We start from the raw sequence: 72,089 nt of genomic DNA on the forward strand, positions 1-72,089 counted from the left end.
AAGTGAGATAAGTCAGAGAAAGAGAAGTACTGTGATTTCCCTTATATGTGGAATTTAAGAAACAAAACAGTTGGACATAGGGGAAAGAACAAAAAGAGAGGGAGGAAAACCATAAAAGAGACTCTTAACTATAGAGAATAAACTGAGCATTGCTGGGGAGGAGTTGGGGTGGGGGCATGGGCTTAATGGGTGATGGGGATCAAGGAGGGCACTTACTATGATGAGTACTGGGTGTTATATACAAGTAATGAACCACTAAATTCTACTCCTGAAACTAATATTACACTGTATGTTAACTAACTAGAATTTAAATTAAAACTTGAAGCATTAAATAAATAAAAATTTTGAAATGACCCTTTCATATTCTACAGGAATCTGTCATGTCTATCCTTATGCCAGTGATGCAGTTACTATTGGTATAGCTTTGTCCTGTGTGTGTTTTTTTTTTAAAGGTTTTTATTTGAGAGAGAGACAGTGAGAGAGAGCATGAGAGGGGAGAAGGACAGATGGAGAAGCAGACTCCCCATGGAGCTGGGAGCCTGATGTGGGACTCGATCCTGGGACTCCAGGACCATGACCTGAGCTAAAGGCAGTTGCTTAACCAATTGAGCCACCCAGGTGCCCTGTCCTGTGTTTTAATATTAAATATCCATGTGTTTATTCCAGAAATTCCTGGGCATTTTCATCTATATTCCTCTCATTGCCTCCAATCTGGTTTTGTCATCCTTTTACTTAGTGACTAGGCTTTCTTGAATCTAAAATGTCAATGACATCCACCATACACAAAATCTCAGAAGTACCCTATTCATTGTGACAACAAAATTACCCACACAGGTTCCAAAATGCCACCTAAGGGTCCTGTTTGAGTTCAGTTAGTTTTGCATCATTTCATTAAGAAATGTCTTGAGACTGGGTAAACATTCCTGTTATATATGTCAAAGCACATTTGAACTCCCTTTTAAAAACATTTCTCTTGTTCATCAACAGCTATTATGTACAATGCCTGACACTTGGTGTGTGCTCAATAAGAATTTGTTCAGTGACTAACGAATAGATAACCACATATAAATTGCATTGTAAAAAAAAAAAAACAGTGACAGCAAAAGAATAAGAAATGTGTGAAAGTTGTAGTAAAAATTATTACTGAAAACATAAAAGAAAACAAATTGAGAGAAACAAATAGTTTATGGCTGAAAATGTCAACTATAATAAATTAGACACTGCTATCATTGAGTATAAATGATTTATTGGTTTAATGCAATTTGAATCTATGTCTCTTAAACCTTGATTCAATAATTCTAAAGGTCTTGGAAAATAAACAGATGAGACTAGCCAAGGCAATATTAAAAATGGAAAATAAACCACTGTAAGGGAGCAGATCCCAAGTAAGTCAGGTATGTATAAGCACTATGTAAAGAACAAAAGAGGAAGAGACAGGTTGTTCTGTACATGGCTTTGGAAAAACTGGTCAAGTATTTGAATTAAGGGGCACCTGGGTGGCTCAGTGGGTTAAAGCCTCTGCCTTCGCCTCAGGTCATGATCTCAGGGTCCTGGGATCGAGCCCCACATTGGGCTCTCTGCTCAGCAGGGAGCCTGCTTCCTCCTTTCTCTCTCTGGCTGCCTCTCTGCCTACTTGTGATCTCTCTATCTGTCAAATAAATAAATAAATAAAATCTTTAAAAAAAAAGTATTTGGATTAAAAAGACAGAAGCTTACTTCACAACACACAATGAAATAATTTTAATGCAGAATAAAGAACTATGTAAAAATAATAAATGTTTTGTTTGCAATCCATCTCTTGCCTTCTAATGAAGAGAAAAAGTAGTGATGAGTGAATTTGGAGAAATTGGAGAAGTCAACGTGATTTAAAATTGCCTTAGGTAAGAAGAGAGGCAGTGAAAGCGTGTGTGTGCATGCGTGCGCGCGCGCGCGTGTGTGTGTGTGTGTGTGTGAGAGAGAGAGAGAGAGAGAGAGAGGGAGAGAGAGAGAGAGGAGGGAGAGGGGAGAGTCAGAAAAAAAAAAAGAGGTGATACCAGGGCAAATAGGATTTTAGATGCTGAAGATGAGAAATTACTGAATTACTGAAATAGTACAGAATCTATTATCAGGGAAGGGTTTTTTGTTTATCTGAATTTGTGAACTGAGATATTTCTCTCTCACTTCACACACACATACACACACACACACACACCACTGACACCGCTCTAGTCTAATGTCCTCATCACTCACTGGAAAATAATCGCCTCCTGTTTCACCTTTCCACATCACTCAAGCCTGCATGACTCAGAGGGCTATACTAAACGTCTCCACATCTCTATGGAACTCTGCTGCTAAAGAAACTTCAGGGTCCTGTCACTCTTAAGTGGCCTCCAAAGTCCTGCCTTAACGGGTCATGGCCAAGGTCTCCAAGCTCACCCACCTTACTCTATATGTCCCAGCCATATTGGAATATTTTTCTGTCCTTCAAAAGTGCCAGACTTTCCCCCACTTTAGAGCCTTCAGCACATACTACTGTTGCTTCATTTGGAATATTCTTCTTTCACTCTTTCCCCAGCCAATGTCTTTTTTTCAGATCTCAGATATAACTTCAAAATTTTCTCTAGACATTGTAGGCAGGTTGGGTGCCTGTATTTCATGTGTCAATGGACCTGCCCATCACTGTAAACATTTCATTTGTCATTTCTTGTCCAGGGTTAGTCTCTGTCACTCAACAGTGAGCGTGCAAGGAGAGGTACTGTACTTGTGCTTATAAGTGTATCTCTGCGCCCAGCACTGAGCTCAGCATCAGTTAAACTCTCAATGAACATTCTTATTTAATGAATGAGTGGCAAATTATATAAAGGATTGAAAGGATATCTGGGCAGGGCGGGAGTTCGTGCCCAGGAGTTGTTCAGTTGTCTGGAACATAAATGAGCCTTCTCAGCTAACGGAGTGATTCACATTATTAGAGTATTATAAATTTATGTATTTTTCCTTACCAGTGAGTTTTGTACTTTTATATGTTTTCATGTAACTAATTAGCATGCATTGGTTTCAACTTGAAGAAGTCTTTTTTTTTTTTTAAAGATTTTTTTTATTTATTCATTTGACAGATAGAGATCACAAGTAGGCAGAGAGACAGGCAGAGAGAGAGGAGGAAGCAGGCTCCCCGCTGAGCAGAGAGCCCGATGCGGGGCTCAATCCCAGGACCCTGGGATCATGACCTGAGCCGAAGGCAGAGGCTTTAACCCACTGAGCCACCCAGGCGCCCCTTGAAGAAGTCTTTTTAACATTTCTTGTTAAAGCCAGTTTGGTGGTGACGAATTCTATCAGCTTTCGTTTGTCTGGGACACCAACTCACCTTTGATTCTGAAAGACGCTTTTTTCAGGTTGGCAGTCCCCCCCCCCCCACCAGAACTTTTAATATATCATCCCACTCCCTTCTGCTCACAAGAATTCTGCTGAAAAAACCTGCTGATATTCTTGAAGGGGCTCAGGGAGCAGCTGGGACAGAAGGCAGTCAAATCTCCTTTGCCAGGGAGAAGCTTGGATGTTTTTACCTGCTTTCCTCCGTGCTGAGCCCGAGGATAGGTACAGCAACTGCTGTGTGCCTATTTGAAAACTGCTTTGTGGTTTTTAAAATATGTCCCTATGGGACTTTTGAATTCCAAGCCCTTTTGGCTATCAGATCTAGGACAGATTTGAAGATCTGTCCTTCAAGTGGAAGTCATAAAAGTTGGGGCACTAGATGTGTGACAAACTCCTCCTAGATAGACTCTGGTGACTTGGTTTATTGTTGGAGTGAGTCAAAAGGAGAAGGTATAGGATGAACCCCCTGGCTCTTTTAGGCTCTGGGGAGGCTCTTATTCAGCACCCACAGGAGCAGCAGCTAGCATGCAGTCCAACCCCTTCCTGGGAAAGACTGGGTGGTGGGCATTTTTCCTGTACCCTCTGTGCTGAGCTCAAAGGGAAAGCCATGGACAGTGCTCGTGTGCCCATTAACAGCTGCTGCTTTTTTGATATAGTCTTGTGGGACTCATGAATGCAAGTCTTGTTGGCTTTCAGAGCTGGGTGATTTGAAGGTCATCCTTTGGATGATAGACTTGAAACGTGGGGCACTAGTTGTATGTTCCAAACCCTTTGTTACTCAGGAAAAAAGCTGGAAGTTGGACATTCCCTCATGACTGCATGATGTTCATGGTTGGAGTTTATGGGGAGAGTGTCTCAGCCCTTCCCACTCATTTCAATATTGGTATTTTCTCGGTGGTCCAGTGTTTAGGACTCACTCAACTGGATTCTGAATTTCTCTCAGAGAAATTGTTCCATGTGTAGCTGTGTATTTGGTGGGTCTGTGGGAGGAGGGAAATTCAGGAGCCTCCTATGTTGCCATTTTGGGGATTCCTATTGTATAATTTTTATAACAATAATTGAAATTACTTTTATAATTAGCGTCAAAATGCCTAACAAATGTTACTATGTGAATTCATCAATGGACTTCAAGAGAAAGCCCAAATATTTTAGCAAATCTACATGAGACCCTTATGATCTAGCTTTTCCTACTTCTTGCTTTCAACCTTCATTATTCTTGTTGGTATAGGAAAGCAGTATATACCAAGCTTTGGCTTCCTAACAGTCTCAGGCTGCCGTCTCAGTTCTCCCCCTCAGTAGCCACAAGACCCTGGGAAAGCTGTCAACCTCTCTTTGCCTTTGTTTTCTCCCCTAACAAAGGAATATAATAATAGCACCTACATCATAGAGGTGTGTGAGCATTACTTGCATCATTATTGCAGTTTTCAACATGATTCTTGCTATATACATTATTTAATAACCTTGCTATTATCTGATTATCTGTGTGGTCATTCTCTGATGATGCCACAGGCTCTTTTGCCCATGAGGCTCTTTTTGCTTCAGGCCAAGTTGTGTTTCAGGGTTTGGAGCAAGTGTCCCCTTTTCCCATGGACTCTTCTGCCAGATGTCTCAATATTTTATCAGAGCCTCTACCCTTTTTCTATTTTAGTACTCATTTTATTAATTATAATAATCAATTTACTTGTGGATATACTTCTTCAGGCTGAAGTATTCTGGAGGTTTGGAACCATGTTTAATTTTTGTTCTTATGTTTTATTCTTATTTTTTATCTAAAGCAATTTCTGATATTAAATAAGTGCGTGAGGTAAGTAAATGTTTGTGAAATGAATGCGTGAATGAATAAGTGGGCAAATTAGTCAATACCAAATTATTACCTTATAATTAATTACTGCATTTTTTAAAAACAATTTTATTTATTTATTTTATTTCTCTGTCGACAGAGAGAGGTCACAAGTAGGCAGACAGGCAGGCAGAGAGAGAGGGGGAAGCAGGCTCCCCACTGAGCAGAGAGCCCTATGTGGGGCTTGATCCCAGGACCCGAGATCATGACCTCAGCCGGAAGCAGATGCTTAACCCACTGAGCCACTCAGGCTAATTACTGTGTTTTATAATCTAGCTGTACTTTCTGTATAACCAGCGTGTAGGTAGTGAGTTTTTGGAGCAGAGGATAGGTAACTATTAGTTGTGGGGTGGATTAGGTGTTGAGTGTATGGGGTGAGGAGTAGGTAGTTAGTGTATGTATGGATATGTAGACAGTGAGTGTAGGTCAGTGGGTGGAGTGAGATAAAGAGTAGGCTTGGGGCAGAGTGTAGTTAGTGATTGGGTATGGGGTGAGGGGCAGGTAGTGAGGTGATATGAAGCAAGGTAGTGAGTAGAGGTGGGGCAAGGTTTGCATAGAGTTAGTGTTGCTGGGGTAATTAATTAATGGCTATGGAGTAGGGGTAGGTAGTAAGTGACTATGAGGTGAAGTGTAAGTAGCAAGTAGGTATGTGGCAGGTTGTAGCTACTGAATTAGTGTGAAGTAAGGATAGGTAGTGACTGGGGTCTTATTTATGGACATGAAAGTTGGCTCTGACCTGAGTACTGGATGTGGGCCTGGGACCTTGTTCTAGAACTTTGGACATGACTTTTGAACCTGGACATTGTTCCAACCTCAGAACACAAACTGCTCTTTATTTTTGCATCTCACCTAGATGTGAATCTGGTTTTGTGCCTTAAAAATTGAAGTCATGGGGGCACCTGGGTGACTCAGTGGGTTAAAGCCTCTGCTTTTGGCTCAGGTCATGGTCCCAGGGTCCTGGGATCGAGCCCCGCCATAGGCTCTCTGCTCAGTGGGAAGCCTGCTTCCTCCCCTCTCTCTCTGACCGCCTCTCCACCTACTTGTGATCTCTGTCTGTCAGATAAATAAATAAAATCTTAAAAAAAAAATGGAAGTCACGGCTCAACCATGGACCCAGATTTGTCCAGGACTTTGGATCTGACCTGGTCTTGGTTAGAGAGGCTGATCTTAGAGCTAGATCTTAGACATGGACCTCTTAACTCTGACATGTACCTCAGCTCTGGACCCTGAAACTGGACCTTGAACCTAGACCTCATGTCTACACCTGAATATGACTCTAAACCTGAAACTTGCACACAAACCTTGATTCCAGAACTAGGTATGGCCCTGACCTTGGACTTGGACATTTATCTTAACTGAGAGTCTAGGACACTGATGCTAAAAGTAGACATTGATTTTACTGGATCTTGGAACTGGACCAGAATCTGTGCCTGGTCCTGGACATTTGTTTAGGACCTTGAACTTGGCTTCAGACCTGGAATTTGAACATTTTCTCTGGATTTTAGATTTCAGTAGTAGGTCTAGATCTTTGATTTGGAGCTTTACTTCAAACTAGGACCGTGGATCTGAAATCTGGATCTGGATTTTACCTTGATCTTGGACATTATAACTATCCAGTCTAGTGTCCATTAGACCTAGACATAACTTAAAACCTGCAATTGTTTGTGGACCTGGACACAAATGTCCAGGGTGTGGACATCAAACCAGGCACTAGAGCAAGACTTGGACCTGTAATTTGGACTTTAAGCTTAAGTACTAGATCTGAATTTTAGATTCTTCCAGAGGACCTTGACTTTCAGTACAGTTAATCTGGTATTAGATGTGAAGATTGGACATGGACATGGACTTTGACCTTGTGTCTTGTGCCTTGACATGGATCTTGGAGCTGGGCCTTTGACCTTTGTATTAGATATGGGGCCTAGATTTGACCTGGACTTGGGCCCAGATTTTTAAACCTGTACCTTGACTTAGACCTTGATGTTGAAACTGTACATTTGATATTTTCAGTAGGCCTCATGTATGGTTTTGCTTTGGACATTGGATCTGGAAAAATCTAGGTATAAGCTTGACATCCATGTTAAGGTCTAAATTTTGGGTACAGGCCCAGGTCAAAGGTCTAAGTCCAAAGACATATTCTAGGCCAAGTGAAGGAATTAGAAAATCCAGAACCAGATTCTGGTTCAGGATTTATGTTCAAGTCCTATTTCCCAGTCCAAGGTGAATGTCTACAACCAGGTTACAATTGCAGGTGTGTTGTTCAGGTCTAAATTTAGATGTTAATATCCAAGGTCCAGTTCAAAGGCATAGGTTGAGGTCTAGATTCAAGGTCAAAGGCCAAGGGTCTGGATGCAATTCAAGGTTCGAGGTCCAGAGCCAAGGTCCTTGGTTCACAATCTAGGTCCAATATTGAGGGCCAGGTATAAATTCCATGTCCAGGGTCATATCCAGACCCAGGTCAAAGGTTTAGGTTCAATGTCCAGGTTTGTATGTTTGTAGTTTTGAAAAGCAGGATTTGTTTACATGTTTCTTTTAAAATAAACTACCTATTTAGTGTTTGAGGAAATTGTGATGAATCCAGGCAGTATTTGTGAACAGAATCTGAGAGCCACATATTGTTTTCAAAAATATCTTCTTATTTTAAACCAGAGAAAGTATAGTGAACTCAGTAAGTATTTATGTAGATGGGTACATAATCATATATTGTTCTCAAATGTACTTTCTTTTTTTTTCCGGTGTATCTTCTTAATATTATTTCAAACAAGTTAAGGTATCAAGGCAGTATTTGTGAAAATAAGTATAAGTATAAGCAAGTTCAGTAGCATACATTATTCTTACATTTTTAGTAGGAGGGGCACCTGGGTGGCTCAGTCAGTTAAGCATCCAACATGGATTTGTAATTGATTTGACCTGGTCTTTGAACTGAAAGACCTAGACATTCAATCTATTCTTAGTACCATGGTTGTGATTGTTGTAACTGTTCCTCTTGCTTTGGACCAGGAACTAAGGTCTGGACCTTAGACCTGGGACTGGACATAATCTTGGACATGAATGTTGAACATGAAACTTGGATCTGGAACTTCTCTGTTCCTTGGACATAGTCTTAAACTTGGAATTAGACCCATCCTTTGCACCTGGAGACTGGGCTTAGAATTAGACTTGGATTTAGACTTTAGACTTGAATTTGGGACATTTGCACCACAATTTGACCTAATTAGAAACCAAAGATTTACTAAACTTAATATACACATATTATACTATAGAAAGACAAAATTAATTTTAATATCTAAACTAACTTTAACATCTGCTGAAATGCTTCAAATGGTAAGCTTTCATCAATATGGACCTTAATCTGTATTGAAATTAGAGTTATACTTGGGGAATCCCATTAAATTTAAATAAGTCACCCGATACCTGGGGTTCTCACTAAGTTTGCATAAGGTACCTCTATAATCTTAAAGGAGGTGCAAATGTAAAATAGAAGAAACACAAGTATGTCTCACCTTAACAATTAAAACTATTGTCTTGCCTAAATTCCCCATGGTCATAGCTCTATTTCCCCTAATCTCATAGTGGGGATGGAAGCGCTGACCTAATAAATAATAAATCAAAATTAAATTAAGTCTTTGGCACTTAAAATTGTTTTGACAAAACAAACAAACAAACAAAAACCCCTGTGGATTTGTTCCAACCTATTATAATTGTTAACATAGCCCAGAATAAATTAAAACAACATTTTCAAGGATTGAAACCTATAATATGAGGTCTATTTAGGCCCAGTTTAGCCTGTTATTAAACCTGGAAAGAATGAATGGTGCTCACAATGAGTTATTAAATGCCATGGTCCCATCCATTAAGGTATCTAAAACTCAGTATTACAGAAATGATTAGCTCCATCCAATCAGCAACTAGTAAATACTTTGCAGTCACAGATTTGACTAGTACGTTTTGTTCAGGCCCATTTCAATAGCCTCTCATCACCAATTTTCCTTTGCCTTAAAGGAACACAATATACCTTAACCTGACTACCTATGGGGTATCTCAACAGTCCATCCAACACCATCTTTTCAGTACCACATACAACTTTCTCCAGGAATGTAGGTATGACATTATATTGATGAATCTTCCTCTGAGGAGCTTCATTTGGCATACTCATTCAGGACATACAAACATTCACAAAAGAGCTCACCAGAAAGGGATGTCCCATACAGAGTACAAGGCCTCACCACCTCAGCAAAATCCCTGGTCAATATTTGGTCTATTGAAGGCCACTTCATTCCTCACAGTGTCAAGAAACAACTCTTGACTGTCATCACCTACAATGGACACAGCATCTTCACAGCCTTTTTGGGTTTTGGAGGCAATATATATACTTCATTTACAATTTTACTTAAGACTATTTATTCTGTTACTCACCAATCAGCCCACTTTGAATGGGGACCCCTACAACAAAAGGCTCTAAATCTGTCCAATTGTAATATAACAGGCACTTCCATTAGTGTCCCCTGCCCCCAGAAAGTCTTTTATTTTAGAGTTTTTACTAACCTTCTTTTCTGCCTCCTGGAATATGTGGACCAACCAGAATGGCCAGGTCACCCATAAACTTCTAATCTCCTATTCCCCATGCTATACACCAGAAGAATGAAATTTACTGGCTCCATGTTGAGTCCTTCTAGAGATGGGGGTTTCTCACAGGTCCTGAGCCTGTGACTGTACCCACCTGTCATTATGTCTTGGGTCTTAGAGACAATATTGTAGGTTTGGGGTGACCATTGAAACCTTACAAAAATAAATACATTTTTAGGATAAAGTGAGACTCAAACCACATGGTATATTGCCTTTCCGGGAAAAAGTGGCTTCCCCTTGCCCTCAGTCCCTTGCCATATGGCACTGGAGGAAGTCACTCCTCTTCTGGACCCTTTGGTTGCCTGAAGACCCCTCTAGAAACAACTGAGTAAATAAGAAGGGGAGTTGGTATACTTCACAGATAGCACTACCAATATTATACGTGATGGAGTCAGCTGGAGGGGTTTTGCTTTAACTGGATGCCCCTGAAAAAGTCTAGAGTCAAAAGCTTGGCACAATTGGCTGAACTTTAGGCAGCCACCTTAGCACTGGATGCCCTGCCTGGATGCAACAATCAGCCTCATCTTCACATTTTTGTAGATTCTTGGTCATTGTTCACAAACTGACCATTGGGTTTAACCAATGGAAAAAACATGATGTTTAGCATGAAGAACTTGGGATTTCTTGCCCCATACCTACCGAAAATGTTAAGTCAAGATCATCTACAATTCAAGGCCTCATAAAGCAATCCTTATTCCCTTCAATGTTTGAGGTATTATTGACAATAGCCAAGACACTCATTTAACTTCTCAAAATACACAGTGTTGGGTTCTTGACTTGCCCCTCTTTGCTCTCTCAGCCATCTTCAGACCACCCTAGAGTCCTTCCCTGCTTTCTATAGAAAGATCTCACTATGTAAATAATAAGCCTTTTATATCCTTTTGGTGTGTGTGTCGTATCATCAGCCTTGATATCTGAACCAAATTTGTAAGGAGATGAACCTGTCCTGACATGAGAAAACCAAAAGATAAGGTACAAACTCCAGTCAAAGGTACAATACAAGGTACAAGATCCAGCACTAATTTCCAGTCTAAAATCCTGGATCGAAACTGGTCCAAGGTCCATTTTCCATTTCAGGTCAGGGTATCTCGTGGTTCAGGTCTGAGATTTGATGTGTAGGTCTCAGGCCAAAAGTCCAATTCTAAAGTATAAATCAGATATAAGATCTAAACCTTAGATCCATGTTCAGGTCTGATTTCTATCCCTAAGGTCATGTTCAATGTCCAATCAGAGAAAGGTTTGAGATTTAGGTTCAAGATCCAGATTATGGTTCAATTTCTAAGTCCAAGGAACAATTTCAGATCTAAGATTCAGGTTCAGATCCAAGTACAGGGTCTAGATCAAAGATACAATTTGAGGTTTGCATCCAATGTTCAAATACAGGCTTCAGTTTCTACTTCTAAGGTCTAGGTCCAGGTCCAAGACACGGTTGAAGTTCCAGATCTAGGTTTCATGACAAGATGGAAGTTCAGGTCTGTGGCAAGTGTTTCTCTTCCAATACTTAGCATCAAAATCCAGTCCCAGTGCAGAATCAAACTTTAGATAAAAAATCCTGGTTTAAGATTCATGTTCAAAGTATAGTTCCAAAACCAAGTTCTATGCCCAAAATCAGGTCCAATGAACTAGACAAATTTCATCATGAGGACCACGTCCAGGCCCAGGTCCACTCTCTACCTACGTATTTACTATATACATCCTACCCCAAAACCAATCATTACCTACTTACTTCCTGTTAATACCCTGCCCTACAGTGACCTAAAAACTATACTGTTCATATGCTACCTAACCACTTACTATACACAACCCACTTCACACCTACTCCTTACCTACACACTTCTATAACCCTCTCAACCACTCACTTTGGAGTTAAATGATTAGATATATTTAACTTCTAACCACACACACCCATTATTTACTTCCCACCCCACATTCACTCTCTACCAACCTCCCTATGCATACCCACTCATACCTAATATTTCTCCTCTATCCACTCATTAGTTACTTCCCTCCCCTACAATCTATGCCCATAATATTCTACCTCTCTCCACACCCACTCATCCCTTACCATTTACCTCATGCCATTTGCTACCTACACCTACTCACTATCTATCCATTCACTGGTTAATCCCTGACCCATACCTATCCATTACCAACCATTCATCATCTACTCCCCATTCCATGCTTATTTACTAGGCTTCAACCTCACCTACTCACTAAGTATTCCCTACTCTAACTCACTACCAGTTCACATGCCACACATTCACTACCCACCCTTGCCCTAAACATATTACTTCTCTTAAGTTCCCCATGGATAATTATTTACTTATTCAATCATTCTGTATGTATGTATGTATGTATGTATCTATCTATCTATCTATCATCTATCATCCATCCATCCATCCATCCATCCATCCATCCATCCATCCATCCATTTTCCTTGGCAATTTAGCAACAAGCTAAGAAATGGCAATTTGACTTTGTTAGCTACTCACCGTCTAAAACCAGACCCTCTACCTTGTGATTATTTATTGAAAACTGTAACTGAACCATAGAGACTTTTGCATATTGGAAAATTTAATGTCTCACACTCAAGAACTATTCTTTCTTCTCTTATCCCAGTGAGTCTCATACACACACAATCAGAATGTTGGAGAGTCACCTGTTGAACATATTGTGTCCAACAAGTCATCCATAGTAAGAAACCTTAATAATTCCATGTTGAAAATTATTTAGTATTAGAAATTTTTGTCATGTAATTACCTATGTTAAAACAAATGATTGAAAAAACCTTCAGGAATATTCTCAAGCCTGATACCAATTATAAGAGGGTGAAAGAGCCCAGTCAGTCTTTCTGCCTTCCTCCAGGAATTAAGGTGTTTTTTTTTTTTTAAAGATTTTATTTATTTTATTTGACAGACAGAGATTACAAGTAGGCAGAGAGGCAGGCAGAGAGAGAGGAGGAAGCAGGCTCCCTGCCGAACAGAGAGTATGATGCAGGGCTCGATCCCAGGACCCTGGGATCATGACCTGAGCCGAAGGCAGAGGCTTTAACCCACTGAGCCACCCAGGCGCCCCAGGAATTAAGGTTGTTTTAAAGTGGAATAGCTTGATCCAGACATTAAAAATTGGTTTTCTTTTATTCTTTTTCCTGGGTAACTATTTTAGAATAAATTTTACTGACTTCCTATGTATGTATTTAATTCCTGAAGGCTTTTCTCAATTAAGTTTTTAATTTTAATTCCAGTATTGTTAACATACATTGTTAAATTCCACATATGAATGAAATCATATCATAATTGTCTTACTTTGACTGATCCTGAGGACGTTTTGGACCATGATAAATGGAATTCAGACAATTTAAGAAGATCCAAACTATTAGAGTACAGTTTATCAGAACAGTTGTTTTCTATTAAAGTCATCTTTTTCCTCAGAGTTTGTGCAATGCTGACTTGTTATAAAGGGTTTCTTTTGAACAGCATTTATATAAAAATTTATATAAAATATTTGCTTTTGAAAGGGCTTCAAATCATTGTATTCTTGACTCTCATGCAGCTGTTTCTCTGCAAGAAATAATGCATTTTTAAGTTCAATTAATGTTTGATTTTTATTTATGTAAACTTAAACCTAGAAGGCATTGTTATAGACTCATAATTTATAGGAATGAGTCCCAAGCCCCTTACACCTATTGATAGATTTTATAAAATTAGCCTTATTTGAAAGATGTGGTTTTTTTCAGAATGATTTTCTAGAGAAAATTCTAATAGTAGTGATTTATATCAAAAGTATAAAGCAAGAGCTAAAATAACTCTTTTCAAGTTAAGGAGAACTGGTTTTCTTCACAAGTTGTTCTAAATAACATGACATAAGTCCTCTAATTTGGTAAAATAGATCAGAGTTGGTTGCTTTATCCTGCACCTGTTTGGAATCTCTTTATGTGTCCGATAGTTTCGTGATTATTGATTCATTCATCCACTTTGTAATTCATTCACAACACATCTGCTCCAAAGTTTTGTCCCTGAGTTTCAAGTATTGTCACTCCAGGTGTCCCATAGCTCTTCAAATACCCGCCTACCTAGTAAGCATTGATTAAAAGCTGAAAATATAATTTTTCCTTTCTTTTTGATTATTACCAAAAAAAACCCCCCAAATCTATAACACATGATTTCACATAATGTGCACTTACAATTATTTTTTGGTCCACAGTCTATAAAGAGTAAGCAGATATGCAAATTTCTGTAAGTATATACCTTCAAATCACATGAATCTCTTAAATTATTAAAAATTATTATTAAGGGGGGCGCCTGGGTGGCTCAGTGGGTTAAAGCCTCTGCCTTCGGCTCAGGTCATGATCCCAGGGTCCTGGGATCGAGCCCCATGTCGGGCTGTCTGCTCTGCAGGGAGCCTGCTTCCTCCCCTCTCTCTCTGCCTGCCTCTCTGCCTATGTGTGATTTCTCTCTCTGTCAAATAAATAAAATCTTTAAAAAAAAATTATTATTAAGGTAATATTTTTAATTGACTTAACAAGATGCCAAGATAACAAAGAGTAAATTACAGGTGTTATATTTACCTCAGAAAATTTGAATTTACTTGACTGTTGGGTCACTGAACCTCTTGGTTTTTCTGGAACTAGGATTTTGCTAGGATCTTGGAATTCCAATGCTAAAATCAGGATGGGTAGTTTCCCATTTTCTCCACTATTGTCTCCTTCTTTCACCTGCCAGGCATTGCCTTGGTGGAGCTAGTTCTTAAATCAGCACTGACCAAAGCAGAAACTAAGTCAGAACCCTCAACCCACTCATCCAGTGGGACCAAACCTAATGTTGCTGACTACAGACCTGTTGTTTCTGTGCAGGAGATTAGCTCCAGACATTTGTGGAGCATACGTGGTCGTGTTTATTTTGTTCCCTGCCCCATTTATCTATCTAATGATTGTATTAGATTCTAATTCGATTCTAACCTTTACAATCAGACTTGAATTTTGGTTTAACTCCTTAACAATCCACTTCACTGCTGGGAGTAGACAAGAGCTGTTAACACTCCTTAGCTTGTCTAGGCCCCAAAATCCTGCATAATTCCTGCCAATAACTCTGCTAATTAAAAATCTAAACCTCCTCTCTGGATCTCTTCTGCACGAGCTGTGGGCTATGGTCTTGCTTTGGCTGCTCCAATCCCAGAAGCTAAGTGACTATTTCCATTTGTCTTCATAGTTAGTTCTGACGTCTTGAATTTCTTCTACCCAATTTGCCTAATTGAATATCTTTCCCTGCCTCAATGCTTCTCAAACTTTAATATGCATAAGAATCTCCTGGTGAGGTTTTAACACAGTTTTCTGAGCTCTATCCCCAGAGATTCTGATTCAATAGGTCCAGAAGTGCCCATGAATTTGCATTTCTAACAAGCACACAAGAGAGACTGATAGTCTTGGTTCAGGGGACACCCTTTGAGAACTGGTGTTTTCAAGTAAACACGGACCAGAGGGAAGACCTCCCTGTTTCTTCTAAACCCCTATCCAGTTCACTTCTCACTTCATTTTCTTCTTATCTGCTCATTTTGGCTGCTGAGGTGCTCGTGTGCCAAAGGACTGACATAAAACCATGGGCCCTGAAGGCTGGAAAGACTGACATCACTGCTGACATTTTCCTTTGGCAATATCCCTTTTCTTCACATAGAGTGAGGTAAAATAGAGCCTATTTTAAATTTTAACTTTTAGTTCACTCTCTAAAGAGGGGTGCACATTTATCAGATTAAGTCAGCAGCTGAAATACATTTAAATTCATTCAATGTTCCTGCCTTTTTCCTCAAAGCATTTTTACTGAATTTAACAACGTGAAGTGGGAGAAAATGCAGAAATTTGCCCCAAGTAGCTTCCACCTCTGATACACAGTCTCTTACAGCCTTCATGGATTGAGTTTGAATTTAATAAAATGGATATAAATAAGTCTCCTGAAGTGTTTTCATTTCTCTTCTCAATTTGAACCGTCAGAATGTAAGATAGAGGAAAAAATAGCATAAAACTAATATTGTGGAATGGAGGCATGTATTACTGAAAATTCTCATATTAATGTTATTGGTTATATTGTCAGCTCTGGGGAATTTCAGCCAGGATCTCATCAGCAGTAAAAGATAGGAAACGGCTATGAAGGTTGCTGAGGTAGGATTTCTTGTGTCTCTTCTTGAGGATGGATAAATAGGGACTTTGATGACTTGGGGCTTCTTTTTCATGGTGCATATAGCGGTAAATGTATATATAGATGAGCTGAAAATAGGTTTAAAATTAGAAAAAGAGGTGACTTATTCACTGATGCCTATTTTGAGTGCAAAAGAAACAAAAATTCCTAAGTAGCTCTGGAGCCAAAGAGGAAATTTAAAAATATCATAGGTTATTGAGAAAACAAAGTTAATGAAAAGATTTTGTGAAAACTTAGAGAATTTGGTCAAACCCTGAAGACTAAAATACTACTTTTTTGTTTATTGTTTTTGTTTTTTTAAAGACTTTATTATTTTCAGGTTCATAACCAAATTGAGAAGAAGGTTCAGAGAGATCCCTTATGACCTCTCCTCCATTATCAACACCCCACCCCAGCAGAGGTGTATATTTGTTGCAATTGATTAACCTACATTAATACATCATTATCACCCAAAGTCCATAGTTTACATTAGGGTTCACTCTTGTACATTCTGGGGGTTTTGACCAGTGTATAATGACATATATACACCGTTATGGTATCCTAAAGAGTATTTCCAGTACCCTAAAAATCCTCCGTGCCCTGCCTGTTCATTTCTTTCTCCCACCAATCCCGGGCAGCCCCTGATGTTTTTACTACCTTCATAGTTTTTCCTTTTCTAGAAAATCATAGAGTTGAAATCATACAATGTATGGCCTTCCCATACTGGCTTCTTTTACATGGAACTATGTATTTGAATTTCCTCCATGTCTTTTCATGGCTTGAGAGTTCATTTCTTTAGGTGCTGAGTAACATTCCATTGTCTAGCTATATCACAGTTTATCTATTCACCTACTGGAGCATATCTTGGTTTCCTCCAAGTTTTGTCAATTATGAGTAAAGCTGTTACAAACATCCATGTACAGGTATTTGTGTAGATAAAAGTTTTCAGCATCTTTGGGTAAATACCAGAGAGTACTTTTGCTGATAGTATGGTAAGACTATGTTTAGTTTTGTAAGAAACTACCATACGATCTTTCAAATTGGCTGTTACTTTGCATTCATACTCATAATGAATGAAAATTCTTCTTGCTCCATATCATCACCAATATTTGATATTATTAATTAATTAGTTAATTAATTGACATTTTGGCTATTCTAGTAGGTATGCTGCAATATCTCATTGTTCTAATTTGCATTTCCCTGATGACATGACATGGAGTACCTTTTCATCTACTTATTTGCCATGTGTATATATTCTGTGATGAGATGTCTGTTAATGACTTTATCTCATTTTTTAATGAGACTGTTTTCTTATTGTTTAATTTTAAGAATTTTTTTTTCATATTTTTGATAATAGTTCTTTATCACATATGTCTTTGCAAATATTTTCTTCCAGCCTATGGCTTGTCTGTTTATTTTTCTTGACAGTTTCTACTAAAGAGCAGAAAGTTTTAATTTTAATGATGTTCAGTTTATCAAATATTTCTTACATAGATTGTGCCTTTGGTGTTTTATCTAAAAAGTCATTGCTGGGTGTCACATACCCCTCCATGAATGGGCAGGAGCAAGTGGGTGGGCAGGTGACCAGGCAGCCATTTTGATAGAGCCTGGGCACCCTGAGAGCCATGCTGTGGAGCTGTTCTTTGTAACTGCATCTGCCTGGGGGGTGAGGAGGAGTGATCCTCCACAAGGAGGTGTTCTCCCACTGGTGAGGGACCATGCAGCTGTGCAGAGGTAGTTTTCTTCTGAGATCATTAATAGGAACCATTCTCTCTCATGCCCAGCTTGAACAAGGACATGAGACTCCTCTTTGACCAGTTCATGAAGAAACATGAAGATGACTCCTAGAAATGTTTGCCTTCATACAAATGTAAATCAACTTGAAGTAGTCAAGACTTCAAAATCTTTTTTGTGACATAAAGCCTGTAAAATAACAAGTGTCATAGCCCCAGCTCTTCCCTAGAAGCTTTAAGGAAGGCCTGGGCCTTGAATATGTGATATTCCATAATAATGTTGAAGAAAGGATAGTTTACATATTTCAAGGAGGTCCTTACCTGCAAGGAGCAGCTGGCTTCCTTCATGGAGGTGCCATTGCAACCATGACTGATGCTACTGTTGGTATGTCTGCGATTACAGTTGAGGAACTGTCATGACTGACAATCTCAGCACTAATTTTAAACTGTCAATCCCCCTTTGTTCTGTTTTTGTGATAAACAGCCAACTTGATAAAGTTGAAGGAAGGAAATTGTTTGTTTTCTGTGATGTTCAAAGCACAGATGAGAAGGCCCTATATATAGTCAGAGGCAACAAGTTTATTGGTAAAGCTGGATCCCAAAGAAATTTTGACGTAAGAGAGCTGCTGGTGCATTCTACACCAGTCTGCACTAGGCTTTCTCTCCTCCAGAAGAAGCTGCTGTCTCCAGTCCTTCTTTACTTACCTGCTGTTGAGTCCCCCAGAGGATGAAGCCTGCTAACACTGACCTTCCTAAACAAATCTTCAGAATACAACTCCAAGAGCTATTTCCACCTTCTAAACTTTTTAACATAGAAGCACTCTCTACGGGGTGGGGGGGGGAATGTCATTGCCAGATGAAAGGTCATCTAGATTTTCTTCTATGTTATCTTCTAGGAGTTTTATAGTTTTATATTTTACATTTAGGTCTGTGGTCCACTTTGAGTTAATCTTTCAGGTTACATAAAGTCTGTTTTCTGTTTGTTTGTTTTATGTGCATGTCTAATTGATCCAGCACCATTTGTTAAAAACAAAATGAAACAAAACAAAAAAAACTCTCTGCTCCATTGTGTTGTCTTTGCTCCTTTGTCAGAGATTAGTTGTCTATTTATGTGGGTCTATTTATGGGCTTTCTATTCTGTTCCATTGATCTATTTGTCTGTTGCCAATACCGCACAATCTTGATTACTGTAGCTTAAAATAAGTATTAAAATTGTGTAGTGTCAGTCCTACAACTGTGTTCTTCTTCAATATTCTGTTGGTTATTTTTGGTCTGTTGATTTTCCACATAAGCTTTAGAATCAGGTTTTCATCACCAGAAAATAACTTGCTTGGATTATGATTAGAATTGCATTGAATCTATAGATCAAGTTGGGAAGAGCTTACATCTTAATAATATTGAGTTTTCCCATCCATGAACATGGAATATCTCTCCATTTATCTAGTTATTTGATTTCATTCATTAGTTTTATAGTTTCTCTTGTATAGATCTTGTATTTATATTTTGTTAGAGTTATGTCTAAGTATTTTATTTTGGGAGAGGCTAATGTAAAAAGTGTTGGAGTTTACATTTCAAATTTCATTTGTTTATTTACTGTTACACAGGAAAGTGGTTGACCTTTTGTATATTATTAACCTCGTACCTTGTAACCTTGCTATTAGTTCCAGGAGTTTTTTGACTGATTCTTTCAGATTTTCTACATAGGCAATCATGTGATCAATAAAGATTGTTTCATTTTTTTCTTCCAAATCAGTATATGCTTTATTTCTTTTTCTTGTCTTATTATTTTAGCTGGGACTGCTTTTATTTTAAAAGGAGAGATGAAATAAATGAACAAAGTATTCAATTCAATAAGTTAGAACAGATGAGGAGATTCTGGTTAAGATGCTATACTAAGTTCATGCTTTGGTGCTGTCTCCATTCTCAACTCAAAGCAATAATAGATAAAATACTTAAAAAATACAAAACAGGACATACGATGGCAAAGGTTACTGGAATGTGGCTATGGGCACAGCAAAGGCAGGGTTTAGCACCTACTGGGTAGATTCGAGAACCAGGCTCCTGACCTGAAGTTGGTTGAGGGATGAGCCTTCTGACAGAAAAACAAACAAAGTCTCATTTTTAGAAGATTTTGACATTTGAAGGCAGCTGGACAAAGGCATAGTTTCATGTCCACATCTGAACCAATCAACCTCTTTTTTAATAGCATTGACCAAAACACATTGTTCAAATAATATTGTCCCCCATATGAATATGAACTAGGATTCCTAGGATTACCTGTTTCTAACCTGGTATCTGGGAGACTAAGTGGAGGCAACACAGAGTCTCTACATAAAAAGAGGTAAACAGAGAGAATAAGAAAAAAGAAAATAAAAGCAAAAGCAAACAAAAACTTCTCCAAATACAGGCTTGCAAAAAGATAAAAAGATATAGGACAAAATTAAGAAATAAAATATCAAATTTACTGCAGATAAGGTTATTCAGAATAGTTGGGCAAATATTTGCAATAATTATATTTAAGAATGTAAAAAAGATGTAAAAAGAAATAGCTTCTATGAAAAATGTGAGCAATGATATACTTAAAAAGCAGAAAAGCTAAAAGCAGCAAGATAAAAATAAAAACCAGTTAAAATCCTAGAAATAAAACTATTTTAAGAAGCTATATGGGAGGGATTTTAGACTAGACACAATTGCATAGTGAAATGGTGAACTAGAAGCTAATGCCAAGGAATTGGTTCCAGGTGCTACTACAAGAGCTAGAACCAAAAACGTGAAGTAATATGGGGACATGGAAACAGTTTGAGAATCTCCCATATATATTTGATGAAAGCTCCAGAACAGAAGAAATGAAGACACAATATTTTAGGAGATAACTTTCAGCATTAAAATAATCAAACAAAATTATTTGAGATCTGAGATCAAAAGAGCAATCTAAGCTCTTCAAGATAGTTGAAGAAAACAAATCCACACCTAGACCCATAACATATTGCAGAATATTCAAACTATAAAGAAAATCTAATGTGCATCCTGAGGGAAATAAGCATTAATCTACAAAGAAATAAACTTACGGACAGTAAACAGTAGGCACTGGTAAATGGGGATCATATTTTCAAAGTGCTGATGTAGCTAATTTAGCTTGTATGAGGGACAAGCTCAACTGGAAGAATGGCATCATTGTAAATGAAATGTAGTTGGTATCTCACTCTTCCTTTAAATATTTCCAGTGAAAGAAGTCCTTTTCCTCTCTTAAAATGAGCAACGTCATGATCTTTCTGGGCACTTTTAAGTTAATAAAGGGTTTTATGGGCACTTCGAGATATGAAACACATTTTTAAACCAGTCCTTACACTGGCCAGTCCTATCCCATAGTTAGAGATCCTAATTTTGCTCAAAATTACATCACTCTCCTCCTCTCAGCTGAGGTTGGTGGGGAAGAGGCCAAGATGGGGGACAGGAAATTTTCACTGGACTTAAGAGCCAACTCTCTATTTTCTAGGTGGAATAATGTTTGCAGCTGGCTCTGATTCATATGCACCTGATTGACATGGCCTGATGTTCTCTTTCCTGTAGCTACCTTTACCCTCTGTCTTCAGGCCACTAAGAACCTCATATGTCACCTTCAGCCTCTGGTACCGAAGCCCCATTCCCATGGGAAGCCTGTTGGACAGGACCCCAAAGGACTCATGCCAGTGTTCTCAGGGATTGGCCCACATTTGGCCCATGGGTTAAGTTCATGCTTTCCTTTGTCATGACCTACTTTGGAGTTGCTGGCTGATCCTAATCTGGTCACTTCTCCCTCAGCTCTCCTGTTAGCAGCTAATCTACCATCATCAGTTTTTCACATTTCCCAAGCAGGGTTCAGAAGCTAGCCCTCAGTGTTCACTTCACAGCCCACATTTTATGTTCTCCCCATGATCCAACTGGAATTTGATATTAAAGATTCAGCTTCACTTCCCTGCACAATTGCCCCAGGTAGGATGGTAGACAGGGTCCTCACCCTGTGACACCTACAAGGTCGTTCAACATGGCTGAACCATTTCCTGTGAAAATGTGTACACCTTAGTGGGTTGTCTGTCTTAGAACTTACTTTGGACTTGGGTGCCTTGAGTTTTCTTACTGAATATCCCATTATATCAACTAAATTAACATTCAAGACAATTTAGACATTTTTAGATTAAAAAGACCAAGAGGTATGACAAATGCTAAAATATTGAGATGTATTTCGTCAGGGAGAAAAATGAACTTGGAGGGAAGATATGAATGTAATGTGTACAGAAATTAATTAAGTGTGAGAGTAAATGTAATTAGCTATTACATTTATTTTTAGGTTTTGTTTTATCAAAGGTACGCAGGCACATAATTTAAGCAGTGAAGTAGTTCTATAGCAGTTGCTTCTTTTAAAACCCAACAGTTTCCAACCTCTCCATCCCTTCAGGCTCTCTCTCTTGTCAATCTTATCAAGCCCCATTTTATAAAGACAAACAAACAAGCAAAAAACCAAATATATGCTATAAAAGTACAAATAGAAAATTCCAGTGTAGACCACTCCTTTGACTAGACAGGTATACCTAGCTGCCTGCCTGAGCATGGCACTTGGATGTCTAGGAGGAATCACAGATCAATAAGGTCACAACTGAACTCCTGACTTTCTTCTTTAAACCTGCATTATGAGACAGACCAAAAATAAAATTATGCTCTTTTAAAAAATCCTACTTTAAATTCATCAACAAATCCCATTGGCTCTAGTGGAAATATTCCTAAATCTTACCATTTCCATCACTGCCCCATGGATCTCACTCCTTCTATGCTCTAGTTTTCCTGCTCTGGTCCATTCTCACCAGTGGCTTTGCTGTTCCTCCAAGGTCCCCACGCTAGCCCAGCTCAGTAGTTGCTGATCCTTCAGCCTGAACGTTCCTCCATCTGGATAGTTTCCTGGCTGCCTCCATACTCCTCCACTCAGGCCTCTGCTTAACTACTACCTTATCAATTTATCTCCTTGTATCTAATTCATTTTCACTCAGTACCTGTCACCATGCCATTCCTGTCTCTTGCTCATTCTCCTTTTGTCTCTTTCTCTTTTTCTACTTGCATGGACATACACACACACAGTTTGTTCATTAGTTTTTATTAGTCTATAAAATGTCTTCTCTCCCTAGAATGAAAGTTCCATGAGAACAGATACTTTGTTTTATTGTACTGCTATGCCTGGAATAATGCTTGTCATGTCGTAGGGCTCCAATACATTAATCTTTTACAGTTTTATTGACGTACATAATACATCCAGTAAATTTCACACATCTTAAGTATATAGCTTAATGAGTTTTTATAGTATTCATATACACACATGCAAACACCATCAAGATGTGGGACATTTCCATCTCCCCAGAAGGTTCCCTTGTGCCCTTTTCAGTCAGTACCCGCTCCAGGATGTAACCACCAAGATATTAGTTTTGCCTATTCTTGAATGGCATATAAATGAACCTTATATCGTATAAGTCTGTCTGGCTTCTGTTGCTCAATATTTGTCTGTGATTTTCATCATGTTGCTGTGGTATCAATAGTTCATTCTTATTTTTATGGCGGCAAGTATTTTTTGTATGAACATATGTATATTTATTGTTTTTTCCTACGGGGTGGAAATTTGGGCTGCTTCCAATTCTTTACAATTGTGCATGCTCTTGTGTATGTCTTCTGGTGCAAGTATGCACTCATCTCTCTTGGGTATATATCTAGTAGGGGATTGTAGTGTTACAGATTAGCTGTGTGTCTCACTTTAGTAGACACTGCTGGACAGCTTTCCAAAATGGTTGGACCACTTTACACCCACACCAGCAATAACTACTAGTATCATCCCCCTCGTTTTTCTATCATGGTTCTATCAGGAAAGAGAAATCACTCATCTGGTTGGAATCATCACTATACCATACCAGGAACTACACAATTTTGTGTCCAGATCAAATTCACTTTAACTTGTGCAGAATTGATCACTCCCTTACTGTGGATGCCAAGAGAGCCCTAGCATAGGTGGAAACTGCTCCTATTTTTCAACAAAATATTCAAATGATTCCAGTAAAGGTCTATTGCCCCATTCCATGAGGTTGTAATCTGCTAGAAGTTGAGACAGCTTTTATCTATGGATACTTGTTGAGGGTTCAATTGTGTCCCTCATAAAGATACATTCAAATCCTAACTCCTGTACTTGTAAAAGTGATTTAATTTAGAAATTGAGTCTTTGTAGATGTAATCAAGTCATAATTAATTATAACTAATAATTATTAATTGCCCTAATCCATTGACTGGTACCATTATAAGAAGGACAGTTTTAGACACAGACACACAGAGAGAATGTCATGCATGATAGTTAATTTTAGTTCTCAACTTGACTGGGCCATGAGTGCCCAGATCTTTGGCCAAATATTACTCGAGGTGTTTTTTGTGAAGGTATTTTAGGTTGAGATAAGCATTTGAATCAGTAGACTTGGAAAAGCAGACTGCCCCTCCTGATGTGGGTGGGCCTCACCTAATCAGCTGAAAGCCTGAATAGGACAAAAAAGCTGACCCTTCATGCAGTAAGGGAAAATTATTTTCTGCCTTGAACTGGGACATCAGCCTTTTCCCTGCTTTTGGACCCAAACTGAAACTTAGGCTCTTCTTGGTCTGAAGCCTCCCAGCCTTCAGACTAGACCTACTCTATTGGCTCTGCTGGTTCTCAGGTTTTCACTTGGACTGGGACTCCACCATTGGCTCTCCCGGGTCTCCACTTGACTCACTCTGCAGATCTTGGGACTTGCCTGCCTCCCTAATGGCATAACTGCATAATCAGCTCTGTTTCTCTGGAGGACCCTGACTGACAGACCATGCAAAGATGGAGCCAGAGATCAGAGTGATACATCTACCAAAAAAAGGAATCCCAAGAATCAAGAATCACTGGCAACCACCAGAAGCTAGGCAAGAAGTATGGAACAAAGGCTTTCTCAGGGTCTCAGAAAGTCTCTAGAAAGAACCAATCTTGCCCACACCTGGATTTCAGAATCCCAACCCCCAGAGCTGTAGAGAATACATTTCTGTTGTTTTAAGCCTTCAGGATGTGATCATCTGTTACACAGCCCTAGGAAATGAATATAATACCTTTACTCAGCAAAATGCTATTGGTAGAATCTGGTGATCAGAGTCCACAAGCAGGAAAAAAAGGAAGTTCAGGCCTGTTTTTTCCCCTTGTACTTTGTGAATTTTCTATTCTATTTCTATTCTAGTGGCTGTCTGACCTTAAAAACATCTCAGTAGAGGTCCTATCACATAAGCCATATGAGCAGGTGTTGTAGAAGACCTTGCTGTGGGGGACCTTCTGGCCCAAGAAGTCCTCCTGCCTCATGGTTGCTGCTGACAGAGAGAATCCAGCAGACAGATGACAACACTTATCTGAGCCAGTGCCTGGGTAAAGCGAGTCCCACTCAATAGATGCCCGTGGACTTGTGCAATGTGGTAATGGTGGTGGTTGCAATGGGGCCTCTTCTACTAAAACAACTATTATACTCTAAGTGGAGAATCTACCCTCAAGTTCTGTGACTTGGTTTAATACACACTGGTAGCTCCTTCCAACCCTGTATGTGGATCCCAGGATGTACCTGCAGGACTCACACTGCACAAAATCAGGTCCAGAAGCCCTCATTGGATTCAGATGTCGCTCTTGAATTTGGTGGCATACTGGAAAGATGGTTATCCAGGGGACCGTAACAGTAGAACACGGGTCAATAAGGAAAAATCAGGCACCAAGCAGAAAGAAAGAAGAAGCAACATGGACATCAGTTTCATTGTAGTGCCCTGATGATCTTGCATGTTTCCATATAAGTCGGGTTGGGGAGGCTTCACCACAACCTGTCCCAAGTCTTTGCAAACATGCTGTATTGCCCCAGTGCACGGGGAGATAAGCAGCCTTGTAGGCAGCTGTCAAGGCAGTTGCCCATCCTCCTCTCTATCTCACAGGAGGCTTCTGTGAGGCTTTCATCTGTACCTCTCATGTCAGTAAAACTTGGGACACCACTTAATTCCCTTTTGGGTGTAGTTGCATCTTGTAAAGTCCTATGACTCCTTGGTGGCTGGGTAACCCACTGTCCATGCTGCTCGGCATCTGGACCTTCTGGCTCAGTGTCATCCCGTAGAACTAAAGACATGGGGAAATGTCACCATGCCTTTTTTTTTTTTTAAGATTTTATTTATATATTTTTATTTATTTGACAGAGAGAGACACAGTGAGAGAAGGAACACAAGCAGGGGGGAGGAAGAGGGAGAAGCAGGCTTCCCGTGGAGCAGGGAGCCCGATGCGGGGCTCTATCCTAGGACACTGGGATCATGACCTGAGCCGAAGGCAGACGCTTAATGACTGAGCCACCCGGGCGCTCCACTGTTTGGCTTTTGTTGTAAGTGATAAGTCATGTGGATCCATTGAGGCAGTCTGTGTCTATGGGAGTACGGCGGGCAGACCTACCAGACACAGCAGGGACACCTGCAGCTCCGTATTCATCCCCTCATCCCCTTGAGACTGGGGACTTCCTCACTCTTTGGCAGTAACATGTATCACTGCAAGAAACTGGATCTTCGGAAGCAGAGGTAAAGTTCTGAAACGGCTTTGGTTGACGTGTTAAATGGCTCTGAGCCTTGACTTTCTCTTTTGTCAAATGGGGACTGTAATTCCTATTTTTCAGGTTGGCTGTGGGAATAGCATGATCCTAAGTTCACTGGGCTTAGAATAAATTCATAAAATGAAAGTCCCATAATGTAAGTATGAAGTCAAATGATGGGACTGTTTTGTGCTACAGAATTTTCCTAAAAGGCTGTAAAATTTAAATAGAGCCAAGATTATTTCATGGTAATTGCATCCGTTGGGTGCTTGTATCATTTTTATACAGTATTTTTTGCTGTTAAGTATTTTTTGCTGAAAGACACTTGGCCATTGCTCTAATTTGTATTTTGATTATTTAGAAGCGTATTTTCTTACATTTTGTTTACTATTTGTAAGCCTGGATACAGTTTTGTGTGTGACTTATTTTAATCTTTTCCCAAATATCTAATTGGATGTTAATATAAAGATCAATCAAGATGCAAAATGAAATTGACAAATGCTTTTTCCCAATTGCAGAATTTTTTTAAAAATATTTTTCTTGGTCTATTCCATCTTAGTTATTTTTTTCTTTCTGCATATTGTAAATATTTTATATTCAAATACATTTGTTTATTCCTCTGTGATTTCCTCTATTGCTTCAAAGCTGAGATTGCCCTCATGATACAGATCTGATAAATATTTTATTATATTACTTTGGATTTTCTTTTTTAGATTTTTACAGTTTTATATTTTGTTTGATTTGGAAGTTAATTTGTTTGTATTTACCTTAAATATTCTTACACAACTGTTAGGCACTAAAAAAACATCTAATTAAATGACATTTTAATGTATATTTGTTCTTGACATTCTACTGATCAAATCATACATTTTAATATACAATGACACTATTTGTGACCTTTCCACTTGTTTTCCATTATTGCTACTATCTGAGACCAAACATTTTCTCATTGTTTGTTCACTGTATTTATTTGATGTATGTTTTTATTGCCAAATAACCAATTTAAAAAATAAAGAATTGTTTTTAATCCCAATTATCAAAGCAATGGTCCCAATTTATAGGATTCTCTAAAAAATACAGAGTAGTAAAAATAAGAAAAACTCACTCATAAAAAAAGAAACACTCACTTATAATTGAAAACAATCTTTTAACCTGTTATATTTTAACTTTTATTATGTATCATTTTTGGTTTATGAAGTTCTATCATTTATAAAATTGGTGAAATATTTGTACCAATTCAGAGTTGTGAGGATTAAACAAAATTAAATGTTTGAACATTGAGCATACTATTCAACATATACTATTTAATGAGTATTAATTATTACTTTTTACCTACATGGTTCTACAACTTTACACTATATTTCACTTCACGTGATACTGTATCCTTTTCCCCATTCAGATATAAATACTTTCAATGAGAAATTTTAAACACAATTTAACTGGGTGTATAATCTATAATAATTCATAGGTATATCATTGTATATGAGTGAGTGTGTGTGTGTGTGAGTGTGTGTGATTAAACCTACCATTTTCCTGTTATATGTTTGGTTCTGCTCTAGTAGTTTACATTGTGAAAAAGCTTTATCTGTTTTGGAATTTTTGCTAAGGATAGGAATCTAGACCTGAAGTTGTTCCATCAGTGACTAGGAATGATCGTTAAATGTGGGTGTGCATATACATATATATGTATGTATAGACACAGATACATAACACACATATGCACATGCACACAAATATAATGTGTATATATACTTTCAAAAGGCCTCATTCCAGTTTATAATCCAAATGTTTTTGTTACTGTTTCATTTCAGTTTGTCCATATGTTGCCTTAGTCTTTATTTTACTAATTTTATATTACTTTCCTTTTTCACTTACATCTGATATTGTGCTTTTCCCCATGTGCTTGTTTACTATATCATATTCTTACAAAAAATGAATCACTAGTGTATGTCTTTTGCCTATTTATGTAATTTCTTCATCATCTCATGGTCTCTAAATATAACATGTTCTTCTTTCTCCGAGGATCAGAAAATGTTCCATTCAATTTCCTTTTATATTTTTTCAATCTTATATTTTCTTCATTATGAAAGTACTATTAGAGACATTTGGTAATTGTTGATATGTGAAAAGATGCAAAAATGAAAATAACCACACATCCCAGTAACAATAATAAACATGATATTATTTTTAAATTCTATTTGTTTTTTTCTTTCAATACTTGAGATTTTTATATATTATCTTTGTGCATTTTTAATATTTTACTATATATGTACCTAATTTCATAAAAATTATCTGCAAATCTCATCATTAATTACAGAGCAGTTTACCACATAGATGAATACATGAGTACTTTAACCCCTTACCTAAATTTAAATATTGAATTTCCCATAAGTTATGCTTTTGCAAATAATGATTTGAACATCTTATTATATAGATACTATTCACCTTTCTAATAATTTCCATTGTGGAATTTATTTATTTATTTATTTATTTATAGAGAGAGAGGGAGAGCATGTGAGAGTTGGGGGAGGGGAGCAGAAAGAGAGGGAGAGAGAGAATCTCAAGCAGATTTCATGCCTGGCATACAGCCCAACATGGGGCTTGATCTCACGACCCTGAAATCATGACCTGAGCCAAAATCAAGAATGGGATGCTTAACTGACTGAGACACCCAGATGCCCCGATTATGAAAATATTTAAGTGTATAATTACTTGGTAAACATTTTGAGTATTTTTAAGGCTCTTGAAATATAAGGCAAGTCACTTTTAAGGACTTCGCATCAGAATTTATTTATTGTGTTTCATTTTGTGGCCACTTTCAATCTGGAATATTATAATGTTTTAATTCTGGAAAAGGAATTACCAATTTATTTTAAATTATACATATTTTTGGACACAGAGAAATGAGAGAACAGAGAGTTCTTGCAAGAGAGATCAATGAATTATATTAAGTCCCACTAACATGTTAGTGCATTTTAACAATTGGGTTATGAACATGGATATGTATTAATATGTACAGAAGTTTTTATAGATTTTATTGATATAAGGGATTATAGCATTAATTTATAAATAATAATAAAATATATAATATTCTTTGTCAAAATTCCAAAAGTCAGTTGATTCTCAGAGAAGGCATTCAGTGATATTTTGCGAAACTCTTTTTATCTGTAGCCAATCTGCTCTTGAAATTGATGAGTCAGCATAGTTCTGACTGGTTGATGTTTTCACTGTGGTAACAAGTGAGGCAAAAGTGAAACAATGTAGATGTTTGTTCTCATATGTCAGGGAGCTTCTTTACTGAATTAAATGATAGTTTTCAAACACTGGAAGAATATTTTTGAAAATTTTTGTGCAATTCACATTATGGCAGCAAATATGGCACAATATTAAATCTAGTCTTATTAACATTTTGTTCCCCAATTTATGAAGTTTAGACAATAAAAATACAATAATCAAGCTCTGAATTGAAACATTTGTTCATTTCCATGCTGCAAGTACTCCCACTGTGGCCAATTCAGACTACAACCCGATGTCAGTAATGAGAAATGGGGAAGAAATGCACATTAGCACACCATTCTATCATATTTCTATCATAAACACAATAGCTGTAAGTAATCTCAAAAATATACCAATAATAAAATGTAGTAAAATAGTTAGGAAGTCATGAGTTTTGAGTATTTATTACCTCTGAAGTATAATTTATTTAATTGTTTATGGAATTAAATTTTTAATATGGTTGTGTTGACTAACTGGCATGCAAGATTCCTAAACATGTGAAATCATGGAAAATGTGAAAGTAAACTTGAAAATGAACAGTTAAGAGGTGGCCCTAGTATGCCACTGCTTAAAGCCAAATATAATAAAAAATTCATCTGCACATAGTTCAAGCAAAAGTGTTAATGTCTTATCATAAAAAATAGCAGTAACCATGCCACCTCTTCCCACCTGACAGACTTGCTCCCAAGGGGTGATTCGCTTCAAATCTTCTTCCAGTTCCACTAGTGTATCTCCACATTAAAATCAAAACCAAAACCAAAAAGCCTTATTTTTTTTTCTTGATTTATTCCTATTGGACATAGTGCATTGACTTTTTGTATTGCTCTCCTATAGTCCACGTCACCCAACATAGTTATGTCACCAGATTTCAGGGTTCTTGTGTCTCTTGGAGTCGAAGAAGGAACCTCGAGGATGGAAAAGGGTGAAGAGAAGCAGAAGTTTATTAAGGGAAGGTGAGAACAGAAAGGAAAGAACAAAGCTCTCTAGTGTGAGAAGGGACCTGAATGGGTTGCCCCTGAGGGATTTTAGGGCCAGTCTTTTATTGAGAGCTGACTGGAGAAGCTTGTGGCCTTGGGATTCTTGTGCTCTCTTGGTTTGTTCCCTTATCTTGTGCTTAGCTCTGTTTCAGCGTCTCCACCTGACAGGAATAGTTCCAGAGCCCAGTCAGGGGGGCAAGGGCCTCCTAACTCTCCTACCTAGAACTTCACCCCTTCCCTATTCATGGGACTGGACCTGTGGGCAGAAAAAGCAATACTGGGTTTGTGAGGAGTGACTGATTGTGTACTTTTTAATTAATGGGGGTTTAGGGATAGCACAAGTCTCAAGGAATCTGGAAGCAAGGCTTTCAGAACCTTGAAGGGCAGGCTGCTGCCAAGATAAGAGACAAGGGAAAGAGGAAATAGGAAATAGGAAGGGAAGTTAAGTACTCTGGGTAGAAGAATATTGTGTTAATGTTACAAGTTCAAACAGTAAAGACAAAGCAGCTAAAAATGGGGAGAGAAAGGAAAAAGTAGAAGAAGATAATTAATTGTTATCTAGGCAATTAGTAGGAGTCAAGGATACTTCTAAAAACTGATAGATGAGATAGTAAAGTGTTGATTACAAAAAAGGAATTGGGAATACAATAAAGGCAACTTCTAGGATAATACAAGTTTTGCTAAATACCAAGTGAAATTATTTCTAAAAAGCAATAAAAGACATATTAAAGACACCATATGACAGGAAAACATACATCCACATAACTGAATTATGCCAACTACCATATGAATTTAGAAGAGCCCAAGCTCCAGAAAAGAACCCAACTAACCAATACCTTGATTGTAGCCTGGGAGACCCTAAATGGAGGACCCCACTAAGCCACAGCTGAACTCCTGACCCACAGAAACTATGAGAATTTAATGAACATGGTTACTTCAAGGCACAATGTTTGTGATGACTTAGTACACAGACATGGAAAAAGAATATAGAAGTCTACAAGAAAAATTAAATAAAATAGACCTGATATCATCGTGTGCTTAGAAAATACTTCTCTTTCAACCAAAGTAAAGATATCGGAATATATGGGAGAAAATTCCATAGAAATAGAGAACTCAACCAATCAGAGGTGAGGAGTATTAATTCCAAGAACATATTAAGAATTTTATAAGAAAGGAGATGTTAAACATGTGGCTGAACAGTATATTTTTTTTACTTTTTAAAAAAATTTTTGTTTATTTGACAGAGCAAGAGAAGGAACACAAGCAGGGGGAGAGGGAGAGGTAGAAGCAGGCTTCCCATGGGCAGGGACCCTGATGCGGGGCTCAATCCCAGGACCCTGGGATCATGACCTGAGGCGAAGGCAGACGCTTAACGACTGAGCCACCCAGGTGCCCCGAAAAGTACATTTTTATACTATTGAAAATACTGATATTGATTTATCTGTAAATTGTAAGGTAACTAATGTGGGAAACAAAGGCAAAAGAAATATAGCTTAAATTAAATCTCCTTATAACTTGCAGCCCACTGAGATCCCTGAAACACGCAGATCATGACGTTCCTCAAGGAACTCATGGCTGCCTTAGTACCTTAATGTTTAAAAGTAACCTTATCTTTGTTCTCACACTCTTGAAATCCTATTACTGGAAACTGGATTTCAAGATTAGTCCCTGATTTTCATTTCTTTGGTAGTTTTAGTCTCTGTTGTTGCTTTGTTCTGCTTTCTGGTTATTTCTTAGACTTCAACTCTTTGTACAGGTCATCTCAGGGTGTTATAACAAAAATGCAATAGACTGGGTGGCTTAACAAGGAACATTTATTTTTCACTGTTCTAGAGGCTGAAGGATGCTGGTAGATACCATGTCTAGTGACAGTTGTCTTCCTGGTTTGCAGGTGGCTGTCTTCCTGCTGTGTTCTCATATTGCAGAGAGAAGGTGGGAGAGGGCTCTGGTCTCTCTCTCCTTATAAGGGAACTAATCCCATCATGGAGATTATCCTCAAGACCTTATCTAAATGTAATTACCTCCCAAAGGCCCCACCTCCTAGAACCATCTTATTGGAGTTTATGACTACAAAATATATTTTGGGGGGCCACCAGCATTTAGTCCATGGCACCCTTTTATTAAATTTTTGTTTTATCTATGATGTTTTCAAATTTAAGTAACTTTGTCTTATTTTTTTTCTTTTTATCATTGGGTTCTTCTTTCATGTTTATATTATATTTTTGTATCTCTCCAAGGGTAATTATAACTTTTTGGAAACTTTCCCTCAATCCCTGAGTGTCCATTTTTCTGCTTCTCTGTTTTGGTCTTTAGCCATCGAATCCTAGTCCAAACCTCAATTAGTCAGTCTTGCCTGGATAATGGCAGGAGCCTCTGAATCAACCAGGGTCCCACCAGGACAACCATAACCTCTCGGTACTTCACACAGAGGGACTTTTATAGGAAATTGTGATGGAAGAGCAGAGAAGGTGAATGGGATTGTGGGGAAATGACCTAGGGCTGGAGGTACTCCTGGATGAGATGATGTTTCCAGACTCTGAAAACAAGTTGTTGCACAGGAAACCTAGAATCATGTGAGGTCTGCACAGTGAGTTCTGACACCACAAAGTTGCTGCCTGAAATTGCGACAGAGGGAGAAAAAGACCTAGCTTCTTCCTCTGCCTGTTCCTCAATTTTCCGAGGTGGTCAGGGTCAGCCAGGAGACAGTAAAGCTAACTGCTGGAATCGTGAGGAGCTACAAATCTCAGGGCTCTTTGCTATTTCTCTTAGGAGGGAGAGCAGAACAAAGAGGGTCTTTTCCCCACGCACTGGCAAGAAGGAACCTTCGAAAATGCAAGTCTGATCCTTTTTGTTCTCTGCTTGAAACTCTCAAGTGGCTTTCTAGCTATTCTGAGGAAGGCCAAGGGTTTTATCATTGCTTTTAAAAAGACGAGGGCTCTAGCTTTTTGGACTCTCCCTCACACTGACATTCTTCTTATCTTGCTGTCTCTTGGACATTCTCACATAAAACAGTAAATTTCCACCCCGATACTGTTATGCCCTTACCCTGCTTTGGTTCTCTCTATACCCTCCCAACAACTGCCATATTATCTATTTGTTGGTATTTATTTTTATTGATTAATTAAATTCTTTCCTTATTTTTGGTCATTCCTCCCCCGGCATGTAAGCTGCGTCAAGAGAGGGACTTTATTTCCTGCTTTACCCGCAGCACCTAGAGTACTGTGGGCAACTACTTAATGCTTGTGGACCAGCGACTTCATTATGCAGTTATTTACTGAACCCTGCAATGAAAACATAAACCACGTTCCAGTGAGTGAGCTGTGGGAGGACGTTTGGGGGAGGTGCCCATGATTTTCAGTATTGGAGTCATTTTCTCTGGGGCTGCTTAGTATCTTCAGAGAAGCCTCTATCTTGTGATTGGGGTGGGGGAGGGGTAGAGACGAGGGGGTCCCTCATGGGGGCAGACTGATGGCTGGCTGGGGTTTCTGTAGTCTCCTTCATAACCTTTCACTAATTTATTTTCTTTCCATAGGTTTGAAGTGTTTTGGGGTAAGAACCAACTTCTCCTTCTTCTTTTATTTTAATGAATGTACAAACAGCTTTATTTTTTTTTTATTCGTGATAACAATTTAGTCTATTTTTTCTTCAAGTATTTTTAAATACATAGTTTTTAAAATTTACATAAAGATCACAGAATTGTTAATTCAGAATGTAAAAGAAGAATGAACACATGTGAGGCAACAAACTTCTAATTCCTACCTCATTGCCTAAGGAGGAGAAGAGTCTGTGGCTCGAATTGTTCTGCACTTTTCTGTCAGTTTCTCTTTCTTAGTTCCCTTTCTCATCTTCACTGTTGTGTTCCTGGTGTTCACAGGTGCTGCAGGCCGCGGGATTTCCGTGGGAGGAGATCCCCTCTGCAGGTGCTTGGCTATAGACTGTTGATTGCCATGGTTGCCAAGCCATCTCTATCCACTTCCGGTTTTCAAATATCAGTTGAAACCTCTTGACTACTGTTCTTTCTCTTGCAATTTTTGTCCTTGTGGCTTAAGGTCTTGTAAAAATTATTTATTGCCATTTTAGCAGACTTTTGGAAAAGAGAAAAAAAAAAGAAACAGGTATGGTCTACCACTTTAACCAAAATTCTTCCAATTCTTTTTTATTATAAAGACCCAGGGCTGGCATGAGTAAAAATAATTTTACTATTTCTGTAACTTCCAAATCCTCACTAAAAGGTAAAATACTAGACAAAATAAACAAGCACAGAAGGAAACTAAGAATATGTGTGAGTAGATAGGAATTCTTCCTTTATTGCTCTTTAGGATGGGAGTTTCCCCAGATTTCCTCAACCCTAAGCCCTTAAAAGGAAGCATGAGGAGAAGGCTGAAACCAGGGGCACACAGCCATTGAACAGGAAATCTTTTCCTTATATTCTTCTCCCACACTCATGAAAGCAGAGATATGTTCGGTGTCCTGATTCTATTTTTACAGAACCTGTGTAATTTATTGAAATGGAAACCTAGAGGCTTATCTCTCTCTGGTATTGCTCCTAAAGGATTCAGTTCCAAAAGGCAGTCAGCAAAAATGTTGATCGTTCCCCCAAAACAGGTCTGCAGAAAGAATAAATACCTCAGAATGCAGAAATGAGAGAGAGAAAAGAAAACAATACAGTTTGCCCAAAAGCTGTCTCAACCATTTTGTGAGCTGATTATAAAAATATTACTTTGAATTTTATGTCTTACCTGTGTTGCATAAATTAGTAGAAGGGAGAGTAATCCATTTTATGACTGGTATGTCTCCAAACTTTTCTCCAAAACACCCAGAAAAAAATAAGTTCTAAAGCAAGCAAGCAAAGTCACCAACTACTCTAAGAAAATTACTGTTGGCATTTTTTATTTTCCTTTTTTTTTTCTTTTGCTCTTGGTCTTCCATATTATGCTTCAGCACAGAACTCTTTTGGACAAACATGCATGAGCACACACACTGAGGCATGACCGCATAACCTAGCTACTCCAGAGCACTTAGAACTGTGCTTTCCCCAAACAGTGAGCGTGGGTTAGAAGAAGAGGTGTTAGAAGCAGAGCTGGTCGAGTTTTAGCCTGAGCCCTATGCTGTGCCTGGATGCCTTAGTGTTCAGCACAATTTATGCGTCCATCTTCCTGCATCTTGCATGGTGATCATCTTGTTAAGAGCACGTGTGGGCTGCCTGCATGGTGTTTCCACCCACTGGGAATTTTCCCATAATGTTGAACTTCAAAACAGAAGAGAGAGATTTTCTTCTGTTTCTCACAAAACTCTCTTGGCCCCTTTACAAATTTGCCCATCCTTTTCTCATAACTTCTGAATTGTTATGATTGAGTTCTCCCTAAAATACTTTTGAGTTATTTATTTCTTAGCTTGTGCCAAGCTAGACGCAAAATTTATGTTGTGGTCTTTTTCCAAAATAAGAATGTGAATTATATTTAAATAGTAAAGATGGAAACGCAATTGGCTCTTTTTAGTGTAACTCAATGTCCCATGCACAACAAATACAGGTGGATTTTGACTTTTTTCTCAAGCATAGAGATTACAATTTATTGGGCCTGTGTTTTACACACACACATACACACACATTTAGTTTATAAAAAGTTCAATCATACTATTTTTTATGTTTTGTGAACCAATCTAATATTTTTTGTAAAATTAGCTGAGCGGACCCCTGCTGAGCAGGGATCCTGATGCAAGACTCAATCCCAGGACCCTGGGAGCATGACCTGAACCGAAGGCAGAAGCTTAACTAACTGAGACACCCAGGCACCCCTATGATGTATTTTTCTAATAAAAACCTTGATATATAACATAATTTTTTTTTTAAAGATTTTATTTATTTATTTGACAGAGAGAGATCACAAGTAGACAGAGAGGCAGGCAGAGAGAGAGAGAGGGAAGCAGGCTCCCTGCTGAGCAGAGAGCCCGATGCGGGACTCGATCCCAGGACCCTGAGATCATGACCTGAGCTGAAGGCAGTGGCTTAACCCACTGAGCCACCCAGGCGCCCATATAACATAATTTTTAATGTCATAGTATTATATCAATATATCATAATTTATTTGGTCATTTTCTACTATTGGAAACATAACTTTTACTTTGTGCAATGATAATAGTATCCTTATGACTAGTTTTATCCAAACATCATTTAAAATATCCAACTATTTTCCTTAAAAAATTATTGCAAATGAATTGCATAGAAGATTCTGGGGATTACTGGAAAACCAGGAAGCACCAGGAATCTGTCTTCCCTTCTAGGCACCTGTAACACTGACAGAAACTCTGTCATAAGCCATTTCAGAATTCTGGAGTATATTGAAGGCTTGCAACTTCCAGGGGAAGACTTAGACCATAAAGTACAGTTAGTTTTAGTCAATTTCAGTTCTTAGCATGAAGGCAACTCTCTATCCCCACTCCCAGTAACATGGCAGACAGCCGTGCACCTGTTCCTGGAGCAGCTCATACACAGCTTGCAGGAGCCAGGGTGTGCCAAAAGGACCCTATACTCCGAATACCAGGGATGCGTGCTCTCATTACCGATTACTATTTCTGATCACAGAGGTGCTGACAGAGTGGACAGTCATTGTTGCTGCTGTTCACCTTGTTGTAAGTCCCTCTCCCTCACCAAAGTGACTTAAAGGTTATTTAAAGGGCCAGCACCTCATCCTCTCCTCTATTTTTTTTTTCCTTTTTTTCCCTTTGGGAGCCATATATTAAAGACTAGAACATTCAAAGGCAACTGCATATATGAGCAAAATAGAATGTGACAATACACGCCCAGAGAAAGACTCAGTAAAAATCTGAGGCATTCAGTTTATATCTCAGGCTGATCCTCAACCCAGAGACCATCCACAGCAATCATGAAAACAAGAACAATATCAAGAAAGAGCAAGCCTGGAGAAGAGGGAAAATTTGATTTTCAGATTTACATTATTTCACTCAAATGTCTAGTTTTCAACAACAAAAAAATATCAAGGCATACAAAGAACAGGAATGTATGGCCCATTCAAAAAAAAATATGTGTATCTATAAATCAATAGAAACCATTCTTAAAGAAAGACGTGATGAAAGATTTACTAGACAAAGACTTTAAAATAATTGTTTTAAATCTATTGAAAGACATAACGGAAGAGCTAGAGAAAGTCAAGAAAACAATGTGTGAACAAGAAAGGTCATTCAGTGAGGAAAAGGACTGTCTTTTCAGCAAATGGTGATGGGAAAACTGGACATCCACATGCAAAAGAATGAAATTGTACTTTTACCCAACATTGTAAATAAAGATTAACTAAAAATTGATAAAAAATATAAATGTAAGACCCAGAATAATAAAACTCACAGAAAAATACACAAGACAAATCCTTCAGGCTACTGGATTTGGCAATGATTTCTTGGATATGACTGAAGGCACAAGTATTTAGAAAAAATAGACAGGTTGAATTTACTGAAAATGTAAATATTTTGTCATCAAAAGACACTATCAACAGAGTTAAAAGGCAACCCACAGAATGAGAGAAAAAATTTGCAAATTATTTGTCTGATATGGGATTAATATCCGGAATATAGGCAGAACTTCCCAAACTCAACAGCAACAACAACAAAACAAACAACCTCACTCAAAAAGTAGGCAAAGGACTTGAGTGGGAATTTCTTTAGAAAAGATATAAAATGACCAATAAGCATATGGAAAGATGTGCTTAACATCACTCATAATTTGGAACATGCAAATCAAAACTACAATGAGATGCCACCTCAAACCCACTAAGATAGTTACTATTAAAAAATAGAAAACAAGTGTTATCAAGGATATGGGGAAATTGAAACACTTGTGCTCTGTTGGTGGGAATGTAAAATGGCATAGCTACTGTGGAAAACAATATGGCAGTTCCCAGAGAAGTTAAAAATAGAATTTCCATGTGATCCAGCAGTTCCTTTTCTTGGTATATATTCATATTGAAAGCAGGGTCTCAAAGAGATATTTGTATACCCATGTTTGTAGAACATGGAATGTTCAGAATAAACAAAATGCGATGTATACATACAAAGGAATAATATTCAGCCTTAAAAAGGAAGGTAATTCTGATGTGCTACAAGGACGAACATTGCTAAGTGAGATAAGCCAGTCACAAGAAGACAAACAAGTACCTAGAGTATATGAACTATCTAGAGTAATGACATCCATTGAGATAGAAAGTAGATGGTTTCCATCTAAATGGTGGTTTCCAGGAGCTGGGGGAGGGGGAGTGGAGAGTTAGAGAGTTATTACTTAATGGTTGTAGAATTTCAATTTTATAAGATGCAGAGTTATGGAGATGGATGGTGGTGATGGTTGCACAGCAAAATTAATGTGTTTATTACCATTGAACTATATACTTACAAATGGCTAAGATGACTGATTTTATAGTATGTGTATTTTACCACAATAAAAAAAAATATTGGGAAAAAAGTAAAATCCTGGGTTAAAACATATGTGTACTGCCCAGTTGGTTGGTGTCTGTTATCAAATTGGCTTCCAGAAAATTTGCAGGTATTACTAATTAGAAAGCTCATCTGTCCTTTAGAAGATTTATATTCTCGAGTATCTCTATCATGTGTATCCTTTCCACCTACTCTTTAATTATGTCCCTTGAGAGCCTAGAAAACATTATTTTCTCAAAGATAGATATAATTATGAAAGTATCAGGAATGGAGCAAATCTCTAACACACACTGGAGAGGGGAGTCCTTTTATAGCTCTTCTTTGTTGGCTATAGATGCTTGTGAGATTAAAATGGTCTCTGTTTTCACAAGGTATGGGACATGTTGGGATTTTGGAGGCCAAATCACAGACCTCCATAAGACAGGAGATATGAAAAGTGGATATGGCCACCGGGTTAAGATGGTGGGATCACTGTGGCTGTCAGACAGTCCGATCCACGGAGATCTATAGAACTCTACTCACCATTCCATTTCTCATTAACATTTATTGCATTTAAATGGCTTTATTGCTTTTCTGCTAATTATTATATCATTAGCACAGTGAGAGTATCCAATAACCCAGGTAACCATAAATGGTATTGCTGCAGGTTAGTCTTAGAGTATTTTCTTGTCTTGGTGGAATGTTTCTGGCTCACCTCCTTCTTATAATCAAAAGATTAAAAATATTCTACTAACTCTTCTTTCTTATCTTGCCTACTCTTCTTATATTTTATTAATCATTCTTGCCTTCCTAACTTCCCTAATCTTTATCCTATTTCTATAAACATAATATACAGAATGCTTCCAGACACATAATTATTCTATACTCTAATTTTCTTTTTTATAGTTTAATTTTACTCTTTATTCCACTTTGAATTAATCTGGAGAGAGCTTATTTTTACTCTAATTACTTAATCAATAATCCAATTACCATATATTAAATAATTTCTGTTTTCCCTTTGATCTGAAATACCAACTCTACCGTATTCTAAGCTATGTCCTTATATAGATTTCTGCATTTCTCCTTACTTTCATTGGTATGTCTGCCCATTTTGATAATGATATTATGCTCTTAAATGTATTGTAACTGTACATTATGATGTCTGACAATGAAAGTGGTCCTTACTATGCTTCCTTCTGCATTTTGTGTATGGGTGAGGAGAGGGTTGGATAATTTTCTTTATGCTACCTGTTCTTCTTTGAGATGATACTTAGCTTCATTTGGTTCAGTTGCAAAGCCTTGGTTTGGTATTTTGTATAGAGCTACTTGAAATTTAAAAATCAATTTTGAAAAGGTTGATTTTTTTTTTTTTTACAATATTACATTCTCCTTCTTTTCCCCACCTCTGCTATAGAAAGGAACACAGTATGTTTCTCAATTTATATGAGTTTTAAAAGTCTTGTTAAGGCATTCTGTTGGATTTTTTAAGACCTGAATCTTCCTGGGTGCCCGGGTGGCTCAGTTGTAAAGTGTCTGCCTTCAGCTGGGGTCATGATCCCAGGGTCCTGGGATTGAGCCTGCTGGACAGGAAGGCTGCTTCTCCCTCTCCCACTCCCCCTGCTTGTGCTCCCTCTCTCCCTGTGTCTCTCTGTCAAATAAATAAATAAAATCTTTAAAAAAAAAAAGACCCGAATCTTCCTTAAGCTTGTTTCTACATATTTTAGCTTCTTGTTTCAGTATTTAATACTAATATCTAATAAATGATTGGTCACTGGGTATGAAGTAGTGTTTCAAATACATTACCTATGTTATTTCATATTTCTTCCAAAGTGCCTTGTGATATAGGTAATATTGTTATTCCTTTTTTACATATAAAGAAACTGAAGCCTATATAAGTTTAATAATTTGCTTAAATTTATACAGTGTCTCCTCTTATTTTAGTATACTGGGAAACCTCAAATTTTAGAGAACAAAAGAACTAACTAGGGGTCTGTTTAAAATTGTTTAAAATTTCAGGTTCATTGGTATATGTACTCAGAATTTGAGTTAGGAAGTTTTAGGTGGGTCTCAGGAATCTGTTCCCCTCCTCCTCGATTCTGATTTAGGTGGTATGCTCCACACCTTGAGAAGCACTACAACCAAGATACAGAGAATATGATTGGTATCTTTTCCCATTCTACTTTCTTACGGGCTATTTTTTTTTTTTTTTTTGAGAATATTAGTAGGAAACCAATTGATGTCTTTATTTATTTTATATCTTGCCACCATCTAAACCATTATATTAGACACAAAAGTTTTCACGTCTTCCTTTTGGGATAATGAGACAGATGATCATAGCACCTGCCATAGTGACTCAAAAACTTCTAAAAAAATTGAATAAATCACCTGAGAGGAACAGAGAGGGGGCTTGCACAGGTTAAAAATCTCATTTCTATCAAAAATAAAAATATTAAAGAAATGTCAAAAACAGAAAGCATCAAAACCATACGAGATTAAGGTGAAGACTATTTGAAATAGATCAAAAACTGAATTGGCCTCTTGTCAAATCACCAACACATGACAAAACTGTTTCAGGTGAATAGTATTTAAGTATATTTACACAAAAATGAAACTCTCAGTATGTACATTCAATTTGAGTGTACAATTAGGGCGATAAAATTCTGTCACATAGCGTATCAATAACTTAGTGCTCAATTTTTCACTGAACCTATAAAATCTCCATACTCTGCCGCCATTTTGTGATTTTCTAAAAAGTAAACTTGGTTTATTAAACATCCTGAATAAACAAACAAAACCAAACTAAAGAAGTAAACTGTTCTTTCTGGGTAAATGTCTCCATTAGTGAGGGACGCTAACTGTTATGCCAAGTAGTCCCCGAGATGTACAATAGCTCAGAGGCAATGGAATTCTTTTCCGGAAAATCCAGGGAGGAGTCAAGGAGACACAGCTGCCCTGAGAGTCAGCTTGTGAATCTGCCATCCTCAGCAGCCTTATGAAGAAGTCACCTGGGTGTGCTCATGTAGTTGCCAGAAGGGATAGGACCTGGAGGATTAGAGGCCAACCTAGAAGTCAATCCCCACCCTTTTGCCCTGTGATCACTCTTCAGTGACAGTTTGGCGGGGGAACATGGATGGCTATGTGCTTAAGAAGAAGAAAGGAGCTGGTGCCCCAGGTGGCACCTGTCTCTACCACAATTTCATTGCTTATGGTTAGACCTTTTTGTATGTTTTAATTTTAGTTCCGATTTTTGAGTGAGGTCCCTGATGACACTTGCTGAAATTGCTGTATGAGAGTTTGCGTTCTCCTTTTGATTTTATCCATTGAGGGTGAAGTCTGGCTAAAGATTATGAAGTTTATAAATATATACTACATCTTAAGAGTCACCAGCCCCTGGATCCCTAAGCCATCTTGTCCTCCAGTAGGCTTTTGGGTCAGAATAGTTGGGTGGTTTTGGAAAGGGGGGCAATTTTAATTTTTTTTAAGGATGCATTTATTTTAGAGAGATGGGAGGGGGAGAGGAAGAGGAAGAATCTTATGCAGACTCCCTGGTGAGCATGTAGCCCGATGCAAGGTTGCAGGGCTCAATCTCATGACCCTGAGATCATGACCTGCGATCATGACCTGAGCCAAAACCAAGAGTTGGACGTTCAACTGACTGAGCTATCCATGCGCCCCAAGACAAGCTTAATAAAAAAAAAAAAAAAATCAACAACAAGCTCCTGATTTGAGAATTGCAGCAGGTGGGGTGAATTTGAAAACTCCAGTGCTCCATTCTGTTCCTGGATCAGTGAGGTGACAGAGCCTTGATCTTGGGCAGTAAGTCAACAATCACTTGTAAATAAATCATTGTCGCTTCTACACTTTGCATATACACTTTGATTTTTTGGATTCTCTGGTGTAGGGTGTTAAAGACGTGTATACATGTATTTCAAAGATATTTCAAAATTCTCCAAATTATATACAAAATATAAATCTTACAGGTACAGACCTGGGGAAACAAACAAGCTAACAAAATTCCCTCGTGTTCCAACTCTAATAGGTTAAGGAAAGGCAGGGTAACTAATCAAATGCAGACAGAGAGAAAGCATGAACACCCTTAATACAATTTCATACATACTTACTGAGCTCCTTCTATGTCAGAAGTTGATGGCTGAATGAGCTCCCTTTCTTGTTTTTTAATTTTTTTATTGTTGGTGTTACTGTTGTTGTTTTAATTCCAGCTTTGCTTTACAAGAAACATTTTTTACTCTTCTTTGCTTGCAGTCAGGCGTATATTATCATTGCCAGCTGACTTGTCAGGACCAAAAAAAGGAAGGGTGCCCAAGTTTTGCTATTCTATTGAACACTGAAATTCTGATTCACCCCAAGAGCAATACAAGATCTGGAGAAGCAAAGGAGAAGACAAGGTCAGAAAGCATTGTATCTTTTTAAAAATGGCAACATTTCCCCTTCATTATTATAATTGCAAGCTCCATGTGGAAAATTTATAAAATGAAATTTATTTATTTTTTAAAAGATTTTATATTTATTTATTTATTTATTTATTTGACAGACAGAGATCACAAGTAGGCAGAGAGGCAGGCAGAGAAAGAGGGGGGAAGCAGGCTCCCTGCTGAGCAGACAGCCCAATGTGGGACTCGATCCCAGGACCTTGAGATCATGACCTGAGCCAAAGGCAGAGGCTTTAATCCACTGAGCCACTCAGGCGCCCTATAAAATGAAATTTAAAAATACAGTTTTAAATCTACTATATAGTCACTGCTAAGGCACAGAAAATTTCATTCCAGTTTTGTTTTCTTTTCTTTTTTTAAATAAAATTGGATCATTCTGCAGATAGAGTTTGGCATCCTAATTTTTTTTTTAAACCTAGTAGATCTATCTGGTCTTAAGGGTTGTTAAGAGGACTGGATGAATTATCTTCATGAGTCAAGGTTGCAGGACATGTGGATGGACATTTCCTCAGTATAACTTTTACTGTGGAACAGAAATTTAATAAGGGTTAATGAAGGCGTAGCTGTTAGGACTGAGGTGCAGTCTTCTACTCTACAGTCTGGTTTCTTCAACATATCACGTAGATGGAAAACTTGAAAACCTGATGCCTGCTGAAAATTCTTATGGGATCACTGTTTCTGACCTGCCTGTAGCATTTGGCATATAGAGACCCCATGTCCCAAGTTTCACTGTCATCATTGGTCCCTCAGAGCTGTGCATATGTGGGTCTGCAGCCTGTGCAGTGGCAAAAGGGCGTCACCCGCAGAGGTGCCCACTCTCAGGAGGGTCCTGTGCTTGTTGTAATGCTCAGCTGCCGCCATCTTGAAATTGTTAAAAATTGTAACTCTGAACTTATCTTTGGGGCAGGAAGCCCAATGGAACATGGGATGGTTCTTGTTAAGGGAGACATGAACTATTCATGTTCCTGTCACCCCTTCCTTCCCACCATCGTGTACAGCCCCCAGACTCCCCCTGAGCATACCTTGTGGAATTTCAGCTGGACTCACAGGGAGTTAGTGGGTGTGTTACCTGTAGGTCAGAGTAAGCAAGGTGCTGACAGCCCCCAGAGGTCACGCTTTCTGTGTGAATTAGAACTTTCTCTGAATGCAGAGAGAATGCACTTGCATTCTAAGACACATGAAAAACCAGGAAACCTATTTATTCTTACTTTCTGCTATTAGCCAGCCATTTAGGCTAAACATGATGACATAGAAAAAAATGGAAAAATAGGGCACCCATAGTTCCTTTTGCTTCAGCCCTTCCTTATCATCAGCAAATTGAAGGTAGAGAATATAGAATGTCCCATGTCAGGAGATAAAATAAAAATAGTAAAGTTTTGTGTAGTTTCCATTGTCCTGGTAAGAACCGAATACGTGTGTACAAGCTAGAAGATAAAAATTGTGTTGGTCTTGGCTACTGAGTGAGCTTCTCTATGACATTTTTTCATAGTTGCTGCTCCTAGTTAGGCACCCTGCCTCCAGGAAGGAGATCACCACAGCACACAGTTTTTGTTTTAAGTCATGGGTAATGGCTGGTTGTCATGGCCATGCCAGGTTCTTTCTTTGGGGCCAGCTGTACTATCTGACCCTGGCACTGTTTTGGACACAGCAGTTACAGAAACCTCATATTCCCAAAGGAATGTGCTGAGAGTCCTTAACCACACAGGAACTGCACTCCTACCCTCTTTCTCCTCATGGGCACTCTTGCTTCCAGGTCTAGCTGGACACCTGTTTGCTCCATCTCTGGAATCTGATAGTTATAATATTTCCAGTATGAGGTCTGCAGAGTCAGCCATTTTCTTATTTAGAGGCTTGATTATATAATCCTTGAAACTTGTATTTTACTTGCCTTTCCCTTATCTTTCCTTATAAAAGTCTCCCTAGAGATGTATACTTTATTATATGCCTGGGGATCTAAAGCATTTTCACTCAATAAAATGAGACACCCCTACCTTTATCTCCTTGAGGTTTTTTGGTGCTACCTTATTGAAGTGCCATAGAAAAGTGAATTTGTCCCTAATGATTGATCTATACAGATTGCATAGAAACATCCACAGTCCAGACATATAGTTGAAGAGCTACATTCATTTAATTTCTTTTATTATTCATACTGCAGCTTTGCACATGTAGCAAGTACTTGCTACATCTTAGCTCAGAGATTGAATTAGAGATGCCTTTCTGGAGTGGTTATTGCACCTCTTGAGATGATTTAAAAAGTGTACAGCTTGCAATTTATGCTCTGGGGGTAGTTAGGCTGTGCATGTGAGTGTGTGTGTGTGTGTGTGTGTGTGTGCACGCGCACGTGCACATGCACATTCTTTAAGGACAGAGTTCTCTTTTGGTGAATTCCAGTTCTTATTTGTAAAGCTGGCTTTTGAAGAAAATTGTTCGGCCATTAGAAGTGATTAATCCACCCCCACTTTTTCTATCATCAGTGAATTTAATTAACATGGTGTGTTCCTTCCTCTGAGAGATTAGCAATTAAAACAGTTCTAATTTTCCTCATCAACGCACACCTGAGAAATTAAAATAGATGCCTGTTCTTAATGGTCGCTGCTTGTGCTGGCTCTTTGCGTGACGACCTTCAACGGCTTTTCTTTTCATGTATTTGCATTCAACTGAAGAGTTATTGCAAATCATTTTCTAAGGTTTTCACAGACACCAGATCCTCAGCTTCCAGTAAACTCATCATCAAATGAGTTAAAATAAATGCACTCCTACTAATGTATTCATATTCAAAACCTACAAGGAACACTCATTGCTTAAGCAAAGATTTGTGCTTAAAACAATGCTGAGCTGAATGTTAGATCGGTGCTTGCTGCCTAAGGCGTTGGATAAACCAGGCAAAAGAAAAACAGAAGATCGAATTCTTTTGCCTTGCCTTCCTCCCTCACTGAGTATTCTCTTGTTGTCATCATGGAATACCGGCCAGGTGCTCTTTGTGCCTGCTTCTTGTAGCACTGTTTCTGTCCTCCATCCTGGGCTGAAAAGTGATACTTAAAAATGGGAAACCTTTCTTACTCGTGCATTATTGATTCACTATTTATCAAAATCTATAGGCTTCCGATGAGAATGCTCCTATTCAAAATTAATCACCCTAGTGGGGTATAGCCCTAAAATGACAGGGGTTGGATGATGGGTAGGTGACTTTTGGGAGTTTCCCCCATAGATGATAAATTTAGAGAAAGGGTGCTGAGGCACATCTTTGAGGACAAAATAGAGTGTCCATAAGACATCTTCCAAAGTTATAGCACCATTCTACACCATTTCCACTCGGAGGTGTCAAGGGTAACTTGACCTCAGTGTATCCTAAAATGAAACTATCATCTTCCCATCGTAGCTAAAGACAGTGTTTCCTATCCCAGTGTGGCGCTCTCTCCTCCCCAATCATAAAAGCCAGAAACCTTGATATTTCTTCCCCATCTCTTCATTGGCCATTAGGTCCCAGCTTTATGCTTTAGAACCTCTACTCACTCCCAAACTAGGTCTGTCTCTTGCTATCTTACATTTTCTTGTACTTATTATGCCTATTCATTTATTAAATTAATCAATTGTTATTTATATGAGTAATTATTAGACTTTAAATATTAGACTTTAAATACTGCAACAACAGGAACTAAAACAATCCTCAGATCCTTCTCCTGACTTGATACTTAGAATTTAGCAGTCACTCAGGAAATGCTTGTAAGATGAATAACAAACGTGTGTGACTGCTAGTGATGTACGAGCAGCAGAAAGACTTCTCAGTGCTGCCCCCTCTCTTCCTGCCTGCCTTGCAACCCCACACAGAGACCCCGTCAGGACTATATTGTACCTGTTCTGTTGACAAGGACCTTTTCTGAAATGTAAATGGCCTGCTGAGAGTACAAAATTCTCACTCCCATCTTAACTTTATTTGCTTTATTATATATCACCTATAAGCTTCTAGAGGGGAGGACTGGAATCATAATCTATGATTATTATCAACAGTGTGGCCCAAATTGCCAGACCTCCCCAATAGCTATGTTTTCCCTTCCTGGAAACACAGATAAATGAACTCAAGGAGCCCTTGCTGTGAGTTGGGTCATGTGACTATGGTCTGGCTCATGGGACATGATGGGTGTGAGGTCAGTGCTTCCCAGCTGCACAGGGACAAGCCTAGAGGCTGCATGTCAAATAGGGAAATGCCAAAGATGGAAGAGGCATAGGCTCTCCAGTCAGGGTTAGAGAAGAACCAGCCAACTCTTATTGGACAGTGACACCAAGAAGAAAGTAACATTTATTGTGTTAAAACCTCTGAGATATGAGAATTTGTACAGCCATTGAACGTCCATGACTGATATAGTAGATTGATACTTCGAAAGGCTGTAGTCACGAAAAGCTAATGTCTGCCATTGACTTAGAGTCAGGTGGCAAAGTAGATGGTGATCTATGTTATACGGTGGAAATATTTGGTAAAATTATTACTTGCAAAGCCTTTGGAGGCAGATTGTAAGCCTCATGATTCAGTAACCCTAGCAAAAGCAGTTGGAAAAAAATCAAAGTGTTAATGTGTGTTTGCTGCAGCTGGCTGTGTTGGCATGCTATTAAAAGAAGGAGAAGAACTCTGGAGAAAACTGGCTAATTTGCAAGCAGAAAGTCCAGAAATTTGGGTCTGTGAAGGGTTGCAAATTCCAACTGCCTCTGGAAACACGAACACAAGGAAATAAGATATTGAAATAAAAGCCTTTGAGTTACAAAGCCATATTATGACTCAGCCTCACGGTGACAATCAGATTAAAGAGTTTTTTTTTCCCGCTATTAAGCTGATGTAGGCAAGGGCATGAGAAAGCAAAAAGGAAGATTTGAAAACTTTGTCTATGAGAATGCTTCGGGTGTGGTTACAACTATATGGAACTATCTGGAAGCAACTCGATCAAAAGTAATCAAAGGAATCATATTGCCCGAAGACACTACAAACCTCATCTGCAACGTCTTTGACTGGGTCATAGGCAGAAAGTGGGGTCCAAAGTTATGCAGACAGATCCCCAACACCTGGTTCAACTAAGGGAAGCTGCTTAGGAAAAGAAAGAACTCCGAAGAGGGAAGATGGAGAGATGTCAGAAAAATTGAGTCCTTGGAGTCCCTCCCGGAGAGGAGCCCTGAAGTCGGACCAGGGCTCCCCCAAGTCCAGGCTGAGGTTGCTGCCCCGCATGTCCAAGTGCCCTTGTGAGTCAGTGGCTGGGAAGTCTCTGTTCTTTTTCTGAATGAGGGTGTTTACGGCAGTAATCCTGTCCTTGTCTATTGAGTGGGATGGAATAAGCACCTGCCTCTCTCATTTTTTAGGCTGCAGCACCAAGAGAGGGCACACCAGGCCTGATGGAGGGGAATCACCTGGGGGTCCCAGTCCTTGAATTGGAGGCACTGACTGCGGAATTCTGGGAGTCCCCCCCCACTGCCCCCGGCTCAGGGAGGTCCTGAGAGTGTTCTAGACACAGGAGGAAGAATGCCTAGGTGCCTGAGAGTCTGGCCAAGTCTGCTAGTGCTTCATAATACTGCCTTTGTTCTCTGTCAGGCACACAGCTGGACAAGCGCCCCAACAGCTTTCCATAGCATCAGTGGTGCTAAGCTACTGACAGTCTGAATAGCCCACCCTCACGGCCTGTCAATCACGCTGGATCATTCCTTTTACCCTCAGGTGGTGAACTTGGGGAACTTGGTGAACATTTCAAAGATGGTACCCAGATGAAGGATCCTGGGTTCCTAAATCATTTCTTGGTGGGTTCCATGACCTGCCTTGATCGGTGGGAGTGAGAAATAAATGTGTCGTATCAAGCCACTGAGATTTTGGACTTCTCTGTTACAGAAATGAACCCAAGTGCATGGGACAGTGGACCACGGGAGACACTGGTGACAGATTTGTCACGGTCTTGGTCACGGGCCTAGAGACACCAGAGTCTCAGCTGGGCAGGCGATCTCATTTGGGAGGGTGGGCGGCCCTAGGCTCCCACAGGTGCTAATAACCAGAAAGGTGTGAAACTTTTCGTTGTCTCGGGCCAAGCGCGTCTTGCGTTTGATTTCTCGCCTCAATGGCCTCTTCACTATTTGCTGATCACTCTTATCCTCCAGTCTTGTTCAGTTTCTATTGTTCTCACGGAAAATGCTGTCATCCCCACTTGCAGACCAAGTGTCCCTCTTTTCAGCACGGTGGGGCTCGCTGGTGTTTGTCTTACGTGGGACAGCAGGTGGCGGTATTGCAGAGTGGTTAGGAGCCGGGAGCTCCAGACTCCTGCTTGTGCTCCCTCTGGCTCGCAGCCCTCTCTAGCTCTGTATTCTTGGGCAGAGCTTGAGTTTTCATTTGCAAGACAAACTGTGGGCAAAACCATAGCATACATGCCGAACGCCCCGTGCTTGGCAGGTCTGTAGCATTCAGAAAGGTCAGGTCTCGTTCATCATCTTTCCATGCTTGAAGGCAGTGAATGCCGCATCCCGGGAGGACGTGCACAGCTCACTGTAGGTTTTCAGACCTGGGACCTGGGACCTGGGACCTGGGCATGGTGCTCAGTCCCTCAAAATCCTCAGTTGTAAAATGAAATATAGTGCCGGGATCTCAAGTGGTGGGGAAAGTCAAAACATTCACCCCATATTTATGGAGTGTCTGTTAGGTCCAGACACAGAGCTGAGAAATTTCATTTCCCTTCCTCCCCTCCTTACCTCATTCTATCTATGTCACTGTATCTTTCACGTCTTGCAGCTTACTGACAGGTCTTTCCATGTTGGCTTTTACCTCCTTCCCACCTGTGTCCCCACGGTAGCCAGTGACCTTTTTAAATGTAACCTGATCACCTTAACTTCGGGTTTGAGCCCTTTTATGATACCTTCTTATTGTCCTCAGAATGAAATGGAATCTACAGCATGTTCTACAAGTGTTGTATGATTTGGTCCTAACATGATTTTACATGCTTATGTTTCTTCTGTTTCTCTCTCCACATTCCTGGTTGAGGATTTCTTTCAGTTTTGGAAAATCTCCAGGTTCTCCCTGCTCCAAGGCTCTGTCTAGATCTGGAATGTCTTGCACCCATAGTTCACTGTTCCAGGGTTCGTGTCCCAGCTTGACTTGTTCTACCCTCCCTCATGACCCCATCTCAGCGAGGTGTTCCTGAACCTCCACCCAAGTGAAGTTAGATTCCTATGTTTTACTACAATCCATTCTCTTCTCTGCACCAAGCAAGCATCACCCTGGAAATTACGAGTTCACGTCTGTCTTCCTGCTGGGTGGTAGATGCCAGTAGCCCCAGGTGTGACTGCCCCACTCACTGCTGTGTCTCCAGTGCTTTCGGCCTCCCAGGGACCCATTCCATGTTTGCTGGGAGTCTTTCTAAGGTCAAGGTTGAGGTAAACACATGGCTCCTTGGTGAAAAGATCTGATGGCTTCCCACTGCTCCGGGATGCAACCACGGTCCTAGCTCCTCCTGCGTGGTCCTCAGTGATCAGGTGCCCCCAGGCTTGTACCTCACAGTGGCAGAGAGTAGAGGCCAAGAGTGCAAAGAAGGCTCCCACCAGCCCAGCTCTGCCCTTAGCAGGGAAACTCGTGGAGCCAAGAAGCCATTCTGCAAGCCCAAACTGTATCCACTCCTCTCACCCTCCCACTCCCTGCTTGGTGCCTGGGACAGAAAAAGGAAGAGATATTTAAAGGCTCTAAAAACAGGCTTACACTGTTTAGGTCAGGAATTCTCAAGTCCAGGGGTGCTAGAGAAGGAGCTCTGGCAGGAATTCTGTTATTCAGATCCATGAGCAGGTTTCAACAATAAATTTCCTACCTCCTTCCTTATCTCATGGGCCACTGCTTACCTTTTTCTGTTGCACTTTGTGGTTTTGTCCACAAGGTATTCACTGTTCATTTACATGTTTGTGATCAACCTTCTCCTCTAGAAAGCAGGCTTTGTAAGGCAGAGGTCTGGGGCACGACCAGGACAGAACAGGTGCGTGGTAGGTGCCAAATACCTTCTATTTGATGGAAGGCTGAGGGTAGTGGACTCAGGGCTTTCCTCCTCTATCTCCTTGCAGCTCTTTATTTGGATTTACATTAAGTTTGTGTCATGTGAGTCCCTATGTAGAATAATCACCCACATCTTCTAAGGTTAGTGAAGAAAAATAGAAAAATTAGAGCATTCATCTAGGTAATTTGATTTGGCACTGAGTTTTCTCCAAAATTGCCTCAATTCTTTCTTTTGCTTTGATGATGACAATCTGGCTTGAAAGTGCTCATAGATAATATTTTAATTAAAACTAGCTGAAAACAAGCCTACTTTACCATTTCAATAACTGAAGAGGAAAATGTGGAAAAATTGATGATTTAGAAATGAGGCAGGGAGAAATATTAGAAAAGGAAATAGAGGTATAATTATATTACACATTTAATGTTGCTAAAGATCTAAGAGTAATAACTTCTATGAATATTCATTGTACATTTTCGTTCTAAGGATTTTTATGAACCATGATAACAATGCAATGTATTTATTTATTGGAACCCCTTTACTTTTCAGAAAATGTGGTATTTGTTTTACTTGTTTAAGGAAAAAGAAAACATGCAAGAATAAGGCCAAATAAAATAGGAATGTTTTACAGACTGTTTATAGATTTCAAAGATTTTGTAGGAGTTCTATACTATTGCTGACCTTTGTATTTACTCTATGTCCTATAGAAAGAATAATTAGCTTTTGGGTCATAGAGCATTGTATGGTCCGCTACAGGATATATTTAACACTAGAATGAGTTGAGTTCTTTGAATCTCTGGACAGGCTTCCAGGCAGGGGAAACATTTAACAAGTGCATCTTCTTACTTGTGTGGTTTTAGCTCAAGCTGATCTACTGAGAACTTACTTACAGCAAGATGATGGCCAAAACAACCATTTCACACACAGAAGGGATGATTTATCAAGGGATCTTTCTCCTGTTGTTGAAGACAGTTACTTACATGGATCCTTGACAAGGTCCCAGGAAATGTTTCATGAGTGTCACTGTGGGTGGGGCTGGTGGGCTGGGTGACGTCGACTGTTTCACCAGTTACTGACTCGACTCCAAATTCACCCTTCATCATCTGATCTGTGAAAATGGAGATGGACCTCTTTAATAGTTTTCCTTTGCCAGCTGGTCCAATGTCAGTAGAAGGTTGTCCTTTCTGGCTCTTGTGGCTCATTCACCAGGCTCCTGGGGAGCCAACTTCTTCTCTAGCCTGTTCAGCAGTGTGGTTTCTCCAGCCATAGGTGCGTGGTCAGGGCAGTCTCTCCAGCGTTTTGCTGTAGATGGTTTTCTGCAGATCTTGATACTAACAATCCTTGGGCAGTCAGAAACGGCAGACAGAGATGGGTGGACCCACCCAGGCTGCTGCTGCTCTTTTCACCCACGCTCTCCTTAACTTCCTGCACGGGCACTCTGAGGCTCGCTGCCTGACCTTTATCCCCTGAAGAGGCCCAGAGCGCCCAGGCCCATGTCGTGCCCAGAAGTGTGCTGGATTCCTGCAGAGGTGGCCTCTCCCCACCCAGCTGGCACCCTCTCTCTGTGTGCCACCCGTCAGCCTCAGCTTTCCTGCATCCTAGAAATTTGTTTCCCATGGCCCTCCTGACATGGCCCTGTGTGCTTTGGGCAGCACATCTGCAGTATAATCTGACTGTCTCTGCCTGCCCATTGGCCTCAGTTTGCCTATGTCCCCACCAGAATGTTCCCATTGGTCCAGTGATTGTGGACTAGCTCTGGCCTGAAAAACCCAGAAAAATTCTCCACCACCCAGTGGGTACTGTCCTTCATTAAGTCCTGAGCATTCGTCCAAGTGTGTGTGTCTTTGGATCCTCTCCCATAGCTCTAGAATGTTCTTGAGAACTCTCTTTCTATCTCAACACTTACTCTCCTATCCTGTTTCCTAAGAAATAGGTTAATATTTTGCATTAAACTTACCTTTTTTAAAATTATGTTGCGCTTTGCATTTCCTGGTTGTACCCAGACTGATACACATATCTTGAGAACATATTTTGATATACATTTTCAGATGAATTAGGCAAATTGTGCTTTGATCCAAATTAGTTGATAAATGTGTCAAAAAATGTGTTTTGATACAGTGTAAATGACCTTGTCACGGCCAGAAAGCACTGCCCCTGCTGTGGGCATTGTCTGCAGCCCCAGATAGCAGCTTCCCCATAGCCTTTGACACTCAGGGCTCTCACCAGTATTGAGCATCTGAGACTCATCACTCACAGACCCGAGCTCCCAGACATGGCCAGATACAGGGCCTCTGCTTCCTATTATCGCCGAAACTTTGTCCCCTGTTGCTTGGCCCAAACCTTTTCTCACCTAATAGCCAGTCACCCATTCCCCCAAACCCTTCCACAGGGTCCCTGGAACTCTATGTCTGTGATCACTGTCATCAGTACAATTATTGCTTCCTTCCTCATCCTATACTTACCAGGGGCTAAGTCAATGCCGGGCAGGTACTAAGCACCTAACACGATTGTTTCTTTAAGCCTCATATATCCACTACATGAATGATCCTACTTTTATCCTCATCTTAGAAGGTAATAGATGCTTTGAGAGGGTAAATCACAACCCTAGCAAACAGGGGAGCCTTGGTCTCAGGTTACTCCTTAAAGTCTAGACCTGCAGCGTCCAATATTAAAGTTACTAGTCAACATGCAGTTATGTAAATTTAATTAAAATTAAATAAGATGAAAAATTGAAGGAGGTCTTCAGTTCCATTAGCCACATTCCAAGCGCTCAGTAGCTACATGTAGATAGGGGCCACTGACTGGTTGGTACGGGAATGGAATATTTCCATTCTTGCAGAAAATTCTGCTGGATGGCACTGTTCCACACCAGTACTTTCTCTAGCTATCTGTGGTGAAGCACTTGTTATTTTTTTTTCCTTTCAATTTTATTTTCAATCCATTCCATATGGACACTTTTGCAAGATATAATAAAAATAAATTGCTGAGGGAGAGATGTGAACAGTCGCTAAGGCGACAGAACAAGATGGCCGCAGCCCTGGAGCTGGTGACTGACTCACTGCCCCCTGTAGGCTACGGACCCCGCACCCCCACACCAGCTCCCGCCTGGCTGCAAAGACTGATGTCTCTCAATAACAGATTTTTTTGGGGAAAAAAAAGCAGATTAAAATCCTTATTTGTCGGGGCACCTGGGTGGCTCAGTGGGTTAAGCCGCTGCCTTCGGCTCGGGTCATGATCCCAGGTCCTGGGTTCAAGCCCCACATCGGGCTTTCTGCTCAACAGGGAGCCTGCTTCCTCCTCTCTCTCTGCCTGCCTCTCTGCCTACTTGTGATTTCTCTCTGTCAAATAAATAAATAAAATCTTTAAAAAAAAGATCCTTATTTGTCATGAAAGTGATGCAAGAAAAATGTTCCCTCTAGTATTTCTTTGGGATCATCCATGGAATGAAGTTACTGAGTGCCAGCACCTGACCCTTCTCTAATCTGTCCTGTGGGGTGAGCATCCCATCTAGCCCTTAAATGGACAAAAGGTCCTGTTTCTTAAGTCACTACTGAAGCGTTGTCTGTTCTTGTCCACCTGGTATCTTCCAGTGTGTTGGTCATTCCTCTAGTTCTGGGAAATGTGTGAGAATCTAGGAATAATGTTACCAACCTAGTCTGATGCCATTACAAACCTTAAAGGGCTACCTTCAGCTACATGGTTTCTGATACACTGTGAGGCTCTAAACTCCCAGTTTCCCTCCTCTGGGAAACAAGGTGAAGATTATTTCTTCTCTCAGTTGTCTCCAGCATGCCTTGGTGTTTTCTGCCTCTTGGAGGCCCTGTACCACATTAGGCTACAGGATACCTCTTTGGGGAGATAATTCTCAGTTGTCTGGTATTTATGCACATCTTTTTAGCTAAGGATATTGACAGCTTTGTTCAAGGATGTTTGCATAACAGACAGCCTTGGCAGTAGAAAAATAGTGACTCCCTCAAGAGAAATTTAGAAACATCTTTCCTTGGAGAACTTCCAGAGTAATAAAGATGATGTCTCTCTCCATGAGGAGAAGGGCCAAGTTAGCGAGCAGCCCCTAACTGTGTTAGACCAGTATCTCCTAACCTTGCAGTTCCTGAAGCGTGACCAGGAGCTGCTGTGGGTTTAGTATTTGCTGGGTCCCGCCTGCACATCACAGTCACGGAACATGAGGTCAGAAGGGAGGGGACCCAGTGCAAATACAAGACTCATGCTGCTCGCTGTCTCAGAAGCAATGACTCGTGTAAATCTATCTGGGCTCTTTGTCTCCTTATGGACTAAACCTGCGGAGTGTGGCCAGCTGACCAGGCAGCTGTGGTAGCCCAGTTAGACTGCTGCATAGTCTCTCTGGACCCTCCTACTTGTATGTTCTCATCTCCATCTCTCCCCTTCTTCCTCATTTCTTTGTCATGATGAGCTTTCCCTGGCAGTCACTGATTCCTGATTCATTTAGTAAATATTGTTGAGAACCCACCATGTGTCAGGTCCTGCTCCGGGTGCTATAGAGACAACAGTGAACAACACACCCGTTATTTCTACTCTCACAGAGTTGCACTTTGATTGGGACGGTGTGGGGACAAATGCTGGGAAGATAGCAATCAACTAATGAGTGCTACACAAGTACAAGATGGCACCAGACCTGTAGTGAGGAATAAAATGGTGTGATGGACAGATGGGGACTGTACTGTCTGGCTAGGTTGGACAACCAAGGATGGTCTCTGGAAAGGTTGAGTTGAGATTTGAATGAAATAAGAGGGAATCAGTCATGAGAAAACTTAAGAAGGACATTCGGGCAGAAAAAACAACTACAGCAAATGCCTTAAAGGACGACCAACCTGGCAAGTTTAGAGAGGCTGGAGCTTAGGGTGTGTGATGAGCTGAGGCAGAGAAGGAACATTCCGGGTGATTAAAAGCACCAAAGCCAGAGCAAGTGGTTTCGCTTCTATTTTGTGTGTTATAGGAAGTCATGGAAAAGTTTAAAACAGAAAGAAATGTTCTAATTTATATTTTTAAAAGATGATTCTGGGCTTATAGCATAAGCACTGTAAAGGAGACTTGGAATGAAATTTGGGTTATTCTCGCAAAATGGATTTGATAAGATTTGCTGGTAGGTTAGTTGTATGGGGTAAGGGGAAAATAGGGAAAAGTGAAAAGGTCTTCCATATTTTTACCTTGAACAACACAAGGAGGTAGTGTGGATGCTGGCACTGATAGGGAAAAAGAGGTAAGAGGAGTTTTGTTGGGGTGAGTATTAAGACACCTAGTAGACATCCATGTGGGCATGGCAAGTAGGCAGCTGAATGCATGGAACTGGAGAACAAAGACGTTGTCAATGCTAAATGTGGAGCATTGAGAGCCCGGCATGAGTTGTGAAGTACTGAATGAGCTGAATGAGTTTTCTTAGGGAATGTGTGTGGAGAAGAAAGAGGATCCAGGACAAACTTCTCTTGTCTTCCACTGCACAGAGGTCCAACAGAATGTGTGGATCCAGCTCATGAAACTGAAGGACTGCTGGGTTGGTCAGAGGTAGTTGTAGAGAGCACAAGACCATTAAAAACTGAGACCAGATAATATTTCTAAATAAAACTTTCCATAAAACTTGTTTGGAAATAGGGCAATAATTGTAGCTCTTTGCAAGGGTGATCTCAGTGGGACAGAAAGAGACAGCATCCTGACTGGGGAGAGGAAAGCCAAGACTAATAGGTGAGAAAGCAGAGCCGGTGACTATAGACAAATCTAACAATGTCTTGCTGTAATGGTGACTTAACGAAATGTGAGCCCTGGAAGATGATGGAGTGGGAGTGGGTAGTCAAGGGCAAGCTTTTATTTTGGTAGCAGAAACAAGATAATATTTGTATGTTGCTAGGGATGATCCTTTAAAGAGTTAGAATTGAAGAGACAGGGGACGGAATGGCCTAACATCATTTTCTTATTGGGCATAGGCTTTGGGGGAAAAAAGAGAAAGAGAGAAAATAGCAAACTATTCCTGATTCCCTTGCCGTTAGGAATCCAGAAAGGGTCATACACTTAAAATTAGCAGGGGGAAGGCTGGGGAAGAAGAAATAAATAATTCATATTTATAAGCATTACCCTGGATATGAATATTAAATCTGCTCCCTTCTGTTCATTTGCAGCATCACCGCCCTCATCCAAGTACCCTCATCTCTCGTTGGGACAACGTGTACTTTCTCCACGTCCATTCCACCCCTTCCCCCAGCCCATCCCTGTGTTGTTTCCACCGCAGTGTGGCTACCATCCGGCTGCCAGAGGGATAGTTTTAATACTTAAATTCAATCATATTGCTTCTCCAGGTTGAGTGCTTTAGGTGCTTCCTATTACCTGTGAAATAAACCCATTATCATGGCTTCCAAGGCCCTATGTAGTCATGATCCGCCCCTGACATGCTCTCCTGCCTCCTTCATACTACAGATCGCCTGAGGCATAAAGTCTAGCCCAGCTGGCCTTGTCTCCCTTCCTCCAAGAAGCTGTGTTCTTCTTGCTCTACATGATGGCATCTCTGAAATCTCTGCCTGGAAAGATCTCCCCTACCAAGTCTAGTTAGACTAGTCTCTTTCTAAGTTCTCCTTCCCCACCTACCCTTCTACCATAGCTCTCTGTATAATACTCATAGCACTTACCATCTTTTGTAATTAGGTATTATTTACTTGTTCTTGATCTCATTCCCCAATGAGAAAGCAAGAAGTCTTCTGTATTTGGTTCACTTAGGTACACTCCACATTAGACCACTACGGGCACGGGATAGGTTCACAATGACTGGTTTGTGAATGACAAATTGTATTTTATACTTAAAATTATCTTGGAAACATATTTTTGAACAAAATCAATGTTTAGATTGTTATGATAGATACAATTATGTACTCTTCCTTTTATATCTTTAGAACCTTTTGGATTTTTGACTCAGGGCTTTGGCCAGACTAGTCACAATATTCAAATTTATACATTTGTTTCCATGACCTCATTGGTATATTCATTCTGACATTTAATAATCAATAGTGCTATTGCTAATCATTTTATTCATCATGATTTAGATAGATAAATGGTGATTTAAAGCCAACAATTAGCAGTATTGTTTTTTAGTTATTCTCAAGCCTATTATAATTACATATTTGAGTAGAAATTGAGTTTGTGCTGATAGCAGAGCTATTCTCATTGGAAGTAGCTATTCCCCATTAAATCTGTATAAATATAAAAGCCCACACAACTGCTCTCCACTTCTTATTCTCCAGTGTGTAATGCTCATCCCTCAATATTGAGAATGCATGTGTGTTCCATTTAAAAAACAAACAAACAACAACATACATTATCAAGGGCTTCACCAGTATGAGCTAAGTCTCAGGACGGTGACAACAAACTAGAAAAATAAAACTCCCACTAGTTTAGTTTAAAACAGGGAATCATAGCAAGTGTGTGGCTACAAATAAGAATCCCCTTGAAAGAATTAGTTCAATTTTGATGAGAGGCTAATCTTTCTCCCGGGTTGCTCGAATGCAGTATTTAAACCTGTGGAGCCTTTGATCTCTGGGAGTGGGTAGGATTTGCAGGTCAGCTGTTTGAGAAGGACTTACCCATTTTCCACTAAAATATCTCACAAGTTTTGATCTTTACAGATTTAAATTCCCTGAAAAGTAGAAGGCAAATAAAAGGCTGGTGTGTTCTCCTCTATTGAATATTACTACAATGTCAACTTGATTTAAAAAAAGCACAAAAAACACTTCAACCCCATTTCCCCAACACATTTTGCAATATGTTAATGAAAACCTAGAATATAGAATGTTATGTTCCAGTATTAATAGCATGACACGGTGTATACAGAAATATAGGAATGCACCAGAATGTTCAGTTTTTTTGGGATGAGTGTGGTAAAGCAGGCACAATGGTAGTCAGACCTGCTAACATAATGTATTTTAATAATGTTTTATTTCATTTATAATAATGTTTTATTGCCAGCTTTATGAGTAACAACACTCAGATTAGAAATAAGTCAATGAAAGGATAGTTTATGTTTCCAAAAATCAATTTATATATGTATATATTTTTTCAAGTAATTAATTAGTTTTAAGACAGAGAAAGAGCAGAGGGGAGGGGAAAAGGAAGAGGGAGAATCTCAAGCAGACCCTGTGCTGGGTGGGGAAACTGAGGGGGGTGGGACTCGACCTCATGACCCTGAGATCATGACCTGAGCTGAAACCAAGAATCAGACACTTAACCAACTGAGCCACCCAGGTGTTCCACTTTATATATAGTTTAAGGACTTGAAAAAAAAATCAAGATGATAGAAATTTGAGCTTGTTCATTTGTTTTCTTGATTTTTCCACTCAGTAGCAATTGTCTGATTAATTTTTATGTGTCTGTGTTCAGGATACTTGTATCTATGTGTTAATGATGTGATATTTTGAAACAAGGTCACAGATGCTGACAGAAAAAGTCCAGGAATAAATTATTCCTACTGGCACTATGTGAGAAAAGAATAATTTTTAAAAATATTAATGTCTATAAAAGCTTAGAACAATCTTTCTGTCTCAAAATGCATTTTAAAAGATTACACCAGGCAGTTGGAAACTGACATTTTATTATTTAATCATGTCCTATTTTAGGCGATGTGCTGAGAGGACACATTACCATGTACATTTTCTCAATATTAAAGATATTAAAGTCATAGAATCATAGAATTGAGAGGTACTTTAGGAATCATCTTGTCAAATGTCCTTATTTTACAGAAAAGGGAAGGGAGGCTCAGAGTGCAATGGCCAACGAGTGCCATGGCTCTGGGGACAGGAAAGTTTCCCCCTCTGTTTACCCATCTTTGGGAAAATCAACATTTCCACTGAGCTGATGAGTGGAAACAGTCGCACACATCAGATTATTGCCTCCACTTGTGTTTCCACATCTTACATGCTCCGTTGGATTCTTCTCTCTGCTCTTTTCAGTCTTGCTGCCTACTATTCCTGGTCTCTGTATAGCTACACACACACACACATCTGTAGCCTTAATCACAGGATATAATAGCTGGTTAAAAAACAAAGAAAAAATTGGCCGTGATTATCTCACCATATCAAAGTGACACTAGAATTAATCTAACACATTTTTATGTTAATGGTTGTTTTGCTGCATATTAATAAAACTTGATAAGGAAAATAAGATATTGACATCTAAGACTAAGATTCTCTTTTTGTATTTTTAGAAAGGGTTGGGGTGCCTGGGTGGCTCAGAGGGTTAAGGTTCCTGAGATCAAGCCCCGCATCGGACGCTCTGCTTAGCGGGGAGCCTGTTTCCCCCTCTCTCTCTGCCTGCCTCTCTGCCTACTTGTGATCTCCGTCTGTCAAATAAATAAATAAAATCTTTAAAAAAAAAAGAAAGGGTTGAAATTATTAAGAATTCTTAGTGAAAATTCTTAAGGATTTTTCTTAATGGTCCATGTTACACTGAATTTCTTCAAAGGGTGGTTTTAGGAGGCTCTGCCCACTCAGAACACCAACTTCTTGAATCTAACAGATGATGAAGGAGCTGGACAATCTAGGTAGTTATTGGTATTATCAATATTTTTAATTTTCAGTATATCATGGTGTTTTGACATCTCTGGCCAAGAAAAGAGTGTTCCTCACTGGGCTAGCCAATCTCTGGAGATGCCAATGCTCTCAGCCAGAAGCCTGAGCAAGTGATCCAGAACCAGTCCATCCCTAGATGGTTGTTGACCCCAGGAGGTAATATCCCTCTGCCTTACTCATCTCAGGGCCAGGAGCCAGCCAACTAGGGACCACCCGTATAGTTTCCAGTCTACCTGGATTACACCGTGGACTGTTCACCTTGCCTTACCTTTCTTGCAAAGCCCCAGGAAACCCATGGCCTGGCAAAACTTTCCCTAGCTCCTGTCTTCTGCCTCCTGACCTCCTGACCACCTTTTTGTGTGGCCCTGTAAGATGTGTTATGCCTCCTGTCTCTAGGACCTGTAAGTACAGTTGACCCATGAACAACACAGGGGTTACGGGTACTGACCCCCTGCACAGCTGAAAACCCATGTATAATTTGTACTCTCCCCCAAATTAACTACTAATAGCTTATCATTGACTGGAAGCCTTATCAATAACATGAAACAGTCAATGAACACATATTTTCCATGTTATATAATTATACACTGTATTCTTACAATAAAGGAAGCTAAAGAGAATGTCGTTAAGAAAATCATAAGGAAAAGAATGTACATTTACTGTACTGTAATATACTGTATTTTCTGCAGAATATCTGCATGTAAGTAGACCCAAGTAATTCAAACCTGTGTTGAACAAAAGTTGACTGTATAATAAACTATTTTTTTCCTGAGCCTCTCCTGTGGCTACCTCTGACTCATAAGAGAATGCAAACCATTATTTAATACAGTATTTTATTATCTGTATTATATATTATATACAGTTATAATTATATATTTTATATTGTTTTACTTATTTTGTTGTATATAGAGTGATGGTAGTTGCTTTTCTTAGAGTTTTGTGAAAATGGTATTTGTTGAAAACATTTGCACCTCCATCCTGGAATATAAACTATATAATTTTATAAATATAGTAAGTGTAGGTTGAATGTAATAAAATATAAAGAATGGACAGCTGCTTTTCAAATTATTACCCAATTCCTTCTCAATCAGCAGGTGTGGTGAACCCCCATGCTGCTCTCACTTGAGTCCCCTTCTGTGTTCTGCGTTCTGGCTTCCCTAGAATTATGGTCTGTTGCACTGTACCCCTTATTCTAGTCTGGAACACAGAGAATTGGAGCCTTTGCTTGTTGTGCCTTGAAGGGCATCTCAGGACAGCGCCCCCAAGGGTCTCCCATGCCAGAGTCCTCCCACTGCTCCCTCTGTGAGAATTCTTCAGTGCTGGGAGTTATACCTTCTTATCCTACCGGGAGAGTTTTCAACATTTTTTGCTGAAGAGTTTTAATGTTTGAAATCTAAATTTAAAAATGCATCTTTCCCTTCCTCAAAACTGGCACAGCACATGACCTTCATGAAGAATTCTGACGTGATCCTAAGGTCAATGTAAGGACCTATTTAGCCAGAATGCTTCCATCAGGTTAAACAATAATTTTGTTGTTTAAAACTTAAACTGTCCCTTCCCCCCTTCCCCCAGAGGACTTATTTAAAAACAAGTCCCGGAAACCAGTCCCAGGTAACAAAGCCAAATACAAGGGTGGGTCAGGCCAGGTGGAGACATCCATCAGTGGGGCGTTGGCGCATACTGTCTTCCTAGTTACCAAGGAGTATGGGCCCCGCCCTTTGGGCACCTTTTGGGCTGCAATTCTGACCAAGGTGATAGGCTGGTTCAAATGTCTACTGTAGGGTAAATTGTAATTCAATTGGTCACTTATGTGTGACCTAACATGACTGTGCAGCTTTCTCTGTGTGTTACAATTTCACAGGCCCAACCACATGGCCTTTGCCCTTAAAAGCTAGTCTGTGGAACAGAGAGAGGTCACCCTCTCTGTAAGGGGCGGCCTCGACTGGTCTGTTTGACGGTCGGTTTGATTCTTGATGCTTGGCGCGAAATAAAGCTTTGCTTGACCTTCTCTTTGTATCAGTCTCGCTCCTTTAATCACAGACCTATTATTGGGGGACCTAACAGTCAAAGGATCTGAGATGCCTGCTACTTCCCATGTTACATGTGGACCAACATTGTTGCCTTACCTGGGAGGTTCCTAGAAACACAGACTCTTAAGCCCCACCCAAACCCACAGAATCAGAACTGGTAACAAGACCTCCAGGAGATTTGTATGTATTTAAAGAGAGAGGTAAAAAAAAAATAATAATAATAATAATAAAGAGAGAGGTACCGCCTTTGTGTATAACTGCTTAGTCACTTCAAGCCCTGTACCGGAGCCATGATCTGTGAGGACTAAGTACTCTTGTACTAAACTTAATTAAATTACGAAATGTTAATTGGAAGTACGCATAACAATGTACAAAATAATTATTTTGCAGCACAGTAATTAGGCACAAATGATAAAAGAATTACCATAAGTATTAATTATATCATCATATTATATACTTTTCTCTCTACTTGGCTTTTATTTCTAGAACTTTATTTAGCCTCAAAAGGTTATAATATCAGGAATTTTTAAGTCATTGCCAAAAATCTCTTACCCACACCAACTGCAAAAAAGTCTTTAAGAAGTAAATTGTAGAAATGAGGTTTCTTTTTCTTGTTACGATTAAGTTACATTACACAGGGGGCGCCTGGGTGGCTCAGTGGGTTAAGGCCTCTGCTTTCGGCTCAGGTCATGATCCCAGGGTCCTGGAATCGAGCCCCACATGGGGCTCTCTGCTCAGCGGGGAGCCTGCTTCCTCCTCTCTCTCTGCCTGCTTCTCTGCCTACTTGTGATCTCTGTCTGCCAAATAAATAAATAAAATCTTCAAAAAAAAAGTTACATTACACAGTGTATAAATCATTACGCAGTGTATAATATATTAATAATATTATACAGCATATAAAATGTATCATGTATATAGTGTATACATGATACATTATACCTGGTAGATACTCAATAAGAGTTTTTACTTTTGTTGACAAATGAGGATTCTCACTCTCCAATAGTTGAAATTTTTAATGCAAATTCTCTTTGGCTTTCCCCAAGGTTTAGATTTATAATGACCATCATGTTAGGATCCTATTGCTCATGTCTCTAGACATCCATGAGAAGATGTTTTGATCTTCCTCAATCTTGGTTAGATTTGCAGGTATCATTGACATACTGAAAGTAGTTAAATATGGAACACTACCTCAAAAATGAATGATGTACTGTATGGTGACTAACATAATGTAATAAAATAAAAAATATATATAGTTGAACAATCAAAATGAGAAAGTTGTACAATGACTCCACCATGCTGTAGAGTGAAGGTTTGCAACCAGAGACAATTTTGCCTGCAGGGGAAAATCAGAGACATCTGGAGATGTTTTTGGTGTCCTGTCTGAATAGGGAGGGAGATTGGAGGTGATACTGGGATTTGGTGGGTGGAGACCAGCAATGCCGCTAAATATCTTGCAATGCCCAGACAGCCCCACAACGAAGACGATCTGGCCCCAAATGTCCTAGTGTTGAAGGTGAGAAACTTCACTGCAGAAAAAAACAAAGTGTTGGTTAGAAAAGGGAAAAAGGTCCGGAGCTGGGTCGGCAGCTCCTGTGTCTACAGAAGCAGAAAGAGGAGAAAGGGAAGAAATGAAGTCACAGACAGTTACCAAACCAGTCTCCTGTTTTCCCAAAGCATGTCTACTTCAGGTATATTATATTCGAGGCAGAGGAAGCCTAGTCTTAAACTCATGAAGCATTTTTCTTCTTCTATGAGTTCCCATGATATGTGAAATTGTCCAAGTCCTTTAATTTCATGTTGGACACATGGCTTCGTGTTAATGGATTTAAATATATTGATTGAGGATGACTCTAGATTTATAGATTCTTCCTCTTAGTGCTGCAGAAGTAGGTGAGGACAGCAAGAAAGAGTCTTAAAGAACTGGGATGTTTCAGAATGGCAAATGTTGCAACCCCAGTGTATGTGCTTAACTTACTGTTCCTTTTCAACTGTGAGCTGATAAAAAGAGTCCTACACAAACAAAATTCAAACAAAATATTCCTTGCATTTCTTTGATGCCATCAGTCGTATTGTTAAAAGCAGCTTAAAGACTTTTCAGTAAAGTGATTAAAAGCATTATAATTATCCCTCATTGAATGTTATCTTATTTTTATTAGCTAATTAACAAGGCAAAGCCACAGAAGGAATGTAGGCCATCCCCACTGACAGATTTGATAGTCATTGTGGATCCTCAGTTGGGGTGAGGGGCATTAAATGACTGACAAAGTAGACTTTTTTATATTAATAATACGTGCATAATGCTTTCTGCAGTATTCAGGGAGATGAAGAAATAGCCTGATAGAAATCAAGAAGAAATAGATCTTACACAAACTGCAGACTTTGCTGCATAGCCTGCAAATTTGAATGAAGCCTGAGAAAAATGTGGTTATATAGTTTTCAAGTGAAGGGGTAAGGGAGGTGATGGGAAGAGAAAGATGGATTTAGTGGCAAATATCATATTTAAAATGATGCAGAATAAAATCGCTCAAGTGAGGACAAGAGACCCTCTTGGACATTACACCAAAAAATGGCCATCACCATGTGCCTTTCTCTATCTGCTTTCCACATTTATTATTCCAAACTTGGTTTCAACTGAGAGAAAACAACATATTTAAATATTAATCATTCTGAGCAACCGACTCCTGAATCAAAAAACCTGGCAACTATTAATAGAACAGATAATGAACCACTTTTTATAAAATCTATGAGCAGACTGATTAATATGTTTTGCATGTTTATTGAGAGAGAGGAAAGGAAAGAAGATAATAAGTGCTTGATGAACGTGCTTGGCTGCAGAATCAGTGATTACGTCAATTTCATTAGATTGTATTTTTTCCCCTTGTGCTGTTAATATCCAAATAAACGAAATGCAAATGTGGGGTATAATTACTTAAAAAGTATCTGAATTGTTTCAAATGCTTTCTTTTTATTTTTATACATTTTCCAGAGGTTTTTCTGTTTAGTAAAGAACCAGTTCTTGGGTTTATGGACCTATTATTGTGTTGGGGCTGTGGTCTGTTTCATTTTTTTGTGCTTAGATGTTTCTGATTTACTTCCTTCCTATCACCTCAGGACTTTTTGTTTTTGTAAATTCTTGTGTTGAGTAGCTGATTTTATTACTTTATTAACTTAAACCATGCTTATTTAGAGTTATGTATTTACTTTGTATATCCTAGTAAGACTGATTTGTCACGTTCTCAGTTTCTTCTTCTGGCAACTTAATATATGTTTTTCATTTTATTTTTCACAAATAATAGAGAGAATCATGAATCAAGATCCCATGTACCCCTGGCCTAAATATAATAATTATCAATGTTTTGCCAATCTTTCTTGTATCCCAATGATTCTTTCCTTGCAGGATATGATGCCACTTTAATCAGAAATACTTCAGTTTTGTAATGATTTTTATTGATTCCTTGACTCAGTATGTTTCACTATTTTTATTCATTTTTTTCTTATTCAAGTCATTTTTATTTTTAATAAGATATTTATTTTCTTAATTTAGGCAATGCACATTTTATTTGATTATTCTTATGTATTTATTGTCTTTTGACATTGGCGATGGTTTCTAACGGCTGATTGCTCTTTCGTTTCCTTTCTCTTTGTATAATAATTCCTGGTTTTTAAAATATTTCATATGTTTTGTGGATTTTATTAAAATAGAGAAAATGTAAAGGAGGAAAATTCTCTTAATTTCAGACACAGTAAAACATTAATACTTCATGATATATGTTTCCCAGATATTTTCTGTATCAATTTGAAATTATACTCTCTATAGCATTGCTTTTAGGTTGGATTTCAACTTACAGTATATCATAATCATAGCATCTCATCAAAATTTACTCAGTGAGGTCAGTGACGACTTCCTCATTCCCATCTCTTGGACATTTTCAGGGGTTTCTTTACCCCAAACTTTTGATGCATACATTGTCATCAATCTCCCTACCTAGAATCTCTCTGGCTTCTATGCCTTTGCTCTTTCTACTTTCCCTTGTAGGACTCTGGCTTTTTCTTCTTAAGCCTCTAGAAGTCTCAAATCCTTCCTGGCCTTCTAAATGTCAGTGTTTTGTCTAAGTCCACACAATCTCTCTCATTCATCTCATCCTTAATACAGTGGCTTTCCTTCTTACTGGAATACACAGATTCAGGTTAAAAATTCACGTTTAACTGAAGACTCTTACATCTGCATCTTCAACATAAAACAAAACAAAATGCATCATTCCCTTCTATACATTTTAATCCCTCCTATCTTCTCCACTTCACTATGTGACCCTATTATCCATCTAGTTTTCCTTGCAAGAAATCTGGGCATAAGTCATTTCTTTTCAGACATGTTGTCCTAAGAATGCTTAGCACTTTCTTGTTGATTTGAAAAAAAAAATTATTTATAAATGACGTTAATATGTTTAAAAAAATTTGACAGTAGGAGAGCCTGGGAGGTTCATTTGATTAAGCATTTGTCTCTTGGTTTCAGCTCAGATCATGATCTGAGGGTTGTGAGATTCTGCCCTGCCTTGGGCTCCCTGCTCAGTGTGGAGTCTGCTTGAGATTCTCTCTCTCCCTCTCCCTCTACCTCTCCCCCTGTGCTCTCTCTCTCTCTCAAATACACACAAAAAGTCTTTAAAAATATTTGATTGTATGTTTTTCTTTTTAACTGATGGCATGAAAATGTTTAATGCTAACGTAACCATAGGTGTAAATCTTTTATGTTTTTTGCATTGAATTTAACACTTAAAAAACTTTTTTTATTTTTTTTCTGAGTAAGAATGTCTTAAAGTTAATTTATGTGGAAATGATGACATAGGAGGCTCTTGAAGTCACCTTCTCTTACAAACACAGCAAATCTGTAGCTACACACAGAATAATTCCTTCTAGAAGAAATCTAGAAACTAGTTGAGTGACTCCTACATATTGAGTGAATGAGGAAAAAAATACATCAAAAGTGGGTAAGAGAGGCTAAGCACACTTCACCATAAACTCCAACCTCTGGGACACCTCGGTGGGCAAGCATCCGACTCTTGATTTTTAGCTTGGGTCATGATCTCAGGGTTGTGAGATCAAATCCTGCACCAGGCTCTGTGCTCAGTGTGGAGTCGGCTTGTGATTCTCTCTCTCTCTCTCTCTCTTATGCTCCCTGCAATCAGTCTCTCTCTCCCTAAAATAAATAAATAAATATAAAGCAAACAAACAAACAAACAAAACAAAACAACCAACTCCTGGCACAGCAACATATAATTGATAGGGAAATCATACCTCCCAGCATCTCCCTAAGGAGTGAAGGGCTTGGGTCCAAACTCGAATGCCTCAATTTTTAAAACTTCTGTTGAATGTGACCCAGAACATCTAGCTCTGAAAGCCAATGGGGTTTATGTTCATGGGACCTATAATACTCTAGCAAACAACGAAACAGTTCTTAACAGGCTCACAAGGACTCACTGTGGCTGTCCCCTGAAGGTTAAGCACAGAGGCAGACAGAAATGTCCATTTCTCAGTCTTTTCCTGAAAGAGACCTATTTACATGTATTAAAAGCTTTAGCCTGAAGTTCAGGCTCCTAAATTAGCATACATCTAGAGGATGATTGCAAGATGATTGGGAGAATGAGAGTGATTGCAGAGGCTGTCTCCACAATCTCTTTTTGCTTCCTTCTGGGTGGGTGGGAGGAGGGGCTGGTATCTCCCTGAAAAGAGCATGAGACCATGTCTGGTGCTCTGGCTTTCATGTCTGCTGCCAAGAGGAGGACCACTTGATTCCTTAGCTCTGATGGACAGTAAGATTTGTGTTTGCAAGTGTCACAGGTCTGCAGCAAATAGAGAAACAATTGTTGAACAACTATTCTCCCAGGTTTCAGTGGGGAAGGGTCAGAAACACCCCTCTCCCAGTCTTCCCATGAAGGAGATATTTTTGCATAGTTGAAAGCTGTGGTTTGAGGGCCCAGCTTCCAGAAGTCTGCATAAGGTGCTGAGCTCCTTCTCTTTGGGACATTGGTAGGTCCTGGCACAACCTCAACTTCTGTTTGGAACCAATAAGAACAAAATAGGTGGCTTACATAATCATAAAGATTTAAAGGGTGGTTCTAGGCTAAGGATAAGTTGATTTCCTATGTGACATCACCCTTCAAGACTAGGAGAAGTGCTGTCTTACCTATTGCACAGAAACCAACACAGAGAACCAATGAAAATGAAGGAAATCAAGGAATCCATTCAATAAAGGAAAATAAAACGTCAGAAACAGATATTAATGGAAAGAAGATAAGTGACTTAGCTGATAGAGATCAAAATGATGGTCATAAAGATGTTCACTGAAATGAGGTACATAATGTATGAACAAGAGAGGATTTCAACAGAGAGGTAGAAGATATAAAAGAGTACCAAACAGAAACCACAGAGATGAAGAATACAGTAGAGGGGTTCAAAAGCAGACTAGATGAAGTGGAAGAAAGGATGGGTGAATCTGAAGACAGGGCCTATAAGCAGAGGAGCAAAAAGAAAAAAAAGCAAGGTGTATGCTTTAAATATCTTACAATTTTCTCAAATTTTCTTCAATAATGCTGAAAAAATAAAAGTTATGTATTCAGTGTACAAATATTTTTAAAGCAGCCATGTAACAAGATTTCTACTAAAATAACTGTGAAAACCAGAAAATAGATGCAAACATTACTGCATTGGACTAATGGATGACTTGATGCCAGAAGGTGGGAAAACATCTTTCAGATGCATCCAAAACAAACCTTGCTTCAGTTCACACCTCTTGGCACACCCAGGCTCCCTTGTAAAACAGAGAACATTGGAATGACGATCAAGATGCTTGACAATTTCTTCATTCCGTCCTGATTTAAAGACCCAGAGATTGATTTACTCAGAAAATTGCATCCTCCTTCTGTATGGCCAAAGGAATCCTAGTCACCTGTGACCGCCCCCCACGCCCTATGCCCTACCCCTTTGTGATTACTTAGCACTTTCCTATAACTTTTAATGCTTGAGTCATTGGTTGCTTTTATGTTTTGCTTTGTTTTCTTTTCTTTTTCCACTAGACAATATGCTTTTTTGGGGACAAAGACTATTTCTTAATTATTTCTGCATCTCTATTGCCTTAGCATATTATTTATGACATAGGAAGTTCATAATAAATGTTTGTTGAGTTGGATTAATGCAATTAAAGTTAAATTAGAGTTTTATTATTGTAGGAAGTATTCTCATACATTTCCACAGAAAAGATAAAAATGTACTTATAATTCATAAAAAGATGTTTTCAGTATATCTTTATTTTTTTTCAAAGTGTAAGTTTTCAGAAAATAAACACACTCGTTAGGTTTATAAATAAAAACAAAGCAAAACACATTTGTACCTGGCTGTGTCACAAATTGCTTAATGTAATTCTCAAATTAATGCATTATCTCTCTGAATAAACAACAGTCTCTTTCTATAGTGCTGGTTTCTGTGAATGTTTACCCAATTTCTCAAGCTAAATTAGAAATCTTCTTAGTTCCTTCCTTGTATTTATAATGCTTTTCATTGCTAAATTCCATTTTGTCCCTTAATTATTACTTTATTGCAGAATCTCGACTTTTTATATTCAGCTTACAGCAATGCCCTATTAACTGATTCTTCTGCTTTTGTTTCTTTCTTTCTTTTTTTTTTTTTTGGCCTTTAATTCAATCTACATACTACAGTAAAATGCATATATGACTAAGTCAATGCTTTGCTTCAAGCCAGTGCATGGCTCCCATCACTTAGATTCTTCCTGACATAACGTTCATGACCATGCTTGCCTATCACTCTTTAAATACTGCCTGTCATTCCTGCATTCTTCCCTCAAAATAATATTCTAAGAACTCCAAATTTTTTGAAGTCATCTAAACATTGTCTTTGATCTAGTTGTATCAACAAAGCTCTTCAACTGATCTGTCTTCTCCCTTTTCCTCATTATACTTACATATATTTTCTCCAGCAGAATTAAACTCATTATTCATTTCAGTATAGTATTGCTATAGATTTTGTATACTTCTATTATCTTACTTATCCTATTGTGTTACAATTATTTATCCAAGTATCTGTCATTACTTCTTTTCTTTTCTCTGCATCCAAGTTGAGAATCTTATCGGTCTAGAAGAGCAACTCATACATAATAAACCCAAAGTAAGGATTAGTTAAGCCAAGACTAAGTTTTAAAGATAGGAATACCTTCTTTAGCCAAACATTTAGATTTTTGCTCCATTCTTCTCTGATTATTTTCTGATCTTAGACATTAATTGTGAATAATTTCATTCAGCATCTGGTGGTCCATTGTGCATTTCTTTTCATGTTTTGCAAAAGACAATAACAAAAAATATATTTTAAATATCATGCAAAATAATTGTGAGAATGAGAAAATCTTTTATATCTTTTCCGTTCTTCTGTCTAAGTCATCTCAAATCGTTTCCTCGTGAGCTATCCTACCTGAATTCAGGTGCTGTTACTCCTGTTAAAATGACAAAAGAATTGATTTCTATTGTATGGGGTTTTCTGTTTTTATTTATTTTATGGAGAACATAAACGTGAACTGTTATTTCTTCACAGGGTGAAAGGAGAAAAGGGAACTTTTTTTTTTCAGTTTTATAACCACAATAAAATTTGAAAATCTTGAAGGTACATGTTATATACACTATTAGGGAGTGATTTCATGAATCATTAAAATGGACAGGTTTAGGAATTACTATTAAGAAAGGTAATCACTGTGGAAAAGAACTTTTTGTACAACTGTTTTTAAATGATTTACCTGTCACTATATGTTAGCCAGAGCTATTTCGTTGTTAGAATCATGACACAGATAAAGATAAAACCTTCATCCTGTGTACCAAAGATAACATAAAAGACAGTCAAGATTCCATTACTTGAACAAATCCTAACTCAGACAGCTACTACTCTCGAACAAAGGTGAGGAAAGCCAGCTTTATGAGCATTTTCCTGCTTAGAGGTCAAGTTCTAGGGAAGAAATATGAACTTAAAAAAGGGTTG

General features: G+C 39.0%; 1 pseudogene; it reads left to right on the forward strand.

Moving 5' to 3' along the window:
* Nucleotides 1–15,947: 15,947 nt before the first annotated feature.
* Nucleotides 15,948–49,468, forward strand: LOC111157006 (annotated as a pseudogene).
* Nucleotides 49,469–72,089: the final 22,621 nt, after the last annotated feature.

Source organism: Enhydra lutris, unplaced genomic scaffold (assembly GCF_002288905.1).
Source record: "Enhydra lutris kenyoni isolate GAN:26980312 unplaced genomic scaffold, ASM228890v2 scaffoldscaffold51, whole genome shotgun sequence".
NCBI lineage: Eukaryota > Metazoa > Chordata > Mammalia > Carnivora > Mustelidae > Enhydra > Enhydra lutris.